At 41.2% G+C, this 72089-nt stretch overlaps 5 protein-coding genes across 8 annotated transcripts in view; 4 read left to right on the top strand and 1 right to left on the bottom strand.

Moving 5' to 3' along the window:
• The window catches only part of grk4 (G protein-coupled receptor kinase 4), a 49116-nt gene extending 33359 nt beyond the window's left edge, over window positions 1-15757 (bottom strand). For both annotated transcript variants that reach the window (XM_078264686.1, XM_078264677.1), the window contains exons 1-2: window positions 15418-15757; window positions 2473-2568 (exon numbers count right to left, since the gene is read on the bottom strand). In XM_078264686.1, coding sequence (XP_078120812.1) covers window positions 2473-2568; window positions 15418-15469 — 148 coding nt within the window. In that variant the 5' untranslated portion in view covers window positions 15470-15757. The remainder of the gene's footprint in view (window positions 1-2472; window positions 2569-15417) is intronic.
• Window positions 15758-20279: 4522 nt separating this feature from the next.
• Window positions 20280-30787, top strand: LOC144526901 (target of Myb1 membrane trafficking protein). Of its 3 annotated transcripts, none has more exons than XM_078264643.1 (15): window positions 20282-20495; window positions 22711-22795; window positions 23274-23352; window positions 23627-23776; window positions 25101-25235; window positions 25332-25481; window positions 26177-26293; window positions 26629-26762; window positions 26886-26928; window positions 27014-27146; window positions 28222-28288; window positions 28892-28967; window positions 29111-29170; window positions 30040-30079; window positions 30209-30787. In XM_078264643.1, the coding sequence occupies exons 1-15, from the start codon at window positions 20423-20425 to the stop codon at window positions 30349-30351; spliced, it is 1485 nt and encodes a 494-aa protein (XP_078120769.1). In that variant the 5' UTR covers window positions 20282-20422; the 3' UTR covers window positions 30352-30787. The 3 variants fall into 3 exon arrangements, with proteins under 3 accessions (XP_078120778.1, XP_078120769.1, XP_078120761.1); XM_078264635.1 differs by having other exon boundaries at window positions 27011-27146; XM_078264652.1 differs by lacking the exons at window positions 30040-30079; window positions 30209-30787 and having other exon boundaries at window positions 20280-20495; window positions 27011-27146; window positions 28851-28967.
• A 99-nt stretch (window positions 30788-30886) lies between these two features.
• LOC144526919 (noggin-3-like) lies at window positions 30887-33356 on the top strand. Its single transcript, XM_078264664.1, has one exon. It carries the CDS (start codon window positions 31362-31364, stop codon window positions 32250-32252), a length of 891 nt encoding a protein of 296 aa, XP_078120790.1. The 5' UTR covers window positions 30887-31361; the 3' UTR covers window positions 32253-33356.
• A 251-nt stretch (window positions 33357-33607) lies between these two features.
• Window positions 33608-40854, top strand: get3 (guided entry of tail-anchored proteins factor 3, ATPase). Its single transcript, XM_078264620.1, has 7 exons — window positions 33608-33780; window positions 35390-35537; window positions 36976-37124; window positions 37270-37420; window positions 37589-37696; window positions 39074-39271; window positions 39374-40854. Exons 1-7 carry the CDS (start codon window positions 33638-33640, stop codon window positions 39500-39502), a joined length of 1026 nt encoding a protein of 341 aa, XP_078120746.1. The 5' UTR covers window positions 33608-33637; the 3' UTR covers window positions 39503-40854.
• A 97-nt stretch (window positions 40855-40951) lies between these two features.
• Window positions 40952-49911, top strand: LOC144526886 (bestrophin-2a-like). Its single transcript, XM_078264609.1, has 9 exons — window positions 40952-42340; window positions 42443-42537; window positions 43270-43503; window positions 44231-44385; window positions 44632-44709; window positions 45876-46028; window positions 46350-46430; window positions 46653-46807; window positions 47028-49911. The coding sequence occupies exons 1-9, from the start codon at window positions 42189-42191 to the stop codon at window positions 47797-47799; spliced, it is 1875 nt and encodes a 624-aa protein (XP_078120735.1). The 5' UTR covers window positions 40952-42188; the 3' UTR covers window positions 47800-49911.
• The last annotated feature ends 22178 nt before the right edge of the window (window positions 49912-72089 follow it).

Raw genomic sequence — 72089 nt, 5'->3', positions numbered from 1 at the left:
TGTCTGTTAATGTCCAAATATCAAGACAGAAACCATGCTAAATCACATTCATGTCTATGAACAGTCTCTCTTAATCTTTTATTTAAACAATGTTTTGTTTTTTCAGTAATAAAATTATTAACAAGGACCCCCCCCCCCCCATCCCACAACAAAATCTCTCTTAACATCTGCCATATTACAAAAGCCAAAAAACAAACCATATGAACGCATCATACGCACAGAACAATGGCACCTCCAACAAAGCGACGATATGCACAAATTGAAAAACAAACAAGAATTTTACCCTCCAAGACAATATTTTTTCTTTTATAAATTGGTAAAATGGTTTCCAAATGTTTTCATACACCCCCAATTAGTTATTTAGAAATATACGTTAATCTGTCTCTCTTTATCTTGCCTATTTCTCAGATAAAAAGGTTTACAGACTGCTCACCTGCAAAACTAAGAATCCCGTTATAAAATGTACACTGTGAATATAGAAAGACCAAAGACCCACAGTTTCTTTGGCCTTGGTCTGGGTTAAATCATTTGAATATGAGAACGTAAGCCAAGTGGAAACCAAAGAAAGTTTTCCTCTTTGCTCAAGAGAAACCGCTCCTGTGTCCTGAAGAAAAACAACTGCGAAAGTAAGACGAGAGAGAACGTGCAAGACAAAAAGATGTCAGAAATGAATAATGTAATGTCCTTTGTAGATAAGTGAAAGGAAAGGAAATAATGAAGGGAGAGTTGTAAAGCTTGAACTAGCCTGGACTAGTAGTAACTGTCTGAGCCAGTGAAGTAGGCTGAAATTACAACTTAATTAAAACTCCAATTTAGGCTAAGACTGAGAACGTTGGTGAGACAGTGAAGAAGTGTACGTATGTGCAGTAGGTGTGCATGCTTGTTAGGGAGAGACCGCAGAGATCAAAAGTAATAGGCGCAGGTGTACTGTATGCACTGGATGGATACCAGAGGAGAAAAAAAAAAGGGAAGGGGAGATAGAAGAAGAGGAGGAGAGAGGGGGAGAGTGGCCTAAGGCTGGGAGACAAAGTGGCTGCAGCCCACATAATGTAATCTAGGCTTCCTAGAAGTACTGCACACTTGTCAAGGCTAAGGTCAAATGCCTGACATTATCAAGACACAACAAAGACACTGCTATCAGTCGCTTTACTGTATCCTTCTATCTGCCGTGCCTACACTGTGTATGGGCATGTGTGAGCGTCTCTGCACACAGGTGTGTGTGTGTGTGTGTGTGTGCACGCATGCCTATACGTCTGTGTGTTTAAGGAGGCAAAAGATTATTTTGATCCTGGGCTCAGTGTGATAGGGAAATTACGCAATAGCATATGTAATAGTGACGTATGTAAAATTCAACAGCTGCTACACACACACACACACACACACACACACACACACACGCTTCTTCACACTTAAGGTGACAATTATGTTCCGTTTTTTAAGCAGGTAATCTATTGCGGCAGACGGCAGACACATTCAAGTTCATGATGGTCTGCGAATAATGATTTGTGATATGAAGACAAAACGCTTCTTCACACTTAAGGTGACAATTATGTTCCGTTTTTTAAGCAGGTAATCTATTGCGGCAGACGGCAGACACATTCAAGTTCATGATGGTCTGCGAATAATGATTTGTGATATGAAGACAAAACGACAAGGAACACAATTGACGCCGAGTATGAGGTATCGCCGTAGGGAGTATGTTCATCTACATCTTTCACTCAGCCTCCCTTCTTTCCTCCCGTTGTAAAAGCCTCTCTCTCTTTGTTTCATTTATTCACTCACTCCATAACTCTCCTGTTCTGCCACTCTTATGTTACTCTGAAGTGGTGGAAAGAGGGAGGGAGAGAGAGAGAGATGCAGATAGTGGGAGGGGGAGGCATGGAGACAGAAAAGAGGGAGGGAGAGTATGTGGGGGAGGGTAGCACTGCAATCTCTGGCAGAGATAGCTGTGACGCACTATTACACACGCACGCACACACACACACACACACACACACACACACACGGAGTGCTGTGGCATTCAGAGGACCAGGGTGGGTGGGGGGGAACGAAGAGATAATGTAGCCCAGGAGTAGAGCACTTGTCTGTGCCACACAAAGAGAATGTTGCCCCTACTTTCAAGTCAAACCTGGATGTAGAGAACAGGAAGGAAGCAGGAATGAAGACGTTTTGATTTGCTGTGTGAGCAGACAGATAGTCATTGAGACACACACACCTAATGTTAGGGGAGACTTTGAGATTAAGAAACGGCTGTGCAAACGGATTCCCTGAGTCAGACACACACAAACACACATCTATACACACCGTTTCCTGTCTCCCGCCTGTAACTGCGGGTGGAGACGGGTAGAAACAGGAAGGAAGTCCAATCTGAACTTCCTCCCGCAGTCACACCCACCCCAACGACATAGCATGGCACGTTATCCTTCTGACACACACACACACACACACACACACACACTCCAGGTTTCTCACCGATAGTGCGGCGTAGCTCCTCACACTGGCTGATGTGGGGGAGTTTTAGCATCTCCTTCCATTTCTTACTGCGACCATTCCTCTTCCCTCCTCCACCTAAGAGACACACAGAGAGATTCAAATCAGCCCATCAATCCTTAGTCGCTGTTTCAACATTGCAGTTGGAGTCTTTGGTCCAATAGTTGGCATTTTCTACACAAGAACAAGAGGACAACCGGTCTAGTGTGGATGTGTGTGCAGTATGTTGACCAGGCAGCGACCAGAGGCAGGGACAGCTGCTTCATCTCACCAGTCGCCTCTATGCATCGTGACTGAGCATGTGCTGAAGAATGTCGACAGTTTCAAAGATCATGAGACACACACACACACACACACACACACACACACACACACACACACTCTTAGTGGTGGACTGTAACAAAGTACATTTATTCAAGTACTGTACTTGAGTAAAAATTTTAGGTACTTGTACTTTACTTATCTTTTCCTTTCATGCCACTTTCTACTCCACTACATTTCAGAGAGAAATATTGTACTTTTATACTCCATTACATTAATCTGACAGCTTTAGTTACTAGTTACTCTACAAATTAAGATTTTTGCACACAAAACACATATCATTTTTAAAATGTGTTATAATTTTACCTAACAATATATAGGCCTACAAGTACAGCTGAAATGATAAGCTAATTAAAGGGGTGATAGAATGATTATATAGGGTATTTTACACTGTTCCTTAAGGTCTCCTAATAGGGGATGTAACATTGGTTGGGCTGAAAATTGCCCGAATGCTATTTTATTAGGTCCTTAACTACCCTGTGAATATGGCTCTATTTGGAACAAGAGCTTTTCTTCCAAATATGGTATGCTCATGAATATTTAGATGAGCTGCGCGCTGATTGGTTTGAGCGAACCACATAGAAACACATCGGAGACGAGACAGCAGGTCTCATATTTCAGACTCTGCAAAGTTATACATTGTTTGTCGGGCTATTTCGTTATTAAATTCACTTCTGAGACTTTTGTTAAGCAAGAAATCAACTCTATAAAGCTCAAATATGGGCCGTTTTACGAAAATTGATGGCTAATTTCAAATTTGGTAAAACGTGTCAGACTTTAGCTAGGAGCTCCACACAGTCTGACGAGAAAGTGGCAACCTCCATACCCAGTGAAAGTCACCGTTTCCCTGGGTACTGGACTACTGGAATACTTTGGGCTACCCGGAGCTCCACGGAGCTCTGGGTAGCTAGGTCTTATAAAGCTAACTATGGTGTCCGATTTCAATTTAATGCATTTTTGTGAACATTAGGGATTTCGTTAGCTGCTACTGTCCCTTCAATCCTATGGGTAAAGATCGCGGCTAGCTGCAAGGCCTGGAGCGCCATCAGGGCCTCGGCATTTTGTAGTCCAGTTACCCAGAAACGGTGACTTTGCGCGGGTATGGAGCGCCGCAGGCTTCCTTTCGTGACGGAGATCCAGCTAGCTCACAGCGAGTCTATGAAGTAGGACACACCGGGCGGCGAGGCAGCACCGGCCGCTGTCACGTTAGCCTGCTGAGCTCCTGCTGAACTGCGACACACAGTCGGACAAAATTTGCAATTAGACATCAATTTTCGTAAAACGGCCCATATTTGACCTCTACATAGTCGATTTCTCGCATTAAAAAGTCTAAAATAGCAGATTAACAATGTTTACAATGTCTGAGATCTGCGCGACCTATTCAGAAGACTAAGCTGACCTCAGATCAGAGGTGTAGCCTACGTAAATGTTTGGGCGTGACAAAGATAGAGACTAGAGCCAAATGAGGAGGAGCCGCCGAGTTGATGTCAACTAGGCGGCTCGTTGAGATTTGCCCGTTTTCAGAGGCAGTTTCAAATTGTGAGATTTGCAGAGGAAAGAGGTGTCAATGGGATTTTGAGCTTCTATGTATGTCCTAGTTACCCACTAAACTGTCACTATTCAACGATGACACGGTAAAAATCGGTTTTGCATTCTATCACCCCTTTAAACACTAAGTTGATTGACAGAACGGTTTCTAAAATGTGAGGGTTTTTTTGTTGTTGCATTGAGTACTTTTACTTTTAATACTTTTGTACTTTTTAGTAAATTTTCCTGATGATACTTATATACCATTACTTAAGTAACATTTTCATTGCAGGGCTTTTACTTAGAGTATTCTTTCAGTGTGGAATTATTAGACCTACTTGTACTTAAGTAAAGGATCTGAATACTTCTTCCACCACTGGTGTGTGTTAAGTGTGTGGAGTGAACTGAGGTATTTACTACTTGGAGGATGGACAGAGTACTTAGGATAGTATTCTGAGGAGATGCTGCTTTGATTTGAAAAAACTAGCAGCTAACACAAATAGCAAAAATGTACAGAGACAAGAGGAAAGCTTATAGTGGTATCAACCTGCATGTGTGTGTCGAAACTGATTTTTCTGGTTAAAACAACACATTGTGCTGGTTATAACTTCTCAATTATGAGAATTTGCTTACTTTTGTGCGTTTTTATTCATGGTCAGACGAAATGAGCTTTGAAGGCAGTTTAGAAATAAGTACATAGATGCAATATGAAAGGAAGGGTTGTCACATCGCTATCACTTTCCATCGTTTTTATCTAATTGCTGCACTATTTACAATAGGCATGGATACACCAAGTGCACTTTTATTTTTTATTTGTGAAGATTTTCACTCTATTCTTCTAACTTGTTCCTGGGTTGTTGTTGTTTTGTTTAAAAAAATAAATAAAAAAAAGGCAGTCTACCTCTTCAGTGGTTTCGATTTATTTTGGTAAAAAAAGAAAATGAGTGAGGGAGTCAGATTAAAAAGGACAATTCGTTTTTTGTCCTTTAAGGCAGACAGCCCTCGCTGCAGATACACATCTGTGGACCCAGAGTCATTGGATTGATGTTTTTCTCATTACTTCAATTCCATTTATTTATTTTTTAAACATAGAGTAAACAACCTAGCCTGAGCTGGAGTGAACCATGTAGACTGTGACGGTTTGAGGATGACAGAGAGGGAAATTCTCTGCCCCGAAGTTCACCAGACACCAGCTGGTCCGGCAGTGACATGTGACAGCTTCAACACAAATACATACGGGGGGGGGGGCGTGTCACTATGGTCAGCTGCAAAACAACACCTTCCCAACACACACAAGCATACTGTATGTACAGTGTGCATGCTCTCACCTCTACAATAACATCCCCAACCCTTTTATACCACTAACACATCACTTCTTTTTTTTTTTTTTAACCAATCATCACAGTCTTATGTTCACAGTGAAGAATAACAACCACAAACATACTAATAAGGATGGTATCACCATCAGCACTACAAGCCGTAGTCATAACTTATTTGGACAAGCAGTGGTAGCATACACATTAAAAAAAGCAACCCTCTCTTTTTATTACTACTGTGTCAGGCTTTGAATAGCTTGACAGGAGCGTTATGAGCAGCAACTTGTTAAGGCTTATAAGATCCTACTGGTCTCAGGTTGTAGACGTCGACAGGCATGTTGACAGACCAGTTGTGGGGCTGCAGGGGACGCACACACGCACACAGATATAGAAATACAAGCACATGCACAAAGATGTACTCTGAAGACACTGTTGCAGGTAAAGGAAACAAAATTAAAAAAAATAACAGCAAAGATAAATGTTGGAGTTATATGGTGGATTTACACACTGTCTGATGACAGCAAGTTGCACATTGCTGGTTATATTGCAGAAGAAAGCCGTGCACAGACTTGAGCCAAAAACACAGAATGATTGACGATTACAGTCAAACCAGCGCAACAACCAGAAACAAATAGTCAGAGATTAACTTCTTCCCTGTCAGAAGCTGAGGAAAATGTAAGTGTTGATACATGTAGTGCCAATAAAAGGTTGAAAGTGACAACGCTTGTATACTGTACAAAAGACATGAGTGCGAGAAATGTGACCTAAACTTGGGGTCAGAAGGACAAAAGAGAGAAGGAAATAGCGAATAATTGAGGTATGCTATAAAATGGACAAAAGATACTGACAAGGAAAGAAAGACAGGGATTTTAATGGCAAGCTATGAAAGCGCGAGCGTGTGTGTGTGTGTGTGTGTGTGCGCGAGTGCACGTGTCTGTCGGAGCTGGCTGGGCCACCCCACCCTGTTTAATGTCACTCTGACGTCAAAGCCATGTGTGCAAGCCCTTAATGCAGACAGGATGGAGCAAGTATTTATTTAACTTTGGTTCTCCCCTCTGAGAGAACGGGGCCCTCCATAAACACCGACTTCAGAGCAGTTTCGCTCATTCATAGCCGAGCCCAACAGCCAGCGCTGAGATCATCGCGCAGGATCTCGGGGCCAGGTCTGCGCATGTGCAGAAGTGACCAGATTCAAAAGTTGGAACATGTTGGGAATGACTGATGTCAAACCAGGAGACATGCTGCTCAACTACAAGGATGCACATTCCTTTCCTTAAAAGATTTATATAAAACAGCAAGGTCATCCTGGACCCAAAACTTGGCCTCACATCATCCCCCTTCTCTCCATTTCCCCATGTTTCCTACCACTCTCTGCTGTCAAATACCAACAAAAAAAATGCCATAAACAGCTTTGGCCACAGATGAATGGATGACCCATTACAGCTGCTTTAAAACAACTTGAGGTAACCAAAGTCCTCTTCATTCAACTGTGTTATGTATTAAAGGGGACAAAAGGTGGCACCAATGGAAAGCATTTATGTTGCATTAACGTTAACATTTTTGAAAGTCACTGAGCAATTACTATCCATCACCTCCATCACACTTGCAGCACTTCTTACAGTAGTAGTAGTAGTAGTACAGTGTTATTTACTTTGTGTGTATTTTGGTGTGTTTCCTCCATTTTCACGTCTGACAGGTTTGATGTATTTAAGCAATGGGAGTCTGGGAAAGGCCAAGAGTATTTTCATGCGGTTTTTATTTGTATGTCTGTCTGTGGAATGAGCTATGAGTGCATTAATGAATGTTACATTCATGTGTACTCTTCTGTCTCGGCTCTCTCTCCTCCCCCGTGATCAGTTGCTGTTTATGCTTTTAATGCATGTGCAGGCCAAAAACGGTCCAAAACCATCCCAAATATGCTCCTCTCTCTGTTCTTCCCTTCCTCTCTCTTTCATCTCAAGTAGGAGAAGGAGCCAAACTGGAGGTCACACAGTAGACTGTAGCATAATCTCTGGGTGAACTAGCAAAGGCACTTGCGTCGGGCTTTGCGCTGCGCCGGGTGCAAGATAGGGCCCATATCCTATCAGCAGCATATATCCTGGCTGACAAGTCACAACAATATGCGATATACTAAATATCTTTGGGTTTTGGACTGTTGGACAGAGAAAACAAGACATTTTAAAAAGCCATCATGACCTCTGGGAACTTGTGGTGGACATTTTTCACAATTTGCTATTGTTACTATGTGGCACATATAAAGTATGAATACATAAAGCGAGTATTTGCACCCATAATCAGAGAATAAATGGTCATTCTGTGAAAATTAAAGATATAGCTGTGATAAAACTACATCACTGGCAACTTCTTCTGCTGCGATTCCCAGCTTTTTCAGATGTTACCATGAACACAGAGCCGTGCGGCGCTGCTGTCTTCACAACTCGTCTTCATTTTGCATCGCCATATGGGAGAAGCCGCTCACCCATCTGATGAACACATGTCACATGCCGACACTCGGAATAACAGACACAAGGCCAGAAAACCAAGCTCGTCTGTGACAGATAACAGAACGACCACGGCAGCAAGCAGCCAGTATTTACATCTTCACACAATCCGCTTCGGGCAGTTCAGCTACACACTTGTACACAGTGACTTAGTGCAAGAAGGTTTAATTCCTTGAACCCTGACTTTTATAAAAAAAAAAAGAAAAAAAAAAAAAGCATGGAGGTTAAAAAGAGCAGGGTAAGTGTGCACTTAAAAATGTATTCTGAGCATAAAATGAAGAGAAAAGTAAGTGAAAAGCCAAACCTGCTGTTAAGTAACTCCACTTCATTTGGGCACCAACAGCATTTTTCGAACTTTAAAAACACTGATAACACTGTTTACCAAGTTATTTTTGGCCAACGTAATCATACCCTGAATATTTGGAACCAGCCCATACCTTGTCAGATCTGACCCCCACCCTGCAGCAGTCACATAGGTGGAGGTTCGGAATCGGACGGCTGCGGTATCCTCCCAAAAAACATGACTTAAATGGTAGGAAATGAGAGAGGGTCACACATAGTTTAGGCCCATTGTAATATGAGCATGCACACGCACATGGGCACAATGCAACCTGGCCATGATAAATGAATGGCCTGCTGCTTTCCCAGTCGCTCTCTCCCATACAGTGTGCGACTGGCTGGAGTAGCCCCTGATAAAGAAAACATTAGCTGCTAGTATCTGTGTTGCCTATTCAAAGCAAAGGCCCAGTGTTTCCATAAGGTAATCCGTCTGTATACTCGTACTGAAAGACACACATCAGCTGAGAGAGAGGGGATAAGACAAACGTGAATATCAGGCAGCACTGCTCTCCTCTAATCCACACCTCTTTCACATGCCCCCTTCCCATTTTCCTTCCAACTCTGACTTCTGCTTCTTGCTCCCTCCCCCATATAACCATTTTCTCTTTTGATATGCCTTTGTTATTCTTCATGGCCAGATCTCTCTCTCATTAGAGTAAATTCCAGGACATGACAACAGAATGAGCAGGACCGGGGGCGGTGGGGATCTCACATGCAGATCTTCACTTGAGCAGAGAAGACACACACACACACACACACACACACACACACACACACACACACACACACACACACACACACACACACACACACACACACACACACACACACACACACACACACACACACACACACACACACACACACACACACACACACATTCCAGCAGTGTGCTGTGGTGTTTTGCAAGACATTTATTTCCTCTGCCCCATCTCTCTGTGTTCAAGATATTCCATTAAATCTTGCAGAGACGTGCTTGAAAACTGACCCTTGTTTTCGCAGTGTCTTGGGGGAGAAAGGGGGGGGGGGGGGGGGGGAGGGGGACGGCGAGCGAACAGGGTGAGACTAACTTGAGCAAGACGCACAGAGTTGTAAGAGGACAGACTGAAAGGTTAATCATCTATAGGTTATCTCCAGCTGTCTCTCAGATGAAGGGCCCACCAGTTCATTTTCATGGCCACACTGAAAGAGCAGGAACACACAAAAGCAGCCTCTCCAGCACTGAGCCCTTGGGTGAGGAACACATAGCACATATTACACCTTGAAGATTATCTTTGATAAGACAACACTTTCAAGTCATATTTGAAGGCAAGACTGACATAAAATGTTACCAAGGGCAGATGCCAAAATTGTGACACTAGGAACGTTTCAAAAAAAGGCAAACTGATAAAGCATGAAGGACCTTTGATATTTAATACACTCGCTACTAGACTTTGACTCAGCCAGACCTTTTAAAAACTCTTTTTAGAGAAACCAAAATCTTTATTGGAACCATACGAACTTGTAAATACAGTCAGCCGTACACATTGTTAAATCAGGCCGACAGCTGGGTTCTCATAGGAACGACGGCCATTTAACATTTAATAAGGCAGCTGGAACAAGGTCCCTATGATGTTCACAAACTGCCACAGAAAAGTGCCTCTTCATGCTTAGTCAGCTTGCCAAGAAATTGTGCTAATGAACATCCCAGTAAGCCACCAAGCCAAGCGTCGCTGCTAGTGCCGTGCAGCATAGCTGCATACGCAACACGCTGCGCCTCGTTCTCCGCACAGCCCATTTGTGGGTGTAAAAACTGTAAAATGAGTCCCACATCAAGGGACAGTCACAAAGCAATATGTGTTATGAGCCTCAGCTGGAGGAAACACCCCTGAGTGATGACAACAAGTGTTAGCCCAGCTATGACCGCAAAACTAATAAAGCTACGCTAGCTTACGTCACAAGAAAGTGGTCTGAGAGGACCTGCTAGCCTACCATTTGAAGGGGGGTGGAGAGGAGGCAGAGAGCAGAGAGAGGTTAGAGACACCAACAGCAGAGATATGTCCTCTTAAAACTATAATGTTTAATGGCAACGCTTCCAACTTGTAAAGGCGGAAATGAATTATATAAGCAGGATTAGTGTCTACTGTTTGTCAGAGGAATGTGAGCACTGGACTGTCCACATTCTTTCCTTTTTATGAAGACAGTAGGAATTATGAAAGAAACACAGCAGAAAAAGATCAAGTGAAATTTGATTCCAGGAAGAAGGGTTGAAATGCCCTTCATGTCCAGTCACCCTTACATTAGAATATGAAAATATGCGTGGAAATGTAATATGTGGTGAACAAATGTCCATGTCCCCTTTGCATACAAGTTTGTATTAAAGAGTAATAACGCTCAGCCGTGCAACTTAATCCTGTTCTTCTCTGCCCTTTGGGTATTTTCATTGCTTCTTAGTTAGCGCTGACACATTTCTCTACCAAAGTCAGTGACGGCCACAAAATGAAGGTTCACCACTTTGTTTTTAACAGAATAGCCTTCCAAATTTTTTGGGGGGGGGATTTCATCCTACAACAGTTTTGGGGCAATGGTCAACTTTTGAGTACTGCATGTTCCTAATTCCCAGATAGAGAACGTAAAGTCACATCCTTACATTACCAGCTTTATTAAAGCTTAATTGCAGATATTTTCAAGCTGAGGTAACATAAGCAGTAGTCAGCACCTCAGGTTGGGCATTTTACAAGCTTAAATGACAAAAAAAAAAAAAAAGACCAGAATGCATTGCAGACATCCAACAGTTTGTGTTTTGACTAAGGGGCGCAACTATTCTCAACTGGAAGAACTCTTTCTGTCATGCTCTGACCATGCACACACCACTGCTCTCTACACATGGTAGGTAGGTATGTATGTATGTATGTATGTATGTATGTATGTATGATATACATATACAGACACAACTGAATGCAACTAGTAAACAGTCTCTCAAAGAGAACTGTGGGAAATGTAAATATCTAAGTGAAGTAAAAAGCATTGTCAATAAACTACACATTTACAGATATATTAATATTAGGGGGTTATTAACTGGCCTCATTTTGTTGGTATGTCCAATTTAAGAATCCCCCAGGCGCTCTAGAGCAGTCCCCTTAGGAACTACAACACCCAGATCCACCTCTTGCCTACGTGTTACATCCTAACTAAAAACAAAGCAGTATAGAATACAGTGCTTTAGTTCAAGACATTACCTTTCAGCTACTCATATAACAGACATGTTGTGCAGAAGGGCTTATGTACAACCTGCCTGTTATATGATATGTCAAGTTTAAAAACAGAGTTAAATTCTATGTTTGTTTTTTTTTATATTTAGTCAAATATCAAGCCTGATCAGAGAGAAAGAAAAATTGCAACAGTTTCACAAAATGAATTACTGTAATGTGCAGACTGCGGATATCTATATCTAACAATGACATTGGCATTCAGGGGTGGATTTGTTTTAAAGAAATTTACAACATCGGCAATGTCTTAATTATTTACACATCAAGGTTGAGATTCGGGTTAGCATCTGTTGTCAGGTCTGAAAGAGGAAAATATGCCCGATATAAAAAAATGTAGTGGCTATTCAGCACACCTTGCTTCCCTCTTGAGATACAATTGTATGAAACATATCAGTTTGTATATACAAAGGTTTCCTTTTTTTATAGGAACCATCTTTTTTTTAATGTGAAATTGACCAAAGGGGACCCTCCCATTTGGTTGTTAAAGAGCTCTGACAAATAAATGTAATGGAGGAAGGATATTTTACAGCTGAAGAGTAAACACAATTTTTCTCAACAGACTTGACACCGCCATCTGCTCCGCTATGATAGGGTGCTCTGCCAACTCAGGTGCTGAAAAGTATTGTAAACAGTGGAGTCTGCAGGACAAAGTATGATAACCCTGTTTCTAAATTATCTCAAGTGCTTTTAACTGCATTATGTACTACACGTTTTTCTGTGAATATCAGCCAATACGTGCACCATTACAGTCTAGGATTAAACAATATAAGCCGCCAAAACAGGCCCTCCAATATATCAGTCGACAGTCGGATTCTACGATCGACTGGTAAATATTGAATATCAATATTACTCAACTATGTGAAATGGGTTTGGACTGTCAATACAATTATTGAGGCGATGCTTTTGATGTTTTACTGTATGAGACTTTGTGAAAATAGTTTTTACATCCTCAAAAACTCTAGGTATTCTCACAACGCTTTCTAATATATTCTCAGGGGAGCTACAGTGATAACGTCCTCTGACTGTACAAGACTGTCACCTCATGCAACTGTCACCTCTTGCAGCTCTAAGGAAAACGAAAAATCTATGTACACTGTCTAAAAAAAAATTGTTATTTCCTTTCCACATTGCTGTACCAAATGTATACGCACACATTTCACTGAGGTGAGGTGGGGAGTGGCGGGCGCAGTGTCATCCCTACAAAACCAAGCCACTTCCCTTGACGTGTCATTTCAACTGTGACAGGCCAGACACACCCTGTCATAACTCTTCTCACTCTGGCCACCCAGTTTCACATCAGCATCAGGTGTTCGAAGGTTGACTAAAAAGTCAAAGGTTATGAGCATATCGTGACCAGAAGAAAAGGTATTCTAGGCATTTATTAATCAAAAGATAATTCTGCGATGGAGAATGCTGCATAACGTTCTATGACTGTTTATGCGCCATGCGTACTTATTAGTACGTTGGGAAATTGTCATTTCCCGTCTCCACAACGAGGTCAGAGAGTTGCAGAACAACTGATTTAATGTCTTGCTCAAGGACACGTTGGCAGGGCAAACTCTTGCTGACTCAGTGGTTTTGGACCCAGCGCATGCAGCTGCTGCTTGCAGAGGCCTTGATTCCGTGTAGCACGAAGGTGATCCAGGAGAGACTCTTGAATAAAAAAATTAAAAAAAGGCAGCTGACCTCTGATCCTCAGGAGCCGTTTTCTGTCTGGATTTGTGTGTTTAAAAAGGTGGGATTTGCTCCACAGCTCGTGACACTGCCACTGTTAACAATTGTCACTGTGACATACTGAAACACTTTGACAGCTGCAAACACCCACCTCTGGAAAGCCTAATTAAAATCAAATTAGTCTCCTGTGCACCATAAAGGGATAAATTGGGAGTGATTAGCCGTTTTAATCTGAGTGCTAATTAACACAGTGAATGGTATAGCAGGGAGAAATATAACAACAACAAAAAAAAAAACACTGACTGTACACTCAACATGTCCAACTAACAATGTTATTAAGTCAAGTTTACATCACAAATTATAAGAACATAATAGCGGGTTGGTATATCTTGATAAAGGACTCAAATAATTACTGGAAATAGCAATACATTTCCTGACAAATGACCACCTGATTAATTAACTAAATGTTTTCAGCACATACCTTACCATTGAAACTAAATAAATTAAAGTGAACTTTGGAGAAATACCAGGCCCCTTCTACTCTGTTCATGGCTCATCACTGAGAACCTTTTGGAGCCTCTGGCTGAGGACACTGACAGGTACTGAGCAGCCCGTAGATCAGGATCAGTGTTGTACAATCGCCCTCACGGGGTAACACTCATGACAAATGCCAAGCACCATTTAATTGCAGGTAAAGGAAAGCCGTATGCCTCGTAAGGAGCAGCTGAAATGGATTCACTGCTGTGAATAATCCATTTCACAGTTCGTGTTGGCGTTTACTCTTGAACTGAAACGCAGTCCGAATACAATGCAAACCATGAGCAGGGAAGGCCTCTGCATACCCACAATGAACCGCGACCCCCGAGCCATGTACGCACTGTGAGCGACTTTGCTTTCGAGCAAAATGTTATCATTTATTTTATTATGTTATACTTTTTATTAATCCCCAGTGGGGACATTTAAATTTACACGCTGTTGTTGTTGTTCGTACACACTACACACCTGGCCTGGAATACAAAATGCATTAACTTGGTCAATATCTTCTAAAGCCATAGACCCTCATATGCTGTGTCCTATCCGATTGAAAGAGAGAAAAACACAAGTGGAAATCGTTGAGCAGTAATGACACCTTTTTACCCTCCTCTGGCAGCTAATACTGTGTTGTACACCCACCCTGCGTGCGCCCACTCACTGGCTACAAAGTAGCCTCTCTGCTATCTCCTGGAAAACAGATGGATACTCGCCTCTTTTTCACCTCCAAGAGAGCTGCTGTGGGATCACCGGCCCACTGAGCAGCGTGAACACCCGGGGCTATATAACGCCTGTGCCGCCGTGGTAGGCTACATGGTGGGCCTTCATCTCCTAGTCTCCCACTGCATCCAAAACCTCCACTATAACGTTATTCCTTTCTCACAGTAGCTCCTTATCAACAGCGAAACGGCAATGCAGTGGCATATTTTTGCGTCAAATAATAGGCTTCCACACGTTCACTTTACATTCCTAATTGGGCTTTAAACGCACCAAAACCTACAATGACAGGTAAAGAGAAGCTGTACTGAGGCACAGTGCCCCACTGCGCAGCTAAATTTTGGTCCACACTCCATACCATGTAATGTGAATATCATTAAATATTAATGTTATCGTAAATTGTAAATATCCACAAAACCACTGACCAGTGCTTGTGTGAAAGATTTTGCTCGACTGCCTCTAATGCAACGCTGCGATCTAAGCGCGATGCTGCAAACACTCCCTGCGTTGTTCATCTCCAGCCTGCTGGGCCTTATGTTAACCTGCCTGGTAAATATGTGTGTTGTTAGTGTACAAACAGCTGATTTTAACGGAATATGTGTGGTGTTTGCCCGGAGACAAAGCGCTGCGCAGGGATGGGAGACAGAGAAAGCAGAAATCCCAAGGAGGACAGTCGTAAGCTCGTCCATGGCATTGAGGTAGGGGGGAAAAACACATTTTAATTTCTTATTTTTGCCGTTCAGCTGTGCTTACCTTCCCTTGCCTTCAGGAGAACCGTGTTGGCCACGATATTTTCAATCTCCATTGTCAGAATGTGAAGCCCGAGCAGTCGCGATACATTTCACTCAGCGGAAAAAGACGTTTTTTCTGATCAAACGTGCCGACAACGGTGTGGCTGCTGCACGCGCACAAGGCGAACGCGGCACTGGCGCATAGTAGGTGTTTAATAGTGGTCGTCGTTTCTCTCCATAGCAAGACGTTTTAACAAACACTACCTACGGAGCTCTATGATTACGACGGGGCTTGTTAGCATTCATAGCCTGCCTCCCTTCTCTCTCTGCCTGCCTTCCTTCCTGCTTCAGCTCCCTCCTCCTCTTCCTCCTCCTCGCCCCTCCTCTGCACAACGAACCAGCGAAAGTAGGAGGGATCAATTTACAACCAGTGCAACCACACACACACACACATTCACACACAAGCGCATTCATACATGCATGCAATTTCCTAGCCTCCTGAAAGTATGGATGGTTATGCCATTTATTGTGTGGCAGTTTTGGATTAAAACGTGCTTATGTGTGTCGTTTTCTACAAGTTTCCCTCCGGCATAATTAGTCTCCCCAACCACAGGAGCGAGGGCTTGCTGGAAACATCTAGAAAAAAAGAGATGTTTCCTTTAAGTAATTGTTTTTCTTTTTATCCAAACATGAATAAGTAAACGTGTCCTTTCCACGATGTTCTACTAGGCCTATACAGCTGTATGATGTGCTTCTGGTGTATGTGTGTATGTGTATGTTCTGGAAACATGAATGCCTTTGGCCAAAGAGACCTAATACAGACCTCTTCTTGTGTGAACAATGCTATGAGGGTTTTAAGTTGTTACATTATATGCCAGGTAGGCCTACAGCCTGGAGAAAAGAGATAACACACGGTATGCTCCTCCTCACTCCTACATTAATCTAACCCCTGGATCAACTGAGCCCACACTGGGCTGGAAGAAGTGTCCGCAAAAAGAGAAGCGAGAAGTTGTGTGCCTCTTAAGACGATGTGAAAGTTGTAATGTAATATAAATATGACATTTTGTTCATGAAAAGATTTAGAGAACCAGAAATGTGATAATTGAGAATAAACAATAGTCAGCAGTTTCACTTTTCATTCAACTACTAGGGTCATAAAGGCATTACAGGGAGGCCTGAGGCTATCTGTGGAGCAGGCAGTTGAGGGGCCGAAAGGTCAAAGGTCACCGACTTCAATCTTCACATCCTCACTGACTTTATTAACACAGAATGGGTCAAGTTACTGGATCAATCGAAACATGATCTATCTTTTTTTCATGTTTCACTGTTGACCCAGTGACAGGAACAATTAAATAACTATTTTTTTTAGGCCTTTTATTATTTTATAGGACAGCTGAAGACATGAAAAGAGAGAGAGAGAGAGAGAGAGAGGGAATGACATGCAGCAAAGGGCCACAGGTCGGAGTTGAACCCACGGCTGCTGCGTCGAAGAGTAAATCTCTGTATATGGGCGCGTGTTCTACCAGGTCAGCTACTCAGGCGCCCAATTAAATTAAATTTTTAAAAAATGACAAAGAGCTCTTTGTGAACAGGTGTGTGTGCTCTGACATGAAATCAATAATTGGTGGTAGTTTATTCTCACACCACTCTTTAGACATCCTCACCATTATCAGCTGCCAGAGAAACAGGATGCTGGTTATGGGACAGATACAACAAAGGTGCCCGTTGACATAATTAGTGATGGGCGAGGAGACCTGATCGCTGGTTAGCTATCAATTGAGGGTCATAAAGGCCATCATATCACAGGTTTGGATCTAAGGAAGTAGTATCATAGTAGTGTCATACTTAAACATCTCAATTTATCGTTACTTTCTATTTAAGGTATTTTCTCATCAGAGGCACAATTTATGGATGCAACTTGGACAAGTAGGTGCCATTTCTCTTACTATAACACCTTAGTCAGGATTATGTCAGTTTGAACACCTAAAGAAAGAGACGGTCTGTATCAACTTGATTATACACCACTGCCCATAATGATACATGGTTGCTTGTCTGGAACAACAACAAAAAATCACACTACTAGACAGATAATAGCACAGATGGTTCATGTAGAATCAATGCTGCCACCTAGTGGTGATAATGCATGAATACAGAAAGGACATTACATGCAGTCAGTCACGTCAATGATTTCTTTTTAAAAGGTTTTGACAAAAGTATACATATATTTTACACGCTGTTACATTTAGTTCTCAGGTCAGCCCTGTGTTGTGTACAGAAACTGTAATGTGTCCGCACTAATAAACATGGTCAACTGGGGTGCAGTGGTGGAATGTAACTAAGATTAGTATTTCTCACTATTTTACCAATGCATTAATGGAGATAATCATCATGAGATGAATTTATAATGACAATAATCCTTAGTTGCTGTGTTATATAAAATAGTTTAATGCACAGATACGAAGATCATCCAAATTTGTGCAGTGATATTTGATCCCCACCACCCAATCATGCAAATTATTATTCCAGGACTTTTTTCCTTAAATGTTCTGTTCTATTTTGACTTTTAGTTTCCAAGGAAACCATTAATAAGTACACAGCTTTAATCTAGACTCAGTTTAGCCTGACTTTTTTTAGAAGGGGTCCAAATCTGTATAAAATATGTTCAAAGGGAGCGCCTGGGTAGCTCACCTGGTAAAGTGTGTGCCCCATGTATAAAGGCTCAGTCCTTTCTGCAGCAGCTGCAGGTTCAATTCCAACCTGCAGCCCTTTGCTGCATGTCATCCCCCCCCCAAATAAATCAGATTAGACCACAACTTCTGTTAAAAACCTTTCAGTTACAGCTATTTTTGTGACATGACATCATGACTTTGTTTAAACATACACGCCCACTTTCTTAAGCCAAGTGGATACCAACTGGCCTACAACAACAAAATGCTATTTACACATTATTGTGTGAGTGATAATAATTTCATTACATCATTAAATATAACCTTGTTGCATATCATTCCCCAGCTTTCTGTCCTCTCTTTACTGTCCGCCCTCAGAAGAAAGGGTAAATATGAGGTCAGTTTCCTTATGAACTGTAAAAATCTGATTTAAAAAAAAAAAAAATAGACTAGATGAACCTAAACAATTTCCATAGGAAACTGCTCAGTACATCAGAGAAGAAACAAGCAATGGTCAAAATAAGAGTCTGAAACCATTAACCAATAGCCAGTAGCTTTTAACATATGATTGCTATTTTTAGTAAACTGTTCCTGATGCCAGAAGTAAAACTCAAAATATCTCTCCACCAAATTTTGATTTGTAGCTTCTCTCTCTGTTTGTAATACCGGCCACAGTTAGGACACTAGATGGTGCTGCTGACATACAAGTGTCTAACTACGCCACAAATTTACACAAACGGTCTGAGATGTTGGTTATTTGGAATTTTATCAAACTAACCACAGTAAACACTTATCTACCCCTCATATGCATATCATTCATTCATACTTCTGCATGTAGAGGGGCTTGTATTCTCTCATTGGTCGTATGTCCTATAGGCTGCCACTGCATAAAACAGGCTAAGTGAAGATGATGTGTGAATTCTGTCCCCACAAATAATTATCTTGTGTTCGTACGTAAACTATCCTTCTTAGGGAAACTCAATTTGATGACAGTTCTGAGGATCAAAGTATTCAAAGAGAAGAAGAATCTTTCCAGACATGTTCAATGTCTACAGTATGCATAACATGTTCTAATACTCAAGGAGGTTCTTTGATCATAAAGGCAAATGCCTGATTGAGTCATATTTTCTGCTAACTTTGAATATACATCACTGCAAGAGCAGATCAGTGTTTTATTTACAATTTTTGAGAACTGGTCTCCTTGTTAGTGGTACCTGTAACAACGTGGCGCCAGACTTCCATTAGTATCTCATTTAAGCTGTTAGGTGAGACAGTATATCATACGTTTACATTTCAGCAGTACCGTATATGTTCCTCTAAACCCTATAGCCTACAAGATGAAAGAAATAAAAGATGGAGGGTAGTTGGCCCTATTTTGTTTCAATAAATCATATTCACAAGTACATTTAGGATGCTGCTTGGATTTGAAACAGTATGAAAGGTTGCAGAGGTCGAATGTAACTGAGCACAGATACTTAAAGTACAGTTTTGAGCTATTTGTACTTGAGTATTTTTATGGTATGCTAGTTTAGAGTTCCTTTCCAATACATTTCAGTGGTATCCCACTTTGTGTTCCACACCATTCATTTGACAGTTATTGTTACTTTGCAAATTAAGATTGGCCTTAAACATATAGGCCTATGTATAATCAGCCTAATTGATTTAAATCCAGTGCTAGAGATTAAACTACTATGTAGTTAACTTCAACCTCAACCACCTACGTTAAAATGCTTCCTACATATTAACGTGTCAGTAGTAATATTTCAAAAAGGAGTGGTGGAATGTAACTAATACTTTCTGCTTCTACTTTAAGAGGGAAATATTGTACTTTTTACTCCACTACATTTATCTGACATATAGTTACTTTTCAGATCAATATTTTATATACAAAAGTTAGGATCAGTTCATAAAATATTTAGATTAAACTACCCAACAGTAGGTTAAATACAGTTTTTGTAGGCCTACGGGTACAGTACAGATTTTGAATGCAGGACTTTTACTTTTAGGACTTATTAGGGCCTACTTGTAACAGAGCTGTGGTATTAATACTTTTATGCAAGTTACATATGAGGTAAGTATGAGTAGACTAGGCCTATTTCTTTCACAACTGAAAAAAAGGTGCGTCTCTAACTGAATATTATCAAGTTTTCAGATTGCATTGTTAATATGTGATGAAACGAGCGGCTGTTTCCTGGCTCTCTGAGTGTTTTCACGTGACCACTCTGTAGAACCCGTGCGCCTCTCTGAAGCAGGCAGCGACAGACACTGAAAGCAAAAGGCAACACCGCAGTTCCAAGCTCAGTAGTTTACCGAATTACTTCAATAGGCTATAGTTAGAGTCGACGCTTGTCATTTTCGATTATGTTTTCATTCGGGGAGAAAATAGAGTTTCTCATAGGAAACCCCTTTTCAACGCCCGTCGGTCAGAGAATCGGTAAGTCGCAGTTGCTTTTGAAACTATGGGCTACTCCGAGTTGTTCACCGTTGGATTCAATTTGACATCATTTCTTTTACATGATAAATATCATGTTTCAGCACTTTATAACCACACTCAACAGGGATGTAAAACAACTTAACAACACTTTTAATTTGGATTTCCTATTCTAAAATGTTCAAAAATGAACTCCAAATTTGACATAAACATAGAAAGAAGTCTTTAGAGGCAATGACGCGACAGAGGCGGGACTCGTTTCCCTCTATCTTTCGTGCCATTGGTTGCTGCAAGTTAAGCGACACTTACGTTGGCGAATCAAGGATGCACGTTGTGTTACCTCTCACTTCCTCAATCACTGATGTGTTTCGTCAAGATACAATTTCACACCTTAGGCAAAAGCGTTACTGATGCTCTTCAGCAAGCATATGCCATGTAACACAACTTTGAAAGCAGAAGTATTTTCTCATAATGGCAACAGGTTGCTTCTTTTTGTCAGACCACTGAAAAAAACTGTAAAGCCAACACATCCAGACTTGAGGCTAGCAGCCGATGCCTGGAAAGATGTGTAATCATCAGGAGGACAGTCATGAGTAGTGAGAAAATGTTACACCACATCTCAAGCCTTCCTTCCTCTTATATCATCCACTCACTTTCTCACACACAAATGTCAGCGAGGCTTCAGCTACTTCTGAGGCGAATGAAAACAGAAGCAGCTGACAGTCACATGAAATGGAGGGAGCCGAGGAAGGAGAGAGGAGGGAGGGAGGGAGAGATGCAAGGAGTTGAAGGGAGTTACATGTGATTGAGAAAGGCAAGTGTGTGGAGCAGTGTGGGGGATGTTGGTGGAAAGGAATGAAGGGGATTTAGAGATTCATGAGGAACCAGTGAGGGATGAAGTGCAAAGAAAGCTGGCTTTGATTGCTAAATAGTTTGGAATTAAATACATGTTTGAGAGAATTATTTTTATTTCAGTCAACTTGTTACTATAAACAATGAGTTTCCTATTAAAACACTATTCTCTGACTTCACATGAGATATTTCAGCATTTGATTTTTTTGTCTGTGCTCTGGATGGGGTCTTGTTGGATAAAGGTATTGACAGGTATTTCCACCAACCAATCAGATCATTCTATGATGACATTTGTGGGTTTGTTTGCTTATGCTGTCAGTAAGAGGCCATTTTCAGGCAAATCTGATCCAACCGTGTCCACACAGTCCTCAAGAAGCAGATTTGAGGGGCTCTCAACCCAATTTTACGCATGCAGATTATGTTTTCTTTTTTTAAGTACCAAGTATTACTCAGCCTGTAAAAACTGTTGTATCACGTCTTATATGGCTCTGAAGAGCATTCTTGAAAGTCTGAGAACATGATGATTTCACCAGGATTGGCTTGCACACGGCACAACAGCCTGCTTTAAGTCTATGAAGCAACTAGCTGATGAACATAGCATTTAGCAGATAAAGAGCCCAGCGTAACATACATTTCTTGTGTAGCATAATGTGACTATGACTTGCATTTCGTTGTGCAAAAACCCTGTGTTGTAGAATGATAATACATGGACCTTGAACCTTGAAAACATTTGTCAGATGGTCAGAAACACAATGCCAAATAAATAATGATTATGCTCCATGTCTCCTGGATGCATACACAGGCAACAGTTTGCTTGCATGTTGAGAACAATAACAACTTTATAAGGTATATGTTAATATTGTGTTTACAGCGTGTTGCTCTGCCTCCAGGTGGCCAAACATATCATGATTAATTGATAATTGATCAGTTGTTGCTTATGTAGTCACAAACAATTAGTTTTCAATAGAAACATTTATGATTTTAAAAACACATTTTCAGGTGTGTAATCTCAAGTGTCAGTACTGCAAATGCGGTGTCGATTTTTTTGCTTAAGATTCACAGAAAGCTACAAAGAAAACACCCAAAACTTTAATAAATGATCACGTGGTGATCTTATTTCCTATATGGATATACGCAAGTGTGGGCCACATATCTTATTTTTCATCTTTTCAATGTGGTGTGTTATTAATGTGAATCATGCTAGAAATGTGTATCCCTACGGTCACATTCCTCCCAGAACGATATCTGAAATACACCTGTAAAGAGTAACAGAAGAAAGTCTTCTGGTTATTGTGCATTTTTTTCTATTCCCGTATCGGTATTACTGTATAACTTTAACTTCACCTGATTCCCTCTCTGTTGACAGAGCGAGCGACCAGCGGCTCTCTGCAGGCGGAGGACTGGGGGCTCAACATGGAGATATGTGACATCATAAATGAGACGGATGAGGGGTAGGGTTGGTCAGACAAGTAACACACTTTCATCAAGAAGCCACAAACTATTCCCGTTTAGTGCATATTACCTAACCTCTCTGACTAATGAGTACACTGTACTGTATGTCGGTTTTATTTTTGCATGACATTTTACTGTATCACTTCATTTATGGTTTTGTTGTCTCCTTTTTTTATATTTCTGTGCAACTGGTTGTGACTGAATGATCTACGTGTGCTTAAGGCCAATCTAATAGTTTGCTATGCAACGCGATTTATAATGCTAAGAGGAATGTCACTTCAAGCCTGGAATGCAATGTGTTCGTAGTGGTAGTTGTATTCAGTAAAAAGATTTGTGACTTTATTGCTAGCTCTCTCTTATTATAGAGATGAGCCATAAACAAAACTACTTTAATATACCCCTTCTGCAACAGCAAAGCTTTATCTTTTTGTGTTGCTTATTTTCATTCATAAATGTCTTGTTTTTATTTTTTCTCAGGCCCAGAGATGCAGTCAAAGCTATTAAGAAGAGAATTGTAGGGAACAAGAACTTCAGAGAGATCATGTTGTCACTTACTGTGAGTAATCATCAGTAGGTGATTGTATGTAAAAGTTTGATTCATTATTTCGTGAGTTGAGGATTGAAGGGTGTGAGAGTTTAATTTGAAGGCCAGAATGGCCCTTGCCCTGATTGGCTGGTGGCCTAGATGATGTGTGAACATGAATCAACATTCAATATTGAGGCAATGTGAGAAAAAGCTTTATTGTGGAGCAACTTGCCTCACATAGATTTAATTACATTTGCACTTTTTTTTTTTTTTTTACATTGTGGACTGTATCGCTGTCGTACAGGTTCTTGAGGCCTGTGTGAAGAACTGTGGCCAACGTTTTCACATTCTTGTGGCGTCGCAGGAGTTTATTGAAGGAGTTTTGGTCCGTTCCATTCTTCCCAAACATAACCCCCCCACTGCCCTCCATGACAGGGTGCTCAGCCTCATCCAGGTAAATATGATAGAAACTGTTTGCACTAGGAATGCAACTAATGAGCATTTCCCTTATCAATTATTCTGCTCTCTCAGTTTTTTTTTTCTTTCTTCCTGACCACCCTATATAGAAGTAAAGCCAGCAAATATTCACATTTGAGAATCTGGAGCCAATGGACTTGTGAAAAAACCTAGGGCTGTCAAACGATTAATTCTTTAATCGCTGAATTTCTATAGTTAATCACAATTAATCACATGATTAAAATTCTATTATTTTGCATTTCAGAATAGTTTTTAAGTACATATTAACAATGGAAAGCAATTCTTACCAATGTAAGTACCACTTTGATTGGGAATCAAATGAATGCAAAGAAAGTGACTTTATGAACTTGACTTTAAGATTTTTATTTGTTTATTATTTATTTACTGTAAACAAAAGAAAAGTGTGTGAATCTGTCATTATTGCACAATTCCTCCATGTACCTAACTAAAAAACGACTTCACACAACGTGCATATGGCTTTCGACGTGTCTACGAGACGTCCGGGAGTTTTGGAAAATAAAAAGCACCATTCAGGATTGGGTTGCTGCCGTCTTTCTCCATCATGCCTGCCGCAGCAGGATGTGTTACGAGGAAGTATGGCAGCTTGATGATAAGTAAAGGTGCGGCAAAGGGTCAAAATAGTAGCCTAGCCCCAAAAGGCCGTTCTAGTGATTTTAGAACAGCTAAGGGGCGCTGTTAGGCACGACGCGAAGCTGAGGGAAGTGTAAAATAAATTAATAAATGGCGGCATGTGATTAAAAAAAATGAACGCGTTATGCTCGGCCCTTAATCGCATCGCGATTAACGCGTTAATGCTGACAGCCCTAGAAAAAAACCCACTGAAACAATCAATTGATGATTAAAATGATTGCAGATCAATTTTCTGTAATGTCTAGTCTGCACTCAGCTTTATTTAGTTTTATTGGAATTCTTGTTTTGCTTTCTTTAAGTGGTTTGTCTCATCTGTATTGTGAGATATTTCAGTGGTGTGTTGACGTCGTACAGCTTTCAAAGTTGACTTAAGTTGGACTCTTTAATGCCTAGGGACGTGTTTCATAGTGTTATCTTCAGTGTTCTTTGTGATTTAAATATCTTCATACATTCCTGTGCTGAAGCCAGTTGCGTGTAATCACAAACTAGCAGTAATGACAACATTAAATATAGCCTGGCTTGTAAATGCTGAAGGGCCATTCCTTTTCTGTTGTCTTGTTCTTTGGCCAGTATACTGTGTCATTGAACACTCATTTAGTTGTCAGTCATTGTCATTATGTTTCGTCACATGTTCTCCCTCCCATCCACAGTCATGGGCTGATGCGTTTCGTAGCTCTCCCTCCCTAGCGGGGGTGGTGTATGTATATGACGACCTGAGGAGACGTGGTCTGGAGTTCCCCATGACAGATCTGGATGCTCTGTCCCCCATCCACACTCCGAATAGGGTGAGACTGTCTACAAAGTGAAAAGGACACGCCAAATCAAATGTATGTGCAGATACAGATATCAATCTCTACACTGCGCTTCTCGTCATCTTGCAGAGTACCCCAGAAAACGGGACTCCTGAAACGACCCCTGCTGCAGCTCCCACACATCAGTCACAACCACAAGCCCCTTCCAGTGTTCCCACTCAAAATACGTCACCTCCAGTCCCATCCAGCGAGGGACCAGCCTCCCTCTCTGCAGAACAGGTACCACTGCCTAAATACAGTTCAATTCAGTCAATGACTACATACAGCAGGTGAAGAAAACTATCACTGACTGAAATGGACTTTTGAAAGTTGGTGATATTTGCAGACTCAAGATCAGTTTTTCACTCTGACATTAAATAATCTTTTTTTTTTATTTTCAGTGTCAAAAATCCTTATTACATCCATTGTGATTCAGTGTTCCAGAATAATAAACCATGAAAAGGTCCAAGGAGGCTTTAATAGTTTTGGAAGGAAAAGCCCTTAGCATTTAAACCATTAACTTAGACTAGAGATTAACTGCATCTTATATCAGGTCTACGGGGGTCCCAAACTGGGCACGGAGCATTGCAGGGCACATGTAACCGGGTGAACAGGCCCTTGTCAGAGCTGACAATTTGACTTGAAAAGCACAGACGTAATTAATAATATTGTCAATTGCTTCATTGCATTGCAATAATTGCTGGAGCAGAGCCATAATTGATGCTATTAGTTCAGTCTGTGCTTTTCCTGCTATGACATGCCAAAATATACTGCAACTCAAATGTAACTGTATGACAGGAGTTATAGGTTGTTTCTATGGCTATCTAATGTTGCCTTGATACAGTGTAATAGCAACATGTCGTTCTAATTTTAGTAGTTAAATTACTGTAGAATAAACTGCTATGGATAAATCCAAAAATGTGTTTCTTATCCAGGAACAGAAGCTGCGAAGTGAGCTGGCGCTGGTGAAGGGAAATCTCACTGTGATGTCAGAAATGCTGAATGAGCTAATACCTGGACAGAGCCAGCAAGATGACACAGAGCTGCTACAGGTGTGTGTGTGTGTGTGTGTGTGTGTGTGTGTGTGTGTGTGTGTGTCATTTACTGTATCCAAGACTTTGCCCCATTGGCATCATCATTTCATCACTAAAACAATTACTTGTGGCAAGTCAAAAGTAAGGAAATGTATAATCACTGACCTGTGTGCATTTGAGCACTGAAACCTTTGGGAGATATGACTTCATATTTGTTGTTCAGGCTACATTTCTGTATTGGTACAGTTTGTTGTATGCCATGATGTTAATCGATCTTACATGGAGGGAAAAAAGTTATAGAAGAGGCTGAGATACTAATGAATTATTCTCTCTCTCCTCCTCTGTCCAAGCAGCAGCTGTACTCGGTGTGTAAGAGCATGCAGACTCGAGTGGTGGAGCTCCTCCCCCAGCTGCTGGATGAAAGGTTTATTGAAGAGCTGCTAATGGTCAACGATGACCTCAACAACGCCTTCATCCGCTATGAGAGGTGTGCTGCAGCCTAGCTTTGTGTTTTGGATAATGTTTTTAAGGAAATGTTAGTTTTAAGAGTGCGGTAGGCATATTATTTATGGCTCATTGTACTACTCATTGTATTGTAATTGTGTTTTAGGTTTGACAGACTGAACAGGGCACAAATTCCAAATACTCAAGAGGTAAGAAGGTGACCACTCCTCCTCATTTCTGCAATAAGAATACACACTAGGTGACGCCCACTGTGTTTTGTCCTCACTCTAGCAGAGCTCTACCACAAGCCCGAGCCTCCTCGACCTCAGTCCTGAGCCCTCGACTCTCAGCCAACCTGCTGTCATCACAACAACCAGCCAACCAGCAGTCAGCACCTTGGCCAATCAACAGCAATCAGCCAACCACAGTGTGTAAACTTTGTATAACTTTTGCTTTATATGTGCACTCTTTTGTAAAAACCAAATCCATATGTTTAACATTCTTGAAAATGATGTCAGGCTTTTGTAAATGAGTATTTCTGGTAGCAAAAAGGATGCTGAGAGGCGCCCTGGTAGCTCACCTGGTCGAGTGTGCACCCCACGTACCAAAGCTACGGATTTGATTCCAACCCGTGGCCCTTTGCTGGATGTCATCCTCACTCGCTCTCTCCAATTTCCTGTTTACAGCTGTCCTATCAATTAAAGGCAAAAAAAAGCGCAAAAAAAAAAAAAAGGAAAGCAAACAAGATGTTGTGGCTGGGCATGACATGGGCATTGAGTGAGTCTGCACCATTACCAAGCCGTCGTACGCTTGCAGAGTAGGCTGAGTCTGCACACCATTTTAACAGTATCTCAGCCAGAGCAAACGCTGAATGCCTACCTTCACCACATGGCTGATACAGTACAAACACAACAATGCAATCTTGAATTGATGAATAAAGTCAATTTATCTGCTTAATGCGTCACATGCCAGGCTCTACATTAACAACTATGTTGCCAGGGCAGCCAGCAGTTATCATTTTTTCCTCTGTGGCATTGTTATCTCGTCAACGATTAAGGACACAAAAAACCTAAATCGCTCTGACAGATCCATGCTTTGTTTAAGGTGACATCTCCTCCCGCCAGCAAATGTCCCCCCCCCCCCATTTAAGAGCTTTGCTCCGCCCTCGCTGCTCGTCATCCCTTCTTGTTGGATTGTGCCCCGGCTGTATAAAAAGGAGTGCACAGAAAAGAAAGGGTTGTACAATAACATCGCCATGGCTAACATGTCCACTTAGAAAAAGCCTAAAAAATGCACTGTTGGATCATATTATGTGTTTGAAAGTTGCCATGCCTATATTCAGAATCCCGTTTTTCCATAAATTACAAATAATGACATTTTGGTACAGAAATATAAACATAGAAGCATTTTAATAATGTTTAAGATGTAATATTAAATATGTGTAGATACCAAGATGGAGGGTTTTCAGCTGTTACTTAATGAGTTAACCATCTGTCTTGCAGAAGAGGAGGAGGAGTTTGACATGTTTGCCCAGACGAGGGGCAGCTCCCTGGCTGAGCAGAGAAAAGGGTGAGTGGTGCTAACTGGTGACACACAGACACACATCATATCATGACGCGCACTCGCGCTACATGCGTTGTGTTCTTATTTGCGTGCAGCACTGACGATGAGTGCCTCGTCACCACATTAACCTGACGTAGTAGCCTTAGCTGTAACTGGATTTACATTACAGATATCTGCACTCTGTGACTGAATGTAAATATTATTGCAAGTTTGCAAATGTTTCAGTGTAGTTAGATGAAATTACAATCCAGTTACTTTTGTCACTAAGGCTCCAATGAAAGAATGCCTACCTATAGTTTAGTTTTACCCTACAGTACATGATACCACACATAAGGAACACAAAGCCTTAGCCATTTTCATTTTTTGAATTAGGTTTTCAGTTGGCAATTTGGATTTTAACATTAGCATCACAAACAAAAAGGTCCTTTTACCAATAAGGAGTTAAAGACAGCCGGTCTGGGCCACCCCCATAGTCTTATGTTTACAGGGCATGCCACGTAATTGCAATGTCCACGGTTTGACTCTCGGCCAAAAACCTGTGCTAAAATGTATTATTGGTTTAATGCAGCCTACATTGCATCACAGCATTACGATACGTCCTATCCCCAGTGTCAGGTATGAGGACCCAGGAGCTGTGGAAGGCCTAGCTGGAGCTCTGGATACGAGGTTGCAGGTCACAGGAGGGGTGTGTATGCCACCGTATACCATAACACACATGGATTTGAACAACATAGTCCCTGTAAAATAAAAGTACAAAGTATCATGCTAATTGTGTAGAGCTAAAACACAGTGTCACCTTATCTCTCTCTTGATTGCTTTTTTTTTTAGATGCTACCAGAGAAAAACTCTCTGCAGACCGATGTTGACAAACTGTTTTCTTGTGATATGGTAAGAGAAAACATGTCTCTCTATAAACTTTTTTTCAAAAATAAATAAACAGTGTTTATTTTTTTCAAAAATAAAAAATATGCGATGGGTGATGTAGGATGATGTAGTCTATATCGACGACGTTCCACTTCCGGGATTGTTCAGGTGCCGCCGGAAATTCCGCCGGATGTCCCTAATTTGCGGCCGGATGTCCGTCACCTTCCTCATTCTTGTGTTGGCGTTGTTCCACCAAAACAAATTCCTTCCTATTTTGCAGCTGCACCGTCTTTGTGTCCGGGGCTTAGTGCCACCCAAGACGATTGTGATTGGTTTAAAGAAATGCCAATAAACCAGAGCACGTTTTCCTCCCATCCCGGAATGCTGTGTGGACTAGCCAGACCCTCCTCCGCAGCGCTGTGGAGGAAGGTCTGCCAATGTGAGACTAAAGCGCAATTTATGGTTCTGCGAAGGCTCCACGCAGAGCTTTGCCGTAGCCTATGTGAGTGGCCTGAAGTTTATACTTGTGAGTGTGAGAGAGATTAGCTTCGGAGCGAGTAGCGACTCTAGAGTCATAGTGAGAGAAACAAAGTGTCTCCCCTGTGTTTTCTGACCACGGTGGGAAATCTGTAGCAGGAAAAGTTAACCCTCCTTGGTTGTTTATGGAAATGAGTCAGGGGAAATGCAACGCTACCAAGCCCCGACATGCGTCACCGCGACGTGGCGTTGTTACATTTCTGGAGAGGTGCACGTCAGGCTACGGCGTAGGCTTGTGTCTCCACATACCTACGTACGTAGCCACGGCGTAGCTTTTACGTGGAAGTATAAATCACACTTAAGGATGATGTGATGTTTACTCTGTGTTTTTTTTTTTTGTGTGTTTGGAAATGCAGGGAGACCAGTCTTCAGTTAGTGATGGAGTGTCCAGTGAAGGTAAGTTTTTTTTTTCTTCTCTTTACTGATCCATTGCTGCCATTTTTGTGTAAAAATGTTTAATATTTCTTGCTTACTTCCTGTCTGTTCATGCGCATACACTACTCTAACTAGAACTGTCCCTTTCAGAGTTTGATAAGTTTCTGGAAGATCGGGCGAAGGCATCAGACCACAGCAGTCAGGCAATTCGCGGCGTGCCGCCCTCCACATCCAGACTGCCGGCGCAATCTAACCGGCAACAGGACAGATCAGACAATCTCTTTACACTTTAAATCTGAGGACAAACGAGCGAAGCAGGTGGATGTGAAGGTCAACATATAAACAGCGTCATATTCAAATATACCTACAATCAAACACATGCTGTGTTAAGTCAGGTTTTCTCTGAAAGCACACACACACACACACACACACACACACACACACACACACACACTACAGACCTGTGACCTGCTGCATTATCAACTTATTGCATGAATGCAATATTTCTTACTTAATTCCTGCTGTTTGTTATCTTTATGTAAGTATAAAATAATGTATGTGACTGTATTTATGAACTGTATTCTTATAATGTTGATGTATACAAAAACTGAAATTAGAACAAGTGTTTACAGTTAAGTATAATGTTGAAGATGTCATATTACGCCATCATGTGCCTTTGACCTAGACAGCTGATTGTGTCTAGAGGAGAATAAATTATTGTCCTGCAAACATGTTGCATCTGTCCTCTTTTCAAATAGTTTCTGCTACTGTATGCCATTATCTAAGCTGCCATGAAGGGAATTTACCCTGAAGCTTGTTTTAAAACTGATCTAAGTGCAGTCTTTGTGTGTTCTTTTTCAAGATCTTGTGTCTGAGGTGGCCAACACAGCTCTGCCAAATGAAGGTCAAATAATTATTTTTTTCTTGTTGTGAAATATACTTTTTCGTCTAATACAAATATATCCTTGATGACATCTCGGTTGGTGTCTCCTTGAAACAACGCATGAAACTAAACTCTAGCTTCTCACATTTGTCCTGTATGTTTGCTTTGAAGTTAGCCAAAACAGAGCCTTGAATAAGAAGTGGGAGCTTAGGTGTGCTTTGGCCATACTCAGTAATATGTCTGCTGTTTGTGTTAGAGGGCACTGATTTCAGTATTTTGTTGTTCACAAGCTCAAGGATGTCTGGTGTAGGGTACATAGAGTCCCTGAAGCACCCAGAGAAGAACTCATAACTGAACGGGTGAAGAGAAAAACGAGAAGCGATTTATCATCCTTCTGTTGTACCGTGCACACTGAAAACCATGCCTAGATCGTTCAACTGTGGTGTCTGTCTCTGCTGGATTTCTGTTTCTGTCCTTTTACATGGATCTGCATCGTTTCCTTCTAACGTTTCAACCCAGATGCAGTTTCCAAATGTGACTGTTGTTCAAGACGAGGAGGACACAGGCTGGGATTCACCATTTGTTCAGCTGAGAGCCAGTCTACGGTCCTACTCGAAGCCTGTCCGCCCATACACCCTGCTCACAAACGCTGAAGACTACCTCCCCAAGCCCAGACACCGCCGCCCTTCTCGTCTCCTGCGTCTTCTGGGATCCTCTTTTGACCTGTTTTGGATGTCCATAGATCAGCCTTCTGAAGCGTCGAAGCATTATGGTGATGGTCAAACTGTGGGTAACTTGTCACTGCATGCCAAATTACCCAACTACACCAGTGCATGGAAGAAGTTTAACCTGAGTTCTTCTCCAGAGCTGAGAAAGGCGGCAGCAAACAATCACCAGATGCTGGTAAAGGAAGCTGCAGACCTGGACCTCGGTTCTCTGCCTTCACATGTTGCCAGTTCCATCAGAGACTGGTTAGTGCGCTCTGCCACTTGTGGATTAAGCTACCAATGGGTGGATCATGGTCCTGCTTTCTGGCCACGTTGGCTGCGGCAGACTGATTGTGAGAGATCAGATGGAGTGCGAAGTTGTTCATTTCCTGGTGGGATGAAGTGTGTGCGAGCTCAGACAGCTCACATAAAGATTCTGGCTTGGCACTGCTTGGAAATCAGAGAGGGAGGCGATAGGTCTAGCAGGATTACAGCTGACAGGTCTGATGGCAGCATTAAGATGGGGACAGGTGAAGACATGAAAAGGTGTATATGGAAGCAAGTGCCTTATCCTGTGGTCACAGCATGTACATGTTCATGTTAATGAATGTTTTTCTCGCGAGGGCCTAATAATTTCAATCCTCATACCCTCATCTTCAGCTAGGTTTCTATATGCATATGCATTTTTATACTGTCATTGAGTTGTTTGAAATAATCAAATTTGCTGAACTGATTTTCCAAACCTAATCAGAGCTTTTAATCACTTATTAAGACTTAGACTTAGACTTCTCTTTAGTGATCCTTTTGGGATGACTCCCGCAAGGAAATTAGATGGCAGCATTGAGATGGGGACAGGCATTCAAGGCATTGCATGTAGCCTACCTTACTGGCTTTAAGCAGAATTTAATAAAATATTTCCTTGAAATTGTTGAATTATTTATCTGTCAAGTTTTTTTCAGCAACAATGCTCTTTTTGGTCACAAGCTTGCCTAAAAGTCAAATACATGTCTGGTGCCAGGTCAGTCCTATATTCCTTTTTGGTTGTACTACATTCAGATCATGTGGGAAATTAATGTATCAGTGGTTCCAGTGTGTTTCCAGAAGTGTTTTCAGTACACTGCAAACATCTTTTTTTTAATTTTTTTTATTTTACATCAAGGAAGATTTTAAATAACAATCTAAAAAGAATATCTATCCTATCTTAAAGAGGGAAATCCAACATAAATTAGTATCCTGTTGGGCCAGTCTGAGAGTGTGATGACAAATGTATTGTTGCAATAGGAATGATTTCCTTTTGTATTGATAATAACAGCACACAGGCAACTATAAAGATGTCCAACTGCAGAACATGGGATGCTGAAGATGCTGGTGTTCATTACAGGTAGGAGCTCCTGGGTTTAATACACAGGGAGCATGGTGTGAATAGAATAGTTGTGGATTTATAAGTCATAAGCACAAACCTGCTGTCTTTGTCACATGACAACCGGTTGGCCACAGGTTGAAGTTGAGATGATGTCTATTTAATCATTTACATTTACACCATTGATATCCTATTAAAACAGTCTATAATAATTGCCTTGTGTTTACATTTGTGAGTTGTGTTTTTGCAATACATGAAAACATCACTTAAAGAACTAACTTAATCACCTATGAATGTGTTTCTGTACTTACATGTTTTGAAAATAATGTAGAAAATAAAAATGTAGCCTACTACCATCAAGCTTTTAAAATGTGTACTTTTCTGCCTATTCTGGCCTCACCCTATTTGTAATGTCTGTATTGGGGTGGTCTGACATCACTTTGATATCAAACATATTCCTCCCACATCTACCATAAAATTGCTTTGGACTTTTGATTACTTTTCTCTGTTTGTCAGTAACCACCATTTGTAGACATTTCTAATTAATCTTTGTCCGAGGATCAATGAAGGCAGCAGTGTCGATTCATCACACTTGAGCTGTACGTAACGTTACAGTGTACACAGACAAGATGGCTGCTTCATTGGAAGACGAATTTGAAGATGCGCCTGATGTGGAGCCTTTAGAACCAACTCTGAAGAATATCATTGAGCAGAAATCTTTGAAATGGATATTTGTGGGTGGAAAGGGTGGTGTTGGTAAAACGACGTGTAGGTAAGTTAAATGAAATGCTCATTAGCCTCCTGATATTGCCTCACGGTACGTCGCAAGCTAACATAGCTAGCTAGCTAGCTATCTAAGATTAGCCGTCATCATAACTTGACGTGAATAATTCTTAGTTAACGAATACGATGTTTTTCCACAACACGGATCTAATGAGCTGTGGCTTTCTGGCTTACGACGCGCTAGCATAACATGTCATTATCAACGTTACATTTTAAATCAGTAACCTAGCTAGGCTAATGTTAAGCTAGTTGTCAACTTGCCGGGTAACGTTAACGTTAGCTAGCTAGCTAGTTAAATGCTGTCAAGCACTGTCACTAGCTAGCTAATGCTAGCCAGCTGACAGCACATGTATTCATGACTTTCTCAAGTGGTTTGACAATCGGACAGCTTGTTCTCTTCTGCCATGTGTTTATTCAACGCGTAACTTTGTGTTAGCTTCTAACCAAGCTAACGGTATTGGATAACCTACCCGTGGGTGATAAATACACTACGTTAGCTAACGTTAGCGTTAACATTAGCTGTCAGGTCTGCTGACATATTACGCCTCCTCCTTTAACTGTGGCTAAAGCCATTGAGTGATGCTTAACGTTACAATATCAAAAAGAGTAGCTAACTATAGCATAAAATCAAAGGCGGATATAAGCAACATTTAAGTAATGTTAGCTAGTAACGTTACTAATGCCCACGAAGTCAAAAATCCCGGCAACGTTAGTGTGTTGCGCACTTATGGGCTATGACAATTATTTTGTAGTACTTTAAGATATTTAAACACATAATAGGTTTAATAATCAAAGCCCTGTGGATCTGATAACCACAGTTTCATTCATTACACGCACCCAGAACCATCTCAGTGCAGAGAACGTATCCCTTAGCTTGCTCACTGCAGTTTACTACATGCAACTGCTCTAAAAGTAAATACACAGAAATACATACACTACCGGTCAAAAGTTTGGGGTCACTTAGAACTATCCATTCCACTCCATTACAGACAGAATACCAGCTGAGATCAGTTCCATTGTTTTTTTGTAATCAGGGCAGCATTTTTCAGATTACATTATGTGCTTACACAATTGTAAAAGGGTTCTCGACTGTTGTAGAAAGAAATGGCTGATCTATTAATGCAATATCTACATTGCCTATTATCAGCAACCATTCATCCAATGTTCCAAAGGCACATTCTGTTTACTAATCTGATATCATTTTAAAAGGCTAACTGAGAAAACATTGGAGAACCCTTTCGCAATTATGTAAGCACATAATGAGATCTGAAAACTGCTGACCTGGTTTAAAAAAAACAATGCAACTGATCTCAGCTGGTATTCTGTCTCTAAGTGACTCCAAACTTTTTACTGGTAGTATATAAGGCTAAAAAATAAAAATAGAAAAACAAGAACAAAGCTGAACAAGGTAAACAAATATTTGACTACTATGTACAGATTTACGTTTCTATATAAAAAGTGTATATATACATATACACATGCATATGCATACACACATGCAAACAACAGCTCTATGAAGATTGTAGACAGTTATACACCAGATCATCAGGAAAAGATAACATACAGACCTTTCCTGTGTTTTTTTTTTTTCTCCCTAGCTGCAGTTTGGCAGTCCAGCTCGCTGCTGTCAGGGAGAGTGTCCTCATCATCTCCACCGATCCCGCTCATAACATCTCTGATGCTTTTGACCAGAAGTTCTCAAAGGTGCCAACTAAGGTCAAGGGCTATGACAACCTCTTTGCAATGGTAAGTCGCACTGTATTTAAAAAAATAAATAAATAAAAGTGAGCACCTGTGCACAGGAAGACACTACTAAGACTGTTCTCACCTGTTACAAAAGGGATTTCTCACAGCAGACATCAGGCTCGTTGGAGATGAACTCCGCCTCGCCTATAAAGTAGACGAGAGCAGGCGGGAGCAGCCGGGGGAGGTGACAGAAACACTATGGTCCGATTTAATAAAACGTTATCAGACCCATATATCAGCTCCTACACAGTCTCCAGTTGTTTTAATTATGACAGAGTAGCTGTTAAAATGCTCTACATGTGATATGTTGCTGCATTTTAATTAACACGCTGTAGATGATCCGTAATCAGAACGGATTTAGTCTCTGACTTCTAAACATAACTATTTAATTCAAAATCAATAAAAAGTTTATATAAAACGTCATCATGTTGAGTCGATTCTGAACCAGCTGAAATCAGCTGTTAGATCAGCTGAGAGGCAGGCTTTACCCAGCATGCTCTGAGTCCGCCTGGGTCTTGCAGTCGGTGGAGAGCAACTGCGCTGCCTGGCTCTAAAAACTGCGGCCGCCTTGATCTCATGAGGTTATTGTCGCCCACGTGTGCATGACGTCAGAGCCAGTCGGGATCAAGTCGGACACAAAGCTAACCGGCATGCATTGGGCGGCGATCGCCGGTGATCGATTCCGCGCAGATCTGGCTCATCTCCAACGAGCCCATCATGGCTTGTCATAGCAGAAAAAGCACAGGTGAAACTAACATCAATTAGTGTGCCAACGTGCACATTTATGGACCTTCACCTGTCGCTGTCAGATGTTTAAATACATTTAAATGAGAGAAAAGTTTTAACCTATTACGTTCCTATTTAATCAAATGGGATCCCAGGAATTTAAACCGTAAGGATAATGAAGTGGAAACAGCAGAATGACGTTTTTAAAACTTCTGTTTTCTTAACATTTCCTTTTGTTTCTAAACCTTAATACATCATATTGGAGTGACGACAATGCCACAGGCACAGGTGTTACTAATAACGGTAACGAGGGCTATGTTCTGTTCAGGCGTCCCAGTAAGCTGTGACAGTGAGCCAGCATGCACAATCCCAGGACCTTAAATTAATTTCAGCCATCATTCATTTAGTTATTTACGCCTTTACTTTTCCTACTGTGACATGTCAAAATCCAAAAACTATTTTGCAGCATTTTAAAAGTGGATAGAAACATAGCTACATATGTTGACAAATATGTTTTATTTATGCTGTTTATGCAAAATGAAATGTGCATTAGTTTAATGTCTTTTTAGTGTCGTGAGGATAGTCCGTTCCACATCTGGGTCTCAAGCGCAAACCATCATTATGTAACAACCTGAACTGCTGAAGGGGCCCGGTAAACATTTGCAGTTACCCCATGCCCTCAGTTTGATAATTTGTGTATGTGCGCGTGCAGGAGATTGACCCGAGCCTGGGTGTGGCGGAGCTGCCTGATGAGTTCTTTGAGGAGGACAACATGCTCAGCATGGGTAAGAAGATGATGCAGGAGGCCATGAGCGCCTTCCCTGGCATTGACGAGGCCATGAGCTACGCAGAGGTCATGCGGTAAGACGACGTGGTTACTGGAAAGCCAGACCACGCTTTATTTAGTAGTATTGCTAACCCAGAGTTGCGTTTACTTTTCACAGTAGTATGACTGCAATAGTAGCCAGTGGTATTCTAACTCCGCACTACCTGTATGTACCCCCAGGTTAGTGAAAGGAATGAACTTTTCAGTGGTGGTCTTTGACACTGCCCCTACCGGTCACACACTTCGGCTGCTCAACTTTCCCACCATTGTGGAGCGTGGTCTGGGCCGCCTCATGCAGATCAAGAACCAGATCAGCCCTTTCATTTCCCAGGTGAGGAGGGACTAGCAGATCCAGTCACTCACTTGTTTGTAGTCATTTACCAATTATCATTTTTTCACAGTCATTTTTTTTTTTAATTATGCGAGTTTAAATATCTGTAAAAGCTCCACAAAGCTTCTCTTCTCTATTTTCTCTATTTCTCTTTCACTGTTGATGTAGATGTGTAACATGCTCGGCCTGGGTGACATGAACGCAGACCAGCTGGCCTCCAAGCTGGAGGAGACCCTGCCGGTCATCCGCTCAGTCAGTGAGCAGTTCAAAGATCCTGTAAGTCACACCGGTTGCAGTAATAACCCAAGCACATCACTGTTACTACATGATAATAAGTGTTACTGTAGAGTGGCTTTTATTTTGTTGTTTTTGCTTCGTGCAATACAGGCTTTTCACCCTGCTGCACTTAAGTGTTTCTGTATCTGCATGCAGAGAATCTGTTGCTCTCTAAGTGGACCAAAGGATACATTTATCCATTTCTGTATTGCCAGACAAATCTAGCATTTTGAGATCTAGCAAAGCCACTTCCACTGCAAATGTTCTCCTTGCTGTGGCTGTTGCTCTGTATCACTCTGGACATACAGACATCTCTACGCTGTATGCATCTTTACAGCGTGACTGTGTTGCACGTGCAAGTATGTGTGCTGTGGTGATGCAGCCTCCCAATCCCTCCCACTACTCTACAGTGGGTGAGGGAGATACATGGACAACACAGAACACTGTTAAATGTTTTTCTTTTGTTTGTGTTTTGATAATTACACCGTTATTGAAAGTCATTTTAAACAGCTTTTCTCCAATAAAAGCTAGTCTGTTTTCAGTAGACTGCTTTAAGCTGCAGACACACCAACCAGACGGCCGACCCCCGGCAGAAAAGGCAGTTGGGCTGATCAGTCTCCCCGAGTTGGTCAAAAAAGTGCCTCAGAACGCACCAAAGCGACGAGACGTAATACGTCTCCGTAACAGCAGGCGGCGCTAATCTGTGTTGTCGCCAAATAAATGAAAACCGGCAGCTGATTGGACGAACGCGTCACGCGGGTCTGGTTTCTCCGTAAATTCAAAGACAGACTGTCATGGCGGCTCGTTCAGAATACGATCTCATATTGTACTAAAATAGTTCACCGAGACGTGTTTCTGAAAACATTTTAAGCGAGAAATAGGCCGTGCAGTTGCTGAATCTGTCTTCATTTCAGATCGACAAAGGTCAGTTTAAAAGATTTTAGTCAGATTTTGAGAGACTCTAGTCACACTCATTCCGCTCCCCGTTTCCAGGTTAGCACTCTACCAATCAGTCCTCATTTGAGTCCGACTGCCGGCAGTGCCCGCCCCGCCGATTTATACATGTCAAATCAGCCAAAATGAAGGCCGACGACGGCACGGAACACACCGGACAGACTCAAGTCACTGACCTCGCCAGACTGTCCAACGGCCGATTTATCGGCCCGGTGTGTCAGCGCCTTTAGGCGTTGTGCAGATTTCCCATTTCTATTGCAACTCCATTATACCGTATGTTCCAATGTTGCTTTTACATCGATACTCTGTTTTGTAATAATATTTCAAATAGAACAACTCAACCCTTAAACCCGTCATATTAAAAGCTTTCTGTAAATGTGTTGTAACTCATCTGTCTTCCCCACTTTCCCTCACATCCATCAGGAACAGACCACCTTTATCTGTGTGTGTATCGCTGAGTTCCTCTCCCTGTATGAGACGGAGCGGCTGATCCAGGAGCTGGCCAAGTGCCGCATCGACACGCACAACATCATCGTCAACCAACTTGTATTCCCTGAATCCGAGAGGCCGTGCAAAATGTGTGAAGCTCGCCATAAAATTCAGTCCAAGTATTTAGACCAGGTACGAGTCCGTGTTTTTGGGGGGGGGGTTCGTGACGATACAGCTGCACTGTTTGCATCACGTGTCGTCGTCCTCATTAATGGTCGTGTCTTCGTCCTACAGATGGAGGACCTTTATGAAGATTTCCACATAGTCAAGTTACCACTGCTGCCCCATGAAGTACGAGGTGCTGACAAGGTCAACACGTTCTCGAAGCAACTTCTGGAACCCTACAAACCCCCAAATAAGTGATCTCCCTCCCTGCAGGACCTCCCCTCTCCCTCCTACAGACCACACCTTTACAGTCTGAACTCACCTCCTCGGAGCTCTCTCCCCCCCCCCACCAGCCTCAATACCTGCAGTAACAGCCTCACGTTGATCCACTCAGTCCGTCGTCCAAAGCAGAGCAGTGCTACAGCAGGACACACGCCCTTGTTGAAGGGGAGCTGATGAAATCACAAACGCACACACATACATAACTTGCTATATCGTTAAACAGGTAAGACAGTACATATTTGTGCTGCCTTACTCTCAGTTCACCTTCTCTTTCCTTCATATCCTCTGTGTGGCAGTACTATTCCTACTCAAAGCATTTAACTTTCTCTCTACAAAAAACATCCCCTCCTCCTCCATCCTACGCAGTTTCCTCAGTTGTTAAAAACATTGTTTCCAGTAACGGTGCTGTATATTTCAGGATAAAACAGCTTTCAGATGGTTGACATTGATGCCTTGTTTGTTCTGTGCGGTTTGGTGGCTGTGTCTGTTCTCCATTTTGACTTTTGACTAAAAATGTAATTCAAATTCATCTCGCACATCTGGAATTTACATCAAGATGTCTACAGATTCATGGTGTGATGGAAAAAAATACAATTACCTTTTTCTAAAGACCATCCTTGTTATTGCTATAAAGCAAACCAGAGCAGTCTTTTTTTTTTTACCATGTGTAAAATCATTAGACCTCACATTAACATGTGATCCTGGTGTAAACGCAGTAAGCTAATGTCAATGAAATTTCAAATCCAGTCAAGTTGGGAGCTTTATATCCATATATGGCTGCATCATTGTTTGAACTGTTAAATATTTTAGCGCACAGGGATTGCTTCAGGTGGTGTTTGGTTGGAGATGGCACCAGTTTTATGAGATTCAAAGGCAAAATGTGTAATGAGACTCTTGATGTTTAAGTGGCTGGAAGAGTGTCACAGCAGAAGTCCCAGCACCAGGTTCCTATTCATTGTCCATAAACCTCATCAAACATTCTGTGTCCACCCTGTTTACTGAGAACTATATGGGAACACTATTGAAATACATTAGTAGCCTTATTTAGTGCATTGTTATTAAAATATATATATTGAATGTTGCTTGATCAAATGTGGAACAAATGAATGGCGAGTTGTATAAGTAGAATCAAAGCATCTTTGCCCTGGTGATTGAATACTGGACTCTGATTGGCTCGCCCGATACTTCCAACTGGAAGATACAGTAAAGATGACAGGGAAAGCGTAATTACCCTCTCTTTGACACTGAATCCTTTTGAGTCAATCTGTTTTCTAAAGATTTTCTTTAACTTATGTTGCGAGTGTCAATTAAAACAAACTTGCCTCAGATGTGAGCATCCTGTCATTATTTTCGATCTGCGAGCTGCTTATTAACGCGTGTGTTAATTGAAGTAGACGGAAGGCCAGTTTCATATGGGCGCCCAGACGTTAACCGAGCAGACTGCAGATTGCCTCTGACAGAGCACGGAGCCTCAGTTAACCTTCGACCCCACAGTTCAGGAGAGACTGACTTTTACTGTATTAAATGAACTATACAAGGGAAGAAGATATGACCGCAAAACTAAACGACAAAAAAAATGTGCATCACAGGCACAGCGATTGTCTCAGGCTATCCAAAGTCGTTCAAAGTCATCCAGTCTGTTGTTGAGTTGTAATAAATGATTTCCGTTTGAAAAATATGTCCTGGTGGGAAATTGCATTTGTAACAAGTGGGATTATTGCACCCCACTGGGATTTTTTTCCTTGAGTAAAAATAAAGTTTGGAAGGATGGACGCATGAGAAACATTTGTTTTCCCACTGGGTGGGATATTGCAGTAAATATGTATTTGTGTATGTAAAATGTTTTTTGAGGGGGGGATATTCAACAAGCTAATTACAAACCTATAATCGTTAAAATTGGTTGTTGTTTGCATATCGCTTAACACGACAGTTTGCCATGGTCCACTTGCTCCTGTTTCATAATGCCCTGCTGTACTGTACGGTCCTTTGCGCTCCCTGTGCCCCGGCGCCGCGGCCTGTCGCTTGTGGTCCATCACCGAGCCGCGGTTTCCCGGTCGGGGGCCGCGCTAACGAGCTCCTCCTCCTCGTTTTGGGGATTTACCCCGGGGCGCACTGACCACTGGACGCACCGAGGAGGTTCCGAGGATTACTGCCATGCAGCCGAGCGAGCCTCCAGTTATCCGAGCTGACGCCAGGGGATATCAGGGTTATGAGCTCTTTGAAAAAAAGAAAAAAAAAAAGAAAAACAAAACTCCACTGGCGAGCACAGAGAAGACTGCGTACTGTTAAGTGAAAATGTGAATTCACTTCTCCAGCGGTGCCAATTACGCACAGAGATGCGCTGAGCTGGCACATTCGTCAAGAAACAACACTACAAAAGGTAAGCAGATATTCTTTTCAAGACAAAATACATTGCAGTCTCTTCATAGTGTCATCCATGACGGCAATGGGAATGAACTTGATCTGTAAGTCAAATAAATGACCAGAGAGAGTTGATTAGATTGTAAAGTGAATGATTTAGTCAGTTGGACAACATATCTGTTCGTGGCCTCTGACCCACCTGAACTTGATCACGTTTGTTCCAGCTGCAGGTGTAATTACAGACGCGGTTGTTTCTTTCATATAGCTCTTTCATTGAGGACCTGTAATCTGGCTGTCACCAATGACTGTCACCTACACAGCCAGAGTTGCAAACGCCCGTTTCTGTGGCTTCTCCAAGCTGCTTTTGGCCTGGAAAGGCAGCATCTACAAGGTGTTATATAAAGAGTTTCTGGCTTTCTTTGCCATGTATACCGCCATCAGCATCACTTACAGGTAAGACAGAGCTCGAGGACAGCTTTAGGCAACACTAACTGCAGACACATTTCATCAGTGCTTTGGTTTACAAATGACTGTGTGCCACTGTTTCTCTTTTAGATTTCTCCTGTATGATGATCAGAAGAGGTATTTTGAAAAGCTGGCAATTTATTGCAACCACTACGCCAGTCTTATCCCTATGTCCTTTGTACTGGGTAAGCACTAATGATGTTCTAGTCAACTTTGAGATAACAGAAGCGGGGACAGAATTTGAGCTACAGTATGATTGTGGATAGGATTTTAGGAAGGTCCCTTAAAAGAGATAGCACTTACCATTGTGCATTTCCTGCATATCTTCACACCAGAATACAAATACTTGTTGCTAAGTCAATTGCAAGGCAAAAATAAGAATAAGAAAAATAACTAGTAAATAACTGTATGAAGTAGCATGGCTAAAAGTGCAAAAAATAGTTAAGAAAAAGTAAAGTAAGATTTAAAAAAAACCAAATCCTATACAACGGATTGTAAAACTGCTATATAAATATATTTTTTCATTCAATTTTTATTCTTTTTTCCTTCATGCATGTAAATCAGCTAAAATACACGCTATAGCTTACATATACAGTATGTGATAAGTCAAGATTAATCGACAATATTGGCACTTTGTCGTATCCTTGGGCTCAATAGCAGAAATTAGAGTAAAGCCAAAACTATTTTTCATTTTGCTTGTGGTCAGAGCAGGGGCGTCGGACTGGGGGGGGGGGCATAGAAAATGCCTTTCTACAGGGCCCAGGATTTTGTGCTACGCCCCTGTCCCTGAGGCCACCAAGGAACCCACAGGACAGTACTTTTATAGAAAATCGGACATATAAACACCTTTAGCCCCTGGTGTACAGTATGTGTCTCCAGAGTAATCCGCTGTGTCTCCTCTCCGCTGCTGTTTGCAGGTTTTTATGTGACCCTGGTGGTGAACCGGTGGTGGAGCCAGTACACCAGCATCCCTCTCCCTGACAGGCTCATGTGCGTCCTGTCGGGGGGCCTCCAGGGGAGCGACGAGAGAGGCCGCCTGCTGAGACGAACCATGATGCGCTACGCCAGTCTGTCGGCCCTGCTCATCCTCCGCTCCGTCAGCACGGCCGTATTCAAACGTTTCCCCACCATGGACCACGTGGTGGAGGCTGGTGAGTAGGTGGTGAGGGGGGCGGTAGGGTCCATCCTTAGCCGACAACACTCACCGGGATTTTGCAGGTAGTTAGGTATGATCTTATGCAATTATCCAAAGAAGTTTTTTTTTAATTCAATTATTATTTACACTAAGATTTACTATATGTGGGATTCACTTTTTCCACACACTGTTCTCAGGAAGTGACAGCAAACGTTGTAGATGGAGTGATGTGATCAGTCACTCATGGTATCAGTGTGTGTGTGTGTGTGTGTGTGTGTGTGTGTGTGTGTGTGTGTGTGTGTGTGTTGTTTCCTCTCCTGTACATTCTCTACACCAGTGAACAGTAGAAATCACAAGGACAGGCACATCTTGAAATTCACTGGTGATTAAAAAAAGGTTATCATTATGAGAAGCTGGTGTAGCAATCCTCCTCTCGCTGTTGCAAAATGAACTTTTGGTGGCCCGTCAAAGTTTGATTTACACCCTGACTTGTTGTAAACAAGATGTCAAAGGTAATAGCATATATTAACAAGCTATTCGCTAACTGGCAGAGCTAGAGTGTCTGTTCTTGACACATTCAATTAGTTCTCACTCCCTATATAAAGACTTATTTGGAAATAAGACTCCAAGAAAAGTTTAGGAAACCACAGACTAAATCATACAGAATATTCATCTCTCATTCCTCCCTTTCTGTGAGCCAAAATTTACATTAGGAACAAAATGTAGGTGTGCTGTTTGTGCAGGATTCATGTCAAGAGAGGAACGTAAGAAGTTTGAGGGTCTACACTCTCCTTATAACAAATACTGGATCCCCTGCGTTTGGTTCACCAACCTGGCTGCTGTGGCCCGCTGCGAGGGCAGGATCAAAGATGATCACACACTCAAACTACTGCTGGAGGTGCAGCACACACACACACACACACACACACACACACACACACACACACACACACACACACACACACACACACACACACACACACACAATTACATAGACCCACTGATGATGAGGAACACTTCTTGTGTTTTGACAAAGATTCAGGTAGAGATATACAGTATATTTATCAGACAGACTGACATAAAGACAGAAGAGTTTGGATGAATGCTGTAAAGTGACCAAGTCTCTGTATGTGTGTGTGAACAGGAGCTGAATGGGTTCAGAGGGAAGTGCAGCATGCTGTTTCACTACGACATGATCAGTGTTCCCCTGGTCTACACTCAGGTAAGTGCTCTGCTGTTTTGTTTTTTTTACACAGCTATGCACTATTTATTTGATCATACTCTTCATCTTTAATTGAATATTCACACACCAATTTAATCACAACGTTTTTTTGTCAGTTTTCTACGTTGTTCCTCGAGAAGTGTAATTGCATTTTAACAGTTGAAATGACAAATAAACTTGAACTTGCAGGCGATTGAGAGATACTGGCTGATATGCACATTGGCTGCACCCATGGGTGGAGCTGCTGGTTTGAATATGAATTTACAGTATAATGATAACAGTTAATGACTTAAAGTCTTCCAGGTTAAACAATAGTATAGGTTTATTGCTATAGAATTTTTTGACTCAAACGTCAGTTTGCTATGTGCTTTGGTTCTAAATACAGTTCCCATTAGCCTTAGTGACAATAGCTCTGGAGAAGATATTAGCCAAAAGTACAGCACATAATGTTCATCAGTTCAAAAATGGATTGATTCAAACATCTTACCTTCATTCTGTTATAAGTAGTGCAGGCACCTGAATATTAAAGGGACAGTTAACCCCAAAATCAAAAATACATATTTTTACCTTTTTCCTGTAGTGGTATTTAGCAATCTATTCTAATGTTAACCTCTTGCGCTGTCACAAGCATGTGCCTCTCGTTCATGAGTATGCTTCCTTCTGCGCGGTGATATGGTTAGTGGGTGTAGTTCGCTAGAAAGAAAATAGTTCCTACATGAACTACGTCAACTTCAGTACTTCAACACAAAACACTTTGACTTGTGCTAGCAGGATAAGCAGAGGTGTAACTAATGATGACATTAATGACTTCCATTTGAATTGCCCCAGTAAAACAACACCTGAGCCCTGATACTGGCACCCCTAAATGAAATACAGCTCCAATACGGTTATTGGTTGGTGTATTGCTTATTGGGGAAATGTATCTTTCACTGTTACACTTAAACTTACCTCCATGACATAACTATCCATTACTAAAAAAAAAAAAAAAGCAGTGAACTACATTGCAAAGTTCTTTTTTTTACTAACTTCTTCCATTACATATCATATCATAAAAATACTGTGAGATTTTCAAATGTGTCTGCTTGTATGAATTTGTGGAATAGATGAATAAACATAGTCATGAAAAAAAAAAGTTGTTTGTATGTAATTTTGTATCTTTCCAACAGGTGGTGACTTTGGCAGTGTACAGTTTTTTCCTGGTGTGTCTGATTGGTCGCCAGTTCCTGGACCCCAGTCAAGGCTATCCTGGTCATGACCTGGACCTCTACGTGCCCATCTTCACCCTGCTACAGTTCTTCTTTTATGCTGGGTGGCTCAAGGTCAGAGAGAATCTCACATAGCATATGTTTAAATACCTGAGCAAAGTGGCCTGGTTAGCTCAGTTGGTAGAGCGGGCGCACATACATATATATATATATATATATATATAGAGGTTTGTTCCTTGACGCAGAAGGTCCAGGGTTTGAGTCCGACCTGTAATAATTTCCCGCATGTCTTCCCTCTCTTCTCTCTCCCCTTTCATGTCTAGCTGTCCTATCCATGAAAGGTGGAAATGCCCCAAAAATAATCTTGTGCAAAATACAAAGATAAAATCAAATATTCATGTAGTTAGCTTGTTACATTTTCTGTTTCTCCTGAAGGTAGCAGAGCAGCTGATCAACCCTTTTGGAGAAGATGATGATGACTTTGAGACCAACTGGCTGATAGACAGAAATTTCCAGGTTTGTCTGATGTTACCGGTGTTTCCTTTTCTTTTCTTTTACTTCGTTACACCTTACTTTAAAGTATTCTGTCATAATATACCCTTGCAATGAAAACACTACTGCTCAACCTACCTTTAGCTTTACCATCATGTCTTTATTTAAGTTCAATATATCTGTAATGGGATGTGTCCTCATGCTCTTAACTGGCAATACTTTATCTGTCTGATCTTTGCTGTGCAGGTGTCTATGATGGCGGTGGACGAGATGTACGGAGATCTTCCGATGATGGAGAGAGATCGTTACTGGAATGACTCCAACCCCAGACCCCCCTACACCGCCGCCACTCTCTTTGTCCTCCGCAAACCCTCTTTCCAGGGGTCCACTTTTGACATGGCGTGAGTCTCTAGGTTTTACCTTCTCGTTCTACGTGTGCTCGACTTGTGCCTGTGATACTTTCAGTTTGAATCCCCCCACTGGGTGGGAAACTTTGGGTGATGAAAGTGAAAGTATTCTGCCTTAATTCAAGAACTGGTATGAAGTTATCGGGGCTGAGAAAGAGTAAACATGTCCAAACACAACAACTGTAAGGTAAATGATCTCAACATCTCTTAACAGGATTCCTAAAGAGGAGATGCACTTCCAGCCTCTGGAGGACATTGCTGAGAACCTGGAGGAGTCAGGCGGTCGTCACCCCAACATGGACCTCTTTAATCGCCTACTCAGTGCGGCCCCTTCCCCCACTGGCTTTATGGGAGGGGCTCTTCGCCGCACCTCAGCACAACTCCAGAGGCTACGCCACTCCCCCAGCATTGACCAATGCACCAGCGATGATGATGATGATAGTGGTAAAATAGGTAAAGGCGGGTCTCTGCCGTCAGGGCTGGAAACCCAGAGCACTGTGTGCAGTTTCTGGGAGGAGAAGAGCGCCAGAACGCCTCTGCTGGAGGTTCAGTTTGCAGCGACGCAGGAGCGGCGAGAAGGGCATCCTGCCGTCAATAAGGAGGTGCGTAGAGTGGAGGGAAAGAGTGATGAAGAGTGGCAGATCAGGGAGGAAAGAGGGAAAGCAGAGAGTGCAAGTGAGGAGACCCAAACTCCTGTGTCCCTGCTTCCTTCTTCCCCTCAGTCCTCAAGGGAGATGTCCACTCAATCAGCCTCCTCCATTCCCTTCACCTCCCGGCACCCATCTGCCTTTGTGTTTCACCCAGCTGCCCATTCCAGTCTGGAGCACTGCAGCTCCCAGCCGGCTATCAACCAGAACAGAGCTCCGCCCGTCATTCCAAAACCTCCCTTTGATGGAAACAAAATGTCCTTCCTCACTGTGCCGTCTTACAACGAACCTTCGCGTTTTCGCAGTGTGAGCATGGGATCAGAGCTCACTGGGTCTTAGGTGGACAATGGGTTGTGTGAATGGGTTCCTATAAACTTTTGGCTGTTTAAAACCATAATGCTCGATTCAGTGCACGTTTTCACAAGTGAAACTAGTCATAGATACGAAAATTCAATTCAAAAGTGTTAAAGATCTACTCCCATATTTTTTTATTTTTTTTTATAGAAAGCAATAGCTCCCCATTTTCCAACTCCCACCTCATTGTTAATAATGTCCGAAAGTCATCTGTGAACTGTGCAAAAGTTCTGTGACATGGGAGGAAAGTTTTGGTTGATATTTGAAGACACAAAAGGCCAAGTCACTGTGATGTCGCGCTAACACAACAATCACTCCCGGGTGGACACTTGGCGGTTAATTTGCATTGCGGAGATTTGTGAAATCGGCAAACTTGTTTATTTCTGTTGTCATTTTCAGCCTTAACTGTAAAGTTTGAAGATAGGCTATATAGTTAAACACGGAGGTCTGATCTCTTAGACGTTTCTTCTGTGCTTATTTTCTAAGCTAGCGTCTTTGATAAACCAAATCAAACACAGTGACAACTCACCACCAGTCAGACTAAAGGCCTTTTTATGCTCCTGCGTAGAATCAGCGGTGCACCCCCGCAGACCCCTCTGCGTCTACGCCGGACCCTACGCCGTAGCCTGACGTGCACCTCTCGAAAAATGTAACTACACGTCGCAGCGTTGGTAGCGTTGCATTTCCCTCTGACTCATTTCCTGGTTCTCCTTCTCCATAAACAACATGAAATCAAGGAGAGGGTTAACTTTTCCTGCTACAAATTTCCCACCTTGGTCAGAAAACACAGGGGCGACACTTTGTTTCTCGCATTATGACTCTAGAGTTGCTACTCGCTCTGAAGCTAATCGCCGTCACTCTCTCACTTCTCCCTCGCTCTAACACACAGAACCATAAAACGGCCTTAACTGCTAGTTTTGTGTGGTCATTTAAATTGTATGTACCGGATACAGGGGTTTTCTACCCGGATGTTATTGTAAACAAATATGATTGGGTCTATTGGAAACATTAAAGAAATATTCTGTGTATTTAATACAGACATTACATGTTTGTGCTAAACTAGGCTAAACAAGTTTCCTAACGTTAAGCCTAGCTTAGCACCAAGACTAGGCAGTGGGAGATTGGCCTCCATCAAAAAAAGCAGGAAGCAACACCAAAAGTTTCTTTACATGTTGAATCTTAGTAGCTAGCAAACTACTCACCAGTGTATTAAAGGTACACTGTGTAGGAATTTTCTCCCATCTAGCGGTGAAATTGTATTTTGCATTCGAACGAATAGTGCTCTCTAGCGCCTCGCTTTTTCAAATGCGTGTTGCAACTACGGTAGCCGTTATGTACCAAGAAGCTATGACAACATGCTTTCCAATTTTCGCTTTTTTGGCGACGATTTAAACCAATGAGGACATATTTATGAATGAAGACATTGATTTTAGCTGATAAAATACTTAAAACAGTACACAGTGTACCTTAAAGAGTCACCTGGGTTTAGGTCAGTGTTGTGAAAGTCTATGAAGCCGACAACTTCACCATGAGACAGGACTTTGGATAATTATAGGCCTACTAGCTTGCATAGTAAATTCAGCTAGCTTCTTCGTATTTAAGCTTAATTAGTTTTTTGTTTGTTAAAATACAAAAAATACAACACAATGAGAAAGCTATCGAATTGTTGCAAGGGACCTCTGGTAGAGCTAAGCTTTACCCGTCTTTTCAGTCTTGGTGCTAAGCTAGGCTAAACACGTCAAAGCTACATGTATACAAAGGAGATGAAACGGAGACCAATTGTTTATTTGAAATCAAAGAGTGTGTTTAAAGGAAAAAATAACGGCACATTATTTTGTAGAATATCAATATATTGCCTATTTTTACTGAAGTCTAGTAGAGAGGATTAACAAAAGTTTGGACTGAACAAATGGTGCTGAAATGAACAGACACAATGGGTTTTCTTTGTTTACTTTATTTTCTTTGATTAATAAACAAATATTGAATTAAATGAATTAAATAACAACCGTCTTACATTAATGACAAAATGAATAGTCATTGTTTTGCATTATTTTTAAAAGAAATTGAATCTCACCTGCAAAAATAAATGTATACATATTATACAATGAGGAATGGAGCAGATACTCTGGTGATTATTGACAAGCACACATTTAGGTATAAAACAGATAAAAAAAACTAATTTATGACACTACTAGATATTATATCAAGTCACAAATATCATTTCAGTTCCAACAATGGCCAGCAGGGGGTGATAGCAGCCAACCAAATAGAGCACAGACAGTGACTCAATGAAGAAATTCACAACTTCCACAATCTTTTCATCATGCCCATGAATAGGCTGCACTCCTCCATTTCTCCCTGCAGATGGAGGCTCCTACCTGGGCTGCAGCCGGGGGGAGAGCGCCCTCCTGGCCTTGGTGGATTGCCTCTGCTTGGCCAGGAAAGACTGAGCCGGGCCTGGAGCTCTGGAGTCCTTACACAGACTGAGCTGCCGCAGAGCTGAGGACTGCAAGTAGCAAAAACAACTGTCAGCTGTTAGTGGAAACACAATAGTTCAGTACTAAAAATGTAGGAATGTTAACCAGACCAAACTGACACCTGCTGAGTTCTACTACTATACCTGCAACATTAAGATAGTGTCTAACACTTGCTTTAGAACCATATCAACTCTATGAGTAAACATTTTGACACACCTAATAACGTGTCACTGTAAGGAGTGCATTGGTAAAATAAGTCCAGGGCTCAATCCTTGTGGGAAGCCGGTGAGGGATAGCATGACCTCTGTGTACGAACTGCCCCCCCTGATGAAGTTCCTCGCTTGTAGGTTAAAAGAAGATACTTTGTGTATCAGAGAAGGCACTTGCCTGTCGACCACATCCTCCCCATGACAAAGACTGCAGTACAGGGGAGCTGGCCATAACATAACCAAATTGGGGAGAAAAAAGGTGTGCAAAAGGTCAACAGAAAACATATGTTGTTTAATCGACGCAGCCACTTGTGGACTGCAGGGTTTTGTTTAAACTGTTCAATGTGCATTTCATTGAACGATACAACACAGGATATTGTTACAACTTTTTTTTAACTTTCATGTCCTGATAAAAGGCACTTAATTGATTGAAAGTCTTAAGGGATACAGCTATATGCATTTTCTTTCCTCATGTACTCACCATGCTTTGCCAGGCTGTCACGATCAGTTTCTCTTCTTTTTTCTGTCTGGCCCTTGTATCATTATCACCCTGAGTTTCCTGTAGAAGTCATTTGAAAGAAAGTAATTTTACCAAATCACTTTAACACAATGAAATGAAATGCCCAACACAACTAAAGAAAAGTAGTTTAGAGAAGTTACAGAGTCTGGACCAGACTCTAACTTGCCTCTGGGGCAGGTGTTGTCATGGTATCAAGCGGTCTAGCCTCCTTGTTGCTGGTCATCATTCGAGATATAGCACAACACAGACAAATCCAACCCAAATAATATAAGCAAAGAAATGTTTGCGTGACTGGCCGACTTGTACACCAACAGCCCCCTGACCTGCCCCCGTCTGTCTGCAGCTCAGTGCTGCTCTTGGCTGTATTTTGCAGCAGAGGCCCTGGTTTTGTTGTGTGGCAGACAGAACAATATGGAGAGGTCCTGCAGGCTTAAATGCTCTGGCTCCTCGCCACAGTCAAAGATGCCATCCTGCTGACTCAGGTACATTCGGAGAGTTATTCACCAGACTGAGGATTAGTAGGTAATCACCAGAACACAATGCACTTAGCTTGACAATAGCTTTGACTTTTGTGAAATTCAGTACGTTAAGTTGGGTTATCTCAGAATCATATCAGAGAAATCATGACATGATAAAGCAAAAAAAAAAAAATGCATTCTGTTTATTCTTTTTCCAACACTTTGATGTTTTTACTAAGATCTGTAAGTTAGTGTACATGTTTTTCTGTCTGTTTAACTGAGTCATTACTAGTTTCAGTGACCCAGAAATGCCGTTATTCCCCTAATTATGACTTGACCAGCATCAAAAGCCAGCAGTATTAGCATATCATGCAAGATCAAGCAACAGAGAAAATGTCTGGCCAGTTGTCTACTGGAGCTCTCTATTTCCTGCCTCCCAAAGTCAGTTTTTACAAAGGTCAACCCATTCCAGTCTTTGTGCTGGCTTCAGGGGAAATGTGGTTTATGTTTTTGTCATTAAGTGTGAAAACACAAGTGTGGGGGAGGATTTCAAAGAAGTGTGTTTGTGCGTGTTTCTCTGGAACCAGGAGCATGCAGGCTTACTGAAACTGTCTAATTTAACACTGAGATCTACTCTGCATCTCCTCACAAACGACCTGACCATATTTACCACATATTGCCCATGTGTGTTGCACATTTCACTTATCAAACCGTTTGTGTGAATTTGTCACTGTGTAAGTTCAGTTTGTGGGATTCTGTGGAAAAGAAATGTGCTCCTGAAACAGAAAAAAGAGAAACAAACAAACCACAGAAACAAAAATGTGGGAAGAAAAAAAAAAGTTCAGAGAAAGGTTTCTTAGAATCTGTCCCATCTGAAATGTGCGCATGTTTACTCTTTTATGAAAGAGATGCAGATCACAAGGCCACGAGAGACACACAAAGCACTGCAGATTCCTGTTAGCTAGCGGTTCCTGAACATCTGTTGTGAAAGCTTCCTCCCACTGCTATAGTTTGTGAGCTGAGTTTCCTAAAGATTTCGGCTTCATCACAATCTATTTCCTTGCATCAGCTCGTCACATGAAGAGACCAGAAAAACGCCCACATAAGCCGTTGTTGTTCAATTACGACTCATATTTCCGTTTATGGTGGCGGCGCCCTCCAGTGGCTTTAGTAAATATGACCGGCGCACAGCAGGAATTAAGATGATGAATTTATCATGAAGTATAAGAGCACCAAATTCCGTGTTAGGAGGGAGGTTGGGGTGGTGGATGGGAGAAACAAACACTGGACTTTTACCCAGAAGACTAGGGTTTTGTCTACCATAAAAATAAACGGCAAGTTTTTATTTTATTTTATGGAAAAGCAGAACAAATGGAACTACGTTATGTTCTGCATCACATATGTAACCGGAAGTGAAGTAATGTCTGATTTGAACCCAAACCACAATCTTTTTCAGAACTTAACTAGGTAGTTTTTGTGCCTAAACCTAACCAAAATATGACCGTTTCATAACGTTAATGACAGGTTCAAAACCGCGCTACATTACGTTAAGGAAAATTCAAATTTATTACACCTTAGGTCTTATTCTTGTAGTTATGACCATTGTTTTTATCGGTTATTATGATAACAATGTGCTCACAAAAGAAACTGCTGAGATCTGGGAACATGGTGACAAAGTACGTATTTTTTTTGTGAGATAATATTTTTATTTGATTTTAAGATAATTTTTTGGGCTTTTCTGCCTTTTATTTGACAGCACAGCTAGGTGAGAAAGGGGAGAGAGACATGCAGGAAATCATTGCAGGTCTGATTCGAACCCTGGACCTCTGCGTCGAGGCATAAACCTCTCGGTACATGTGCACCTGCTCTACCCACTGAGCCAACCCGGCCACTTGTGAGATGTATAGGCTTTTTATTACCTTTTACCATAGTGCAGCAGCACAATGACAGGAAAGGGAGGAGAAAGGGGGAATGACAAGCAGCAAAGGGCTGCGGGTCGAACTCCAACCCAGGCCGCTGCCAAGGACTCAGCCTACATGGGGCGCACGCTCTACCTGGTGAGCTATGGTCGCCCCAAAAGTTAGCATTTTGAGGTAAAACTAACAGTGAACGCACCTGAAAAGTCAGTAATATACTTTTGTTGCACAGTAAAACTGTGTGCATTTAAAGCTACTGTAAGTACAGTAGGTCAAAGTTGAACCAGGAAGATGGACTGTGGTAAATTCTAACGGAGAGTTTGGGTTGTCCTTGTTTCCTCTTCCAACTAAGTGACTAACCTGAGTGGTTTATTACAAACATGTCTGATCATCTTACTGTTTGTCAGCTGGTCGTCACCAGAATTTTTTGTTATGCAACAGAAATCGACATCATCATTACCAATGGGAACAAAAGAAGGAAAATGCGACAAAGTTGTATGAAACCAGAATTTCCCTTTAAATAGTCACATTTTGTCAGTGTGACGTCAAGACGATACTGACAGATGAAAGAGAATACGGAACAGTGCTACATTCATAGGCAGTTTGAAAACAAATGTCATATGGTTTCAAATAATTTGACTCTTTCTAGTAAATATACTAGAAAAGCGCCATACAAGTTTTCTCTGTGATGTGTCATGATGTAGGAGTTGGTCACTGGAAAGTTAAAGGGGTTGTATTGTTAAAAGTAGACACTATAGAAACAAACATTGGATGGCCAAATTAGATGAAAATAGAACACAAAAATACATAAAACTACAAAAATACATTTAGCTGTAGTGTGGTATGTTATGTTTCCAAAAAAAGGGAAAAAAAACAGGAATTGAGCCTGGGAAGAAATCACCTACACCCATAATAAGATAAACTCACACACACAGTTATGCCAGTAGGCTAAATACATACACTCACCAATAATAATTTTAAAAAAAGTCATTAATATCACCGCAACATTTATTTTAATTTGTTTGTTGAGTGAAATATACACTCAACCTAAACATAAGGCAGTAACGGGATCCCACATGCTCTTTCAACTGAGTAAACACACACGTGACTCCACTGAGTGTTTGTTGTACCAGTTCTAACCCTGTACTTTCACATTTGTTTTGTCTGTGTCTATGTGTGTTACGAGCACTCCCTGTATTACACACCCTGCTTCAAGAAGAAGTACTCTCTGTGCACAAGGACCTGTCTGTCTGGTTCTCCCCAGTCGTGCGTGTGTGTGTGTGTGGGAGTGTGTGTGTGTGTGTGTGTGTGTGTGTGTGTGTGTGTACAGTATCTGTCTATCAGCCGTTTCTGTTACAAGCTGGTCCTATCACTCTGTGTCTCACACACACACACACACACACACACACACACACACACACACACACACACACACACACACACACACACACACACACACAGTATATTTTTTGGCTGTCTGCTGTACTGACTTTGTTTAAACAGACCACTTTATCAGTATTGTCTGACCCAGAATGAATCAACTGTTTGTTAATGGTCTGTCTGACAGTGTAATGTTATCAAGATGGATGGCAGTAAAGAAATACTCATTTGTGATGGCTGGTTAAGTGTGTGTCTGTGTGTCTACAATAATCATTGTGTATTTAAAGCACGCAGCAGATAACATATTCCCAGTGTCTTTTTTTAATATTGATCTACAGGAAGTTTGCCATTTTGGGAAATATGCTTATCTCAAAAACTGTAAATGCAGATGGACTCCTTTCACATTGCTAGTAGAAACCTTGTCTTTCTGTTTGTTTTTTGGTGTGTCACGTTCAAGTCACTGCTTCAAGACAAGAAATATTCCCACGACAAAACCCCAAATTGTTTATACCTTGTACAGTCTTTGTACAGATTAAACAAACGACATATAAAGTGTTAATTAGCGAGCTTTAGAGGTGTTAATATGCAGATTTTGTTACTTTCAGACAGAGCCGGGCTATAATCTGGTTGACAATCATATTTAGCCACAGTAGTTGCCAAAGTGGGATTCAGGAGCTCCCCAGAAGTTGAATATCAGGGATCCAGATTAAAAGTAACTGTGTTTTCCTCCCTAATCATCAGCACAATATGTAGCCTACATATAAAGACTATTCTGCATAGGTTTTGCTCTTCACTCTGCTGTATGGCATTAACTCACAGTTATATAATTCTGAAGTTATATTTACAACAACAGTCTTCTCAGATGTGGCTCCAAAGGATAACATTTTAAATCTAATTAAACGGGGTTCATGGTTTAATGGGGAGATATCTTTTTTGGCAGGGAGTGAGCCGGGGGTGGAGGTGAAGAGTCTTTGATGTGAAAAGGCTTGAAACCACACAGTGTGTTTGTGTAAAAGTCATTCCTAAAGTTCTGACTTGTCAAATAAATGCTGGATCCCCAACAGGTGTCTCCGTTTTCTGTGTGTTATAAAGCGAGTCCTTCCAGTGTCTACGCCTGAGTGTCACAACGCAGTAGACATGTCGGCCACTCTGTTCCACTGCCAACGGCTACCTGCAGCAGCAGCCTCGCAGCTTCCTCTGCCTGGCCACACCACTGTTTATGTCTGCGGGCTGCAGCCCTCAGCAGCAGCAGCAAAACATGTTTTCCTCTAGGATCTGAAAACTGGGCAGACAATGTCTCCACATGAAGGTTATTATCTAAGTCAACCTGAGGATGTTATTATTACTAAGGGTAAGGTGGAGCTGACTTTAGTGATGGGAGGGATTTCTATGGTGTTTGGTGTTTTAAGCCCCCAACGTCGTCTTCCAGGCAGCGCTGCATGGAAGGCACTAGGGTTAGGGTTAGGTGCCTTGAAGTCGACGGTGGGGGCTTAAAACGCCATCGTGCGATTTTTCAAGCTGAATTTTAAGAAGGTATAACTTTTTTTTGCAGTGGTGGAATTTACCTAAGTACATTTACTCAAGTACTGTACTTAAGTACAAATTTGAGGTACTTGAAGTTTACTTGAGTCTTTTCTTTCCAGGCCACTTTCTACTTCTACTCCACTACATTTCAGAGAGAAATATTGTACTTTTTACTCCACTACATTCATCTGATAGCTTTAGTTACTAGATACTTTACAAATTAAGATGTTTGCACAAAACACATGAAATTTATAAAACACAATGTTTTATTATAAATGAAACTACCCAACAATATATAGGCCTACAAGTCCAGCTGAAATTATTAGCTGATTAAACACTTAAATGATTGACAGAACGGTTTCAATTGTTTCCAGTTTCTAAAAATGTTCAGCATTGAGTAGTACTTTTACTTTTAATACTTAAAGTACATTTTCCCTGATGATGCTTACATACTTTTACTTAAGTAATATTTTCAATGCAGGACTTTTACTTGTAACAGAGTATTTTTTACAGTGTGGTATTAGTACTTCTACTTAAGTAAAGGATATGAATATGTCTTCTTCCGCCACATAAAAGTTTTTTCTGTCTATTAATATCTGCCGAAGACTGTTATTCGTCTTCTAGCCTGACTCCAGACCTCTAAATCACCGCCCACGTCTTTGATTTATTTAGCGATTCAAAGAAATGATTCTTTATGTAAATAAATTCTTCCTCTGTAGTACAATTTTTGTTCCCTTGGAACGGAGCCAGGCCAGCTGTTTCCAGTCTTTATGCTAAGCTAAGCTAAGTGGCTGCTGGACTATTTACCTTACAGACGTGAGAGAGAGGCATGACTTTTCTTGATTAACTCTCAACTAGAAAATGAATATGTTTATTTCCTGAAATGTCAAATTATTCCTTTAAAGAAAACAACATAAAGAGTCTTATTTTTATTCTCCTCAAACCATTCAGTGACCGCTCGTGCCCTCTATGAAAGCATCTTCATTCATTTTGTTTCTCCACTCATTTCTTCAGGTTTTTCTTTTAATTTTTCTCCCATCTGTGATGATATGTTTTGGCAAATAGTCACATAGTGATGTACAGTGGCCATTATTTGTAGTAGAAGCGGTAGACATGCAAAACAACTGGCACGGCCCTGTATAGAAGAAGATGTTGAGAAATCCAGCAGCTGCAGGGTTACACATCTGCATTGAGAACAGATGGACGGGGAGGTGAGGAGGTGGTGTGGGGTGTGGGGTGTGGGACAGAAAACAAGTGTACTCGAGGGCTGAGGGGTAACTAGTTAAGGGCCGACTCCCGGCCCTGAACTCTCCTCCTCCTGTCTTGCCTGCTCTCATGTCACCCCTGGGCTCCCTGATGGATGCTGACAGTAACGGCTGTCCTCCGTCCCCTAAACCATCACCCCCAGCCATACACACCGCTCCTCCTCCACCCTCTTCCGCCTCTCTCCTTCACACTGCCCCCACGCTATTGCCCGTTCAGCGCTGACCCCGGTGACCTCGCTTTGGAAGTTGCCATCCTGCGGCTCAGAGCTTCTTGGGGGGCAAAATGTCTGAGCCCGGCTGTCAAAAGCACATCTGGGACGTGATCCGCCACCCATCCATGAGCATTACTCTCTGGTGGACAGTTGTGTATCTCAACGCTACAGGCAAATTACTGCATGTCTCTGAAGAAGCCAAAATGGAGTTTTACTGCATGTATCAATACTTCTCTGGTGACTCCATGGAAAGAAAGATTTTTTTGGGTGAGTGAGTTTGACACCTGTGTTAAGATTACAATGTATCACGAGTAAAATAATTACCACATTTCAATCAATGTTCTTACAGGGTGTGGCACACACACACACACACACACACACACACACACACACACACACACACACACACACACACACAAACACGATACACTCTTTCCCACTTCCTGTTGTGCAATTTTATAAACTACCAATGTGAGGGCTGAACTTGTTGAACTGGATGGAAGATGGCAGGTAATCAGCACAAAAGCCGACATGGAAGTAAAACTGGAACAAACACACACAAAAACACACACTCCAAGCTGACATTGGTCAGTAATGATGAAGTAAACTTTATGAAACAGCAGATGAGAGATGAGAAAGTGGAGGATGTCATTTTTCAGGGGGGACATGTATTATTCATGCTGTCAGCAGCGACATTGGTGAAGGCACAGGAGTGTAAGTAATAGCGTGTGTCGAATAAATCAACAGCAATGATGACCTCATTTTTACCACATAACTCCCACACACTCTTTAAGGAGCTCCAGATGCATGAGTGCTTACACACACACACACACACACACACACACACACACACACACACACACACACACACACACACACACACACACACACACACACACACACACACACACACACACACACACACACACACACACACACACACCTTTGAAACATATATGCACTTATGTTTGTCCTCTATAAAAAAAAAAAATAACTTAAATAAACTATTGTTGTGTTAATGTTAATGTTAATAGCAGGGAGTGGACCTAACCCTAGAAATTAGACACACACACACACACACACACACACACACACACGGCAGTAAGTCGGACTCGTTTTAGGTGAGAGTTGGCCTCCGCCAGGGCTGCGCTTTGTCACCAATCCTGTTTGTAGTATTTATGGACAGGATATCGAGGCGTAGTCGGGGTGGAGAGGGGTTGCAGTTCGGTGGGCTGGGGATCTCATCGCTGCTTTTTGCAGATGATGTGGTCCTGATGGCATCATCGGCTTGTGACCTTCAGCACTCACTGGATTGGTTCGCAGCTGAGTGTGAAGCGGCTGGGATGAGGATCAGCACCTCTAAATCGGAGGCCATGGTTCTCAGCAGGAAACCGATGGAGTGTCTTCTCCAGGTAGGGAATGAGTCCTTACCCCAAGTGAAGGAGTTCAAGTACCTTGGGGTCTTGTTCGTGAGTGAGGGGACAATGGAGCGGGAGACTGGTCGGAGAATCGGCACAGCAGGTGCGGTATTACATTCAATTTATCGCACCATTGTGACGAAAAGAGAGCTGAGCCAGAAGGCAAAGCTCTCAATCTACGGGTCAGTTTTTGTTCCTACCCTCACCTATGGTCATGAAGGCTGGGTCATGACCGAAAGAACAAGATCCAGGGTATAAGCGGCCGAAATGGGTTTCCTCACGAGGGTAGCTGGTGTCTCCCTTAGAGATAGGGTGAGAAGCTCAGTTATCCGTGAGGAGCTCGGAGTAGAGCCGCTGCTCCTTTGCGTTGAAAGGAGCCAGTTGAGGTGGTTCGGGCATCTGGTAAGGATGCCCCCTGGGCGCCTCCCTAGGGAGGTGTTCCAGGCACGTCCAGCTGGGAGGAGGCCTCGGGGGAGACCCAGGACTAGGTGGAGGGATTATATCTCTAACCTGGCCTGGGAACGCCTCGGGATCCCCCAGTCGGAGCTGGTTAATGTGGCCCGGGAAAGGGAAGTTTGGGGTCCCCTGCTGGAGCTGCTACCCCCGCGACCCCGGATAAGCGGATGAAGATGGATGGATGGATGGATGGATGGATGGATGTAATTTCGGGTTTTAACCTGACAATATAGTTTCAGTTTAGTTTCTTTAAGGTTTAAGTTTTTATTTAGTTTTAGTTTACTATAATAACCCTGGTTTCCCCATTACAAGATACACGTGAGAGGTTAATATGGGGTGCCGAATGTAAAAGTTCGGTTACAATTACGGTTACAAAATACTGACTACAGTGGAGCTGTTCGACTAATGTTACTGGATTAAAACACATTTCGGTCAGTATTTTGTATTAGTGACTTATATTACAGAAATGTCTTAATATTTGTGTGTACTATAATGCCGTTGTTTTGTTTGACTCATATCTCCTTGTGTGTTTAACGTTAGTTTGACTCATCCTTCACAAGCAATCTAGCTCACACACTGCAGCCGACATGTCATCTGAACAGGCCTCGCAGCACTGTAACTAGCTAAGTTAGCTAGGTCTCGCAATGCGAGACTGAACAGCAGTAGGCCTGTCACACTATAGCCACATGTAAGTAGTTTTCAATACTTTGGTTACATTACCGTATTTTATTAACCTGAATTATGTTGCTATATTAGCTTGCGAAGGTGCTATGCATTGCTAACGCTAATTTATCTCAAAAAGCAGAAACGTTAGCTAACTACTGCCAAGATATGATTTCACTAGAGACCAGAGAGGTGTTGTAAGACTCGTCAAGTGTTGTCATGTGTTTACACTGTCTTACAATGAAACCATATCTTGGTAGTAACATTAGTTAGCTACTGCTTTTTGACATAAATTAGCTAGTTAACGTTAGCGTTAGCAACGGATAGCTACTTTGCAAGCCAATAAAATAAAGCCTTGGCAAACAGAATTAAGGTTAATAAAACACGATAACTAGCTATGTAACCAGTATTACAAACTTCTTACAAGTGGCTGGATTGTGACGTTTTAGTTGTGTTCGGATGAATATGTTGGATGCATAGCTGGACTTTATCCATGCTGGGCTAATGTTAGATTGCTTGGGAAGGATGACGTTAGTCACACACGGAGATATGTAATTCAAACAACGGTATTGAGATTAACACAACTATTAAGGCTGTCTGTAATATACCGGTCGGTCAATAATATAAAATACTGTTGATCAGTGCTTTCCAACCCTTCTGGTCTGAGGTTCCCCCACAGCCCTGTCATATAAACTCACATACCTCGCCCTATCAATTCCCAATGTGTTCACACTATCATATTATCATATTAAAGTGAATATTCTTACATTTTCATGCAATTGAACTGTAAACATTTAGGTTGGTTTGGTCAGAAATTCTACTAACTAGACCTTTTACTTGAAGTGTGGTTAATGTTTCAAAAGTCATCCATTACTTTTAGCTAATCATTTCAACTGTTAGCTAAGTCAGTAGGCCACTTTTAGCTATTTTTTTCTACCATTGATTACTTTTTTTAACATCTGTTGAGCTGTTTTAGCTGATATATTGTTTTAAATCAATCATAATTCAATTATTATTTTGATTAGTTAAGCTGCTCGACAATCTTTCCAAGTACCCACTGGCTACAGCAGAGATACCCCTTGCTGGGGCATCACTGGGTGCAGCGCGATTTGAAGCCACTGCAGTGGGCGTTGTTTCCTTGGGGATATGAATATTTTCTAAATGTTTAGCTTTACACTTGGCGATTTAACATTTAACATTTAGATTTAGATATAATATTTAGATTTAACATTTAGATATATATTTAAGATTTAGATATAATATTTAGATATATATTTAAGATTTAGATTGAGATATATTTAGATTTAACATTTAGATTTAGATTTAACATTTAGATATAAATTTAACATTTAGATTTAGATATAATATTTAGATTTAACATTTAAATATATATATTTAACATTTAGATTTAGATATAACATTTAGATTTAACATTTAACATTTAGATATAATATATATCATTTCTGTCTCAAATGTGAGGAAAATGTGCTAAATGTGAGGAAAGTGAGCTAAATGTTGAAAATGTATCAGCTAAAAAATTGTAACCGAACTTTTACATTCGGCACCCCATAGGTTAATTATGAGATGAATCATGTGTAGTAAAGAAAAAAGAAAAATAAAAGTTCTGCTATATGGCATTTCTTTAAACCAATCACAATCGTTTTGAGTGGTGCTAAGCGCCGGACGGAGCAACGGTGCCGCTGCAAAATAGCCTCGGAAAGGAACTTGTTTTGGTGGAACATGTATACGTTCAAAAGTCCTGCAACAGAAAACTCAGATTGGACAGATAGTCTAGCTAGCTGTCTGGATTTACCCTGCAGAGATCTGAGGAGCAGTTAACCATAGTCCTCAGAAATCCACCGGAGTTTAGAATTCACACACAAAGACACAAAGGAGGCGAAAATAAGGCCATACGGTGGATTTTCCGGCGCTAATGGTGCAATCGCGGAAGTGGGAGGTCGAGGATAGATTACTAGCTGGTTTAATCTTTAACAATTAAAGTACATTGTATTTTATTGTCTTATTCTGTTTTCATGTAAAATCTTAAACTGAAAAGTAACAATCTGTCAGATTAATATAGTGGTATGAAAAGTAATATTTCACTCTGAAATGTAGTTGAGTAGAAGTATAAAGCATAACGTTTGCTAATATTCAAGTAAGTTCAACCTTAAAATAGCCTACCTGAGTACAGTACTTGTACTTACTTTCCACCACTACACACAGTCACGTACACGCACTGTTTCCAGATGTTGTTGTCTGAGAGCTCATGCAGATGTTGTACCTGGCAGTAAAGCCAAACACCCGTCAGACTACCACCACACCTGGCTGGAACCGCAGACAACGGCATGGCAAAAAACTTTCTTTCACACACACACAAACACACACACACACACACACACACACACACACACACACACACACACACACACACACTCGTAGCCACTGATGAGATAAGTCAGTGGAGATAACTGCGATACAAGTCATTCCCATTGTTAAAATACAGACAGAAAGACAGCTAGACAGTGAGGCAGCAAGAAAGACAGACACTCTCACCATGCAAATGTGAAATCTAGTATGCTCCCTCCTACCCAAGAAAAAAACAAAACTGAAGTTGTGAGCTTCATTTTCCCATGGCCTCACAGCCATACACAAACAAATCTAATCATATAACAAAATACAGACGTGTCTGGTCTGCCCTGTGGTGAAGGCCTTATAAAACACTCAGCAGCTACTAGACAGGTTTCCTTCGTTTCAGCAAAGGAACATGTCTTATAATCACAATATTTCTTTACTGATTTTTTATCAAATTTGTTTCCAAATCGCTCTACCGATGTTTTCTGAGAGACAGTGGGACAGGTTCTCTCTCGAATCCTCGCCTCAGGCCAACCTGAATCCAAGACGGGATGTCAATAATTTCCCAAGCCTTTATTTTCCGCCTCCGTTCATGGCAGTTCTTGTCTTGTCTTGCTGCCTGTTGTTTTGCAGCTCAGGAGCCTTGAGATGTGATCTCATCTGCGCCTCGCTCCTCAACCCCCGCTCCCAAAACAACATTGTATTTATCTGACCAAAATAGCCACCTCAGGCTGGAAAAACCCTAGTCAAGACAAACAGAAATAGGCCAAAAGTTTCCAAGGAAGCCATTCTGGGCTGGAGGTGATGCTTTTGACTGACAACAGCCACGGGGCAGCTGAACAAGACTCTGCATTTAATTCTGTAAGGTGATGGTTAGAGACAGCTATAATAAAAGCTCTTATTATTCTTGAGCTACTGACAAACAATAGAAGTGTGTGTGTGTGTGTGTGTGTGTGTGTGTGTGTGTGTGTGTGTGTGGGGGGGGTTGGACACATTAATTGCAACACCTGTACAGTGTAATACAAGCGAGAAAAACAGAACCATTTAAGCTTCAGGAAAATGGTATTTAATGGAGCACTGATATATTTGATTGACACTAATCATACAGATGTTTCTGTTTTTTATTATGATGCTTACTGGCAATATTAAATGATATGTAACATTGACTGAAGGCTGGTTATCCAAACCATAAATTATTATTATCAGTATTTCTTAAGGTAACAATCACAGGTGAAATACAGTTGAGTCATTTGTATTTTGTAAATTCACAAATTTGAATCAGAGAGCTTTACAATTTGTAAAACATACTACACCTTAATATTAACAACATGCAACTTAATATTAACAACATACAACATACTACACCTTAATATTAACATCATACAACTTAATATTAACAACATACAACATACTACACCTTTAATATTAACAACATGCAACTTAATATTAACAACATACAACATACTACACCTTAATATTAACAACATGCAACTTAATATTAACAACATACAACACACTACACCTTAATATTAACAACATACAACATACTACACCTTAATATTAACAACATACAACATACTACACCTTAATATTAACAGCATACAACATACTACACCTTAATATTAACAACATACAACACACTACACCTTAATATTAACATCATACAACTTAATATTAACAACATACAACATCTTAATATTAACAACATACAATATACTACACCTTAATATTAACAACATACAACATACTACACCTTATATTAACAACATACAACATACTACACCTTAATATTAACAACATACAACATACTACACCTTAATATTAACAACATACAACATACTACACCTTAATATTAACAACATAAAACATACTACACCTTAAAATTAACAGCATACAACATACTACACCTTAATATTAACAACATACAACATACTACACCTTAATATTAACAACATACAACATACTACACCTTAATATTAACAACATAAAACATACTACACCTTAATATTAACAACATACACCTTATATTAACAACATACAACATACTACACCTTAATATTAACAACATTCAACATACTACACCTTTAATATTAACATCATTCAATTTAATATTAACAACATACAACATACTACACCTTATATTAACAACATACAACATACTACACCTTAATATTAACAACATTCAATATACTACACCTTAATATTAACAACATACAACATACTACACCTTATATTAACAACATACAACATACTACACCTTAATATTAACAACATACAACATACTACACCTTAATATTAACAACATAAAACATACTACACCTTAATATTAACAACATACAACATACTACACCTTAATATTAACAACATACAACATACTACACCTTAATATTAACAACATAAAACATACTACACCTTAATATTAACAACATACAACACACTACACCTTTACTATGAGTCTGTTGTAAGACTATAGATTTCACTCAGTTGGATTAACTTTCTGTAATTATCTATCATATGTGATGCCTTTAGAATTTCTAAGGCAAAACTCAACTTTAAATATATATAATTCATCATACATTTTTAATAAAATCAAATATTTCTCTTTATTCTTAAAGAACCCTAATCAACTTTAAAATCTGCTTGTATATTAACTTTTAATTAATTTAAGAATGATCTGATCAGCTACAATATTAGCTTTTTAGTGTTGGTTAAACTAATGTTCTGGACTCAGTAGACCTACAAGAAGCCACACTTTCAGTCTGAGTGGCTTTGCTAACTATCTCTAGACACAAATGAGATAATCTCAAGCATGGACTAGACACACGCGTGAAAAATCAGACACACCACAACATTTACACAGACAGACCAACAATAACCCATGGTCTGACCCTCCACTACTCCGCCAAAGGGGGAGGAGGTGTGGGAGAAAACAACCTGAAGATTTAAAAACACATTCCACTTCCCGTAAGGCTGGGAGAAGGAGCAGTGAGTCACTGGAGCAGCTTGAAACGGGCCCTTTGTAGTTTTCAGACGCAACATCTTTGAATGTCTACATGTGAAGCTTTTAACCTCCATGGGTCCTCCTTGAATGTTGTTGATGGTTATCAATCTATTTGTTCAGTTGCTACTAAAACAACTCATTAACAGACTCGTCTGAAAGTGACTCTCATCACTCATTCTGACGGCAGGTCATATGGGTACGGCATGTTCTGAATCATTCTTTTTTTATTGCTGTTAACACGGTTGGCCCAATTCATTTTTAATTGTTCTTAATTGCCAGAACAGTTAAACATTTAACACACACATTAAAGCACAACATGGCACACATAAGTACACTCCCATCAAGAAAACCACACATTTAATCACAGCCGAGTGTTTATAATAGACCTCCATCATGTTGTTTCCTCTGCAGTGATGCCAGGAAATTATATTACGAATCATTGTGGGAATAAACCCTCCTCTCTTTCTTTTCATCTTTCTGCGTCCTCCTGTCAGTCCAGACAGAGGCCCCCCAAAAAACAGACTGAAACCCCGAAATGATGCTGATTTTCCACTTGATTCACAGGCTGCATCCTGAGTCACAGCCATCAGGTCCCTCTCCAATCACACACATGCTGACAGCCTAATTGACTCCACTGAGGAAGAGTCCATGGTCTATCTGTTATCTATTGACTCCCCTGCTGGCGGGACTGACTCACACTCTGAAGTTCAGGTGGACCAGCTATCATTCAAATCTGTTCACACTCAACAGGCGGCCTGATTAATGGCACATGATTTAGACCAGCTGGCTCAAGGCTTCTGGTTCTTGCTGTTGTTGCAAAGTCATCTTCTTGTCCATTATTTTTTCATCTTCTAGTTTTTCTTATATTGTCTTATCTTAAGGTGTCTAATAAAACCTGATAGGTGAAAATGAGACGTTAGATTTCCCTTTTATTATTACCTTGAAGATTAAAGCTGCGGTATCTCTATATACTTTTGTATTGTCTACAAATCCGAAGCCAATTTGTTCCTACTGAAGACATCTTTCATGTCACATCATTAACAATTAATTAGTCATTTCATGGGATTTGTTGACAATACGAAAAATATTGAACATTACCTTAAATACATATTTATAATATAAAAATATAAAAAAGAACATTACTAGACTTTTCATTTGAAAGGATGGATTTTAAAAGATGGTTACTGACCAGTGTGTGTTCTTGAAAACGAGATAAACTGTTGGTAGAATGACTACAAAACAACATTTTAAAAGACAAATATATTTGTAAGATAATTGTGTTCATGTCTGGGCAACTCCACGGGACAAGTAAACAAACACACACACACACACACACACACACACACACACACACACACACACACACACACACACACACACACACACACACACACACATGTATACACTCACTTTACTCACTCTCAAACACATACTCACACAAACCCTTCTTCATTGCCCTGGCTGTGCACCCAGAGGGACAGCAGTGAGTCAGAACGAGTCATACACACACACACACACACACACACACACACACACACACACACACACACACACACACACACACACACACGCACACAAACATAGAAACACGCATGCAAAACTCTCACATACACGCAAACACTTGCCAAAATGCCAAACTGCTGCAAACTTTATTGGTTGCAGTCCTCTGAGCTCCTGTTGACTTGAGTTGATCACGGTGAGTGTTTAGGGTTGAATAAGCTGAACACAACACAGTTTTCTGACCTGCATACAGAAAGCTGGAATATCTGATGACATGTGACCTTGTGACCTGTTATCACATGTGCTCAGATATCACTCTTTTTGTCATCTTCAATTTTTTTTCCTTGTGTTGTTAAAACAATAATCAATCACATGTAACTGACATTATAATCAGGAGCCATAAAAGTGACATTGTGAAGATAAATGAATTGAAGCTAAAGTTTACATGTATCAGTACTAAAGGGTGCCAGTGCTAAATCTTTCTTTGATGGTGGATTAGGGATTAGTATTTAAATATATCTTTTGTTGTCATGTCAAAATGAATCTATTTCAGGAGATGCTGCCTAAAACAAGCCAAAATAGTTTGACAAGATTTCCAAGCAACTGACATCTTTAGTTATTTGTGGGGATAATTATAAGGTCAACAATAGAGAAATCCATGCTGCATGTAGAGTGGAAGGAGGACAGCCTTTCACTTAACAGCCAGATATCATAACATAAGATTCAAGTTTGCCACCAGAGCACGGTTGTTGTACAAATGTAGGTTGTAGATGCCTTAAGGGGATAGAGGAGAAGGGATTTTGGCTGAGTTTTTATCCACCCCCCCATCCTTATGTAGAACCATTAATCAGAGACAATATGAAGTCATCACTCCCTCATGGGATTTACTGCCTGTAAAAATAAACCTTACATGGCTCATAAGCTAACACTGATATCACAAACTAACAAGCTCTGGCAGCCTGTGGTGCATTCTTATTTTCTAGGTGACGTTTTGTTTTAGAAAAATAACTTTTTTAATCAAATCAACTTACGGTTGATTAGTTTCCACTGGGGGAGTTTTATATTTTCCATGAAGAGGGAGGAATGAACTACAACTCCCTGAATACATGCTCAGACGGGAGAGGACGAGAGAGGAGAGGAATGGAAAGAAAAGGAGAAGCGAAAAGTGGGGGAGAGAGAAGGAGGAGAGGAGAAGAGACGAGAGAAGAGACGAGAAGTTGGAAAGGGAGAGGAGTCAAATATGAGAAAAGAAAAAGAAAGGAGAAAAGAAAGAAAGTGAGGAAAAGATGTGAGAACAGATGGATGTATGTTGTAACACAGAATGGGGAGGTGAGAGAGGGCGGTTAGCTGGCATGGTGTTTGTGAGCAAATGTATGCGTCACTGAAGCTATTCCAAGATGTACAAATGCACTCTCTCTCTCTCTCTCTCTCTCTCTCTCTCTCTCTCACACACACACACACACACACACACACACACACACACACACACACACACACACACACCACACAAACGTTTCCTTGACAACAGTATAGTATTTTCGGGGATCAGAGGTGGCAGTGTGAACATATGTGTGTGTTAAATCTGTGCATGTTCAACACCGCTGTTAAAAGCTTGTTAGTCAAGAGGCATGTGGCCAAAATTGCAAAACAAGGTCATTTATTCTGGTGAATTCAACAGTTTTGCGTCACTGAGAGGAACTACTTTCTTCATGCTGTCTGAAATAAGCCATCACATTCCCATACCTTAAAGCAATATTCAATACAAGTAGATGTCAAATAAAGGGGAGTGAGTGTGAGTGAAGGCCCAGGAGAGCTTTCAAAAGCCCTCTGCCAGCAGAAGAGGTTTGAATTTGTTTTGCAGCATTGGCGATCACATAATATCGCCAATGTGTCAAGTCTATTCTTGGATCATCTAATTGCTTAGAAATTCATTGACGTCATTTAGGGACCGAGAATCTGCACTTCCTTTACTGCTTTAAATTTGGTGATAAGATGGAACGTCGCACTTATCTGCAATTTATTTTTGTTAATGACCCTCGCACATCTGTGGCACTGGCAACCAAATAATTGTCAATAGGAAGTTGCTAAATAAATAACATAAAAAGTAAATAAACAGGATGTTCTAACGGTTAGTAGTTAATTAAGGACTGTTCTCAGAGGATGTTTCTGAGACGTGCACTCCAGTTAATAGGTCTTCAAATGTAGATGAAAAGTTGACACACTTATACAAAAACACACTCCCAACATCTTAAATACACTTACAGACATACACACAAATGCACAATAGCCCCCACCTACACTTCACTACAGGAAATCAAGCATTTCCTGCTGTATTTGTCACAGGATGTGAGGTTAGTAACTCTAACTAGTGTGTTTCAGTGCATTATGAATGAGAACCACTCTCTGTGGACCACAGTCTCACTCACAGCACTTTTGAAGTTCTATAATCAGTGGTAATCATACTGACACGAGATGCTCTGCTCCCACACATTTGATGAATGGAGATTTGGGTTTATAAAAAGGCAGCAATGGCATGAATGTGCACTTATATAAGTATGAAAAACGAGAAGACGGTCAATTAAAAACAGAGTGCATGCTAAGAGAACTGATTGGCTATTTTCAAAGATTGAGGTCTAAACCCTAAATAGCTCCTTATGTATGTGTATGTGGTGAGAAACAGTACAGTGTGTATTGCTTTGGACAAATGCAAAGTTAATAATCAATCAATCAATAAATCAAGCAATCAAACAATCAATAAATGAATCAATCCAGTAATGGTCATCAGAGATTGGAGTTGGCATTAGCTTTAACCATGAAACCATAAGTGCTCTAATGTACTTGTTCTCAGAGTCAAAACTAAACACACGGCAGGTGCCTTTAGCTTCTATGCTGCTCAAATGTAAACGTATTACCAGAAGAGTTCAGACTTGAGTAGTCTCGCATTGCCAGACCTTCCTCCACAGCGCTGCGTTCCGGGATGGGAGAAAACCATGCTTTGGTTTATTGGCATTTCTTTAAACCAATCACAATCGTCATGGGCGGTGCTATGCGCCGGACGCAATAACGTCTCTGCAAAATAGCCTCTGTAACAAACTTGTTTTGGTGGAACATGTGCACGTAGGGAGGCCAGCTCTGGAATTAAAATGGCACTGGAACAATCCCATTATGAAATGGTGTCGATATAGACTACTCCTTCCCAGACTCAAAGTTTACGGGGTTGCCAGGTTGAGAACACTGAACCCAATATCCCACAATGTCAATGTTAGCTGGATGCTAGTCTCGCATTGCCAGACATTACTCCACAGCGCAGCGAAGTATGCTGGCTATGTTGACAGTCATAAAAGCCTGTGCTCTCGCAGAGCTCTGTACCCGGCTGACAGTCACCTTGTCACGGCTTAAAATTACTGCAACGGCCGCTAAAAAGACCGCAACCTCGTAGCCCTCTGTACCTGACTGGCAGTCACCCTTTCTCTACATAAAATGACTGCAACAAACGCCAAAAGACGGCGACTCTCTCCGTCGTCTGTACCCAGGTCACAGTCACCGTTTCTCGGCTACAGCCACTGAACAGAAACGAGGGAAGAATTTTGGCAGGGGGGAGATTTTTGGTTCCACTACTTTCCAGACACCGTTATATACATAAATGTAATAAACATATAGCCTTTCTTCCATATGATTATAACGTTTTCTAAGTTCATGTATAGATGAATACAAATATTTGTTGTTGCATGATCTACAAAATAATTTACTAAAAGCAGCTTGTGATACACTGTACATTACACATTATGGCTGCATGTCAGTGTGTAACAAAGTGGGAATCATCTTACAGTCCAACATATCATAACCGTGAAGCTGGCTATGGTAACGTTAGCCACAAGAATATTCCATAACGTAACATACCATACAGTGCAGAGCGGCCTGTAGAGAATGCAAGCTGTGTTCCAATTCAACAATTCAGGCTACACGGTTGTTCTGCTAAAGTTAAATTGCACGTTTTCCATTATTAGCAAGTCAACTTGCGGTTTCTGTCATATATCAGGTCACGGTAACCAGCCGTGGCCCGCTTGCCCGGTCCTCCGGTAACAATAGCAGTTAGCATGTTAGCATGCCGGCGTTAGCCAGCACCAGTAAGGATCACTTCAACAGCTGTGTCTCAATTATTTTGCGAGTAACTAACTCCAGTACTCTATATCATTTAATGCAAGCACACGAATGTTGAAATGACTGAAAATGCCCATCCCTACTAGCAGCCGTGAGAAGCTCAATGCTTAGTAACCTGTTCAGGAGGAAATTATACTACTCGGCGTCCTTTTGGGTTCAAGCTGTCTCCATCTTTTAAATGCATCTTCAGAAAAACGCAGAGTTTTTTTGTTATTGTTGCGGCACGTTTTCTTAAAAAATGCGATGGAATATGCAGGATATTTATGCAATTTTATGCACTTCATGACGTCGCTTCATAACGTTCCCATGGCAACGGGAAAATGGCCGCTCTTGTGTGAAGTAAAGCAGCAACGAAAATGCGGGGATTATGAAATCATGCAAGCCAACGGTTTAGAAAGTTGCAGTTTTTTTTCAGGTTGGGTAGAATGAATCTAACTCTGTTAATCCAGTTTGTTTGTTTGTTTGCTTGCTTGCAGCTCCGGCTGCAGCCAGTGCGTTGTTTTTGCGTGTTTGCGCTTGATGTCTGGCAACCCAGGTGTCAAAAGGAGAAGTTAACAACAACACACAGGCCAAAACAAAAACAGTCATTCTGTCGTCATGGACATTTCAAAGGAGAAAATACTGGCTTTAGCATTGTTGTCAGAGCAGATAGTATTTAAACTTGGCATGTTTCCTCAATATCTGATGATGTATTGTGGTCATTTTTCGATTTAATACAGTGAATATATTACATATTGGATCTTTAAATATCGCCCAGGGAAAG

This window comes from Sander vitreus, chromosome 2 (genome assembly GCF_031162955.1).
Source record: "Sander vitreus isolate 19-12246 chromosome 2, sanVit1, whole genome shotgun sequence".
NCBI classification, from domain to species: domain Eukaryota; kingdom Metazoa; phylum Chordata; class Actinopteri; order Perciformes; family Percidae; genus Sander; species Sander vitreus.
This window is presented reverse-complemented; position numbering and strand designations above follow the sequence as displayed.

Coding starts and splice junctions, on each gene's coding strand:
- LOC144526901 (XM_078264635.1), top strand. CDS start 20,423: ATGTTTTCATTCGGGGAGAAAATAGAGTTTCTCATAGGAAACCCCTTT. Junction 26,763..26,885: donor GCCTTCATCCGCTATGAGAG/GTGTGCTGCAGC, acceptor ATTGTGTTTTAG/GTTTGACAGACTGAACAGGG. Junction 27,147..28,221: donor ACAGCAATCAGCCAACCACA/GTGTGTAAACTT, acceptor TCTGTCTTGCAG/AAGAGGAGGAGGAGTTTGAC.
- LOC144526919 (XM_078264664.1), top strand. CDS start 31,362: ATGCCTAGATCGTTCAACTGTGGTGTCTGTCTCTGCTGGATTTCTGTT.
- get3 (XM_078264620.1), top strand. CDS start 33,638: ATGGCTGCTTCATTGGAAGACGAATTTGAAGATGCGCCTGATGTGGAG. Junction 35,538..36,975: donor ATGACAACCTCTTTGCAATG/GTAAGTCGCACT, acceptor GTGCGCGTGCAG/GAGATTGACCCGAGCCTGGG. Junction 39,272..39,373: donor AGTCCAAGTATTTAGACCAG/GTACGAGTCCGT, acceptor TTCGTCCTACAG/ATGGAGGACCTTTATGAAGA.
- LOC144526886 (XM_078264609.1), top strand. CDS start 42,189: ATGACTGTCACCTACACAGCCAGAGTTGCAAACGCCCGTTTCTGTGGC. Junction 43,504..44,230: donor GGACCACGTGGTGGAGGCTG/GTGAGTAGGTGG, acceptor CTGTTTGTGCAG/GATTCATGTCAAGAGAGGAA. Junction 46,808..47,027: donor GGGTCCACTTTTGACATGGC/GTGAGTCTCTAG, acceptor ATCTCTTAACAG/GATTCCTAAAGAGGAGATGC.